This window comes from Eurosta solidaginis, chromosome 3 (assembly GCF_040869045.1).
Source record: "Eurosta solidaginis isolate ZX-2024a chromosome 3, ASM4086904v1, whole genome shotgun sequence".
Taxonomy (NCBI): Eukaryota; Metazoa; Arthropoda; class Insecta; order Diptera; family Tephritidae; genus Eurosta; species Eurosta solidaginis.
The window spans coordinates 239,939,614-240,010,874 of NC_090321.1; the positions used below are offsets into that span (position 1 = coordinate 239,939,614).

Sequence of the window (71,261 nt, forward strand, 5' to 3'; positions counted from 1 at the left end):
AGCAAAAATCATTGCATATTAAAGACTTTGGGAAAATTTTAGAATAGCACCCCCCGAGTTCGGGGTAAAACTTGGTATCAAATGAAAGAGGGAGTTCTCCCGATCACAAATATATATATTTTAAAGTACGCAAACTTATAATTTAAAAGTTATTTGTTGGCAAATTTCTATAGAACTTTAAATTACAATTTACACATCTTTCAAAACCTTAATCCACATACATATCTATATAAATTGGCAACGATAAACTTAAATTGCATTTTTGTATATTTCACATTTCATTTTTGCATTGTTTTCACTTATTATAAATGTTTTTATTAAATCAATCGCGCTTTTGTAGCAACATGCACATATATATTTATATATATATATACATATATTTTATTGATGACATTACAAAGCTGTGCTGCCACATATATATACGTATACACATATAAAATTTGTATAGAAATTTGCAAACTAACACCAAATTACTTTTAAATTATAAGTTTGCGAGCTTTAAAATATATATATATGTGATCTGGAGAACTCCCTGTTAATTTTAAATATTTCCGGAGATATTCCATTTAAAACTCTCAAAATTGAAAAAATTTTCGACCACCAAATGTTTTGCTGTCTCTGCTGAATTAGAAATGGCGAATTTTTTTGCACGCAAAAATTACGTATTTTGCTATCCCTATAAAAATAATAGGTACGAGAGAGCACGATACATTGTGGGAAAGCTAAATTTGTCAACATGCTATTTCATTTGAAGAATTTTTCATTCCAAATCGTCACCCCTGTCAAAAATTCGTGTGTTTGTGTGCGTTTTTGGTCACACGATTTTTGCAGGGATGCAAGTCATTTTCTGTCAAAAATTTCTCATGCACATACAACTTGTATGAGAGCAACCCAAATTTAATTTGCTGCGTGAAAACCTAACTCGATTTCCAATTTTTGTTCTGCGTGACATTTAGATTTGACTATTGCACACATGCTTTACATTGTCGCAACGCATGCTTATTTGGGTAAGGCAAAAAACGCCGGTTGTATGCGTGCGCTAAAAAAACGCAGTGCGGTTTTATTAGGTTGGCATGTATGGGCAAAATTATATAAACGCTATGGTCGCTTTAAAGCAAAGATAACGTACGGCGTTTCATTGTTTTTCGTATGGCGTTGTCAAAGTGTAAGCACGCAACCAAAGCATTTATGTAAATTTTTTGATACTTCGCCAGACAGATGAATTAATGAATGCAACACAACCAAAGCGTCTGTGTAAATCTGCCTTAATTTTTATAGCTGTGAAAGTCTCCTGCAAATAAAATGGTGCTGTAAGTGCAAACAAATCAAACTCCTATATGACACTACTTTATTTTCTATGTATTTTTCTTGTATTTTCTCTTATATTTTCTGTCGAGGGAGCCAATAAGGTTTCAGTACCGGTGTAAGTGTGTGAACTATATTTAAAAAACTAACGAAATACAAGAAAAATACAAAGTAGTTCATTAAAAACAAACAAGCCAGTTTGTATTTCGATAGGGTTTTTTGACAATAGGCCTTTTTTCTTTATTTTTTCTGATAAATGAAAATTTTGTTTTAGTTTAAAAATTTTGTGCATAAAAACACAACTAAATTCAAAGTGTAAATTGTGTGTACAAATGAGTTTTCAATAAGTGTACATATTTCAGTTTTTCATAGTTAAGGAATTGACCTCCAGATTCTTGTGTTACACAAATATAGTGAACTTGGGTACAGAAATTCAAATTAAAAAGTTTTTCACAATAATTTGAAAAACTCTATGTTATCTCTGCTTTTTGCACTTAAAGGAGTAACCCTCTGTAATAAATTAAACTTTTAATAAAAATCAATAACTCTGAACTGAACACTTTTCGCCATGATATAAAATTAAAACGCTGTGGAACAGGACCAACACTTTTGCGACTACATAAACCCTGCTTCAATCTTTTACGTCTCTGCACAGAACCCTAATTGACCGTTTTCAACCGAAACGACAATGGCAACCCAGATTTTCCCGTTATGCTCACTTATGCGGCAGTTACCCACCGACGTGTGCAGTACGTAAGGACGTTTGTCGTACGAAGCACGTTTGACCGAACTCTCAAGCCCGTAGGAATCAATGTGTGCGTCTGTGTACATGTACATAACATATTTGTGTGTGTATTGTTTACAGATAAGCACTGTTGCCATTGACCATTTTGCATGTATGCTTATGGAAACATCAACTTTTTCCAATTTAATTTTTGATATTGTAAAAGGCCGGAATACATATTAAATAAGGATAAATAGATTAAATATTTATAATCAGCACTTTTACATAATTATTTCGAATTATTTCCACAATTTTTCAAATTTTAATTAGGCTTTTTTGCATAAAATTGCAAACGGTCAAAAATTAGCGCACAAAAGTTTACTAGGCAACTCTGTCTAGTGAGAGAGCGATCAGCTGACACGTTCTTACGGAAAAAATCAAAATTGTTTTGATTTCTACGTTCCGGGCTACGTACGTACGGGCGTTGCACGTCGGTGAGTTTTCGTTTACATTGCACACTCATAAGATAGGTCGTGTCAGCTGACACGTTTTTTCTACGTACGTTCGTGGGTAACTGCCGCATTAAGCGAGTGAAGCCGTGGTTACTCACGAACGTACGTAGAAAAAACGTGTCAGCTGACACGACCTATCTTATGAGTGTGCAATGTAAACGAAAACTCGCCGACGTGCAACGCCCGTACGTACGTATCCCGGAACGTAGAAATCAAAACAATTTTGATTTTTTCCGTAACAACGTGTCAGCTGATCGCTCTCTCACTAGACAGAGTTGCCTAGTAAACTTTTGTGCGCTAATTTTTGACCGTTTGCATTTTTATGCAAAAACGCCTAATTAAAGTTTGAAAAATTGTGAAAATAATTCGAAATAATTATGTAAAAGTGCTGATTATAAATATTTAATCTATTTATACTTATTTAATAGTATTCCGTCCTTTTATAATATCAAAAATTAAATTGGAAAAAGTTGATGTTTCCATAAGCATACATGCAAAATGGTCAATGGCAACAGTGCTTATCTGTAAACAATACACACACAAATATCTTATGTACATGTATACAGCCGCACACATTGATTCCTACGGGCTTGAGAGTTCGGTCAAACGTGCTTCGTACGACAAAGGTTCTTACGTACGGCACACGTCGGTGGGTAACTGCCGCATTACTGTCAGAAAGAAGTCAACACACTTGTACCATAGTGTACCTATACAAGTGTATCAACTAAGCAATAAACGTCAAAACTACTAACAGCCTCGCTCACCTGATGCAAATCTCAGGTCTAGAGTTGCATTTTTGGTACGTAAGAGCACTTCAAGCTGAGTTGCATTTGATAGTTTAAAAAAAACTTTGTAGTATTTACAAATGAAATAGTTGCATATATATATATATCCTCGGAAATAAGAATACTAGAAGATTTGTAGCCTGCAACAATGCGAAAACATACGGAAAGCAAAATTTATTTAAATTAAGCTGGAGACATTGGTGCTTTATCGGTAACCGTATCGGTAACAGCTGATTTGACCAACCTTATGAGAATCAATGCAATCGATTATTGGTGCCGCTAAGGTCGTAACCGTATCGTAGCCAACCAATTGGGTTTTGGTTTACCGTCGTAACGATAAACAGCTGATTACGTTAGGGATACGGATACAGCGATACGACATACGGCACCAATGACTCCGGCTTTAGAGTCAAAATATAAAGCGCTACACGTGTAATACGCCAATTACACGGCTCAAGTATTCTTGTGCCAATTACCAATTTGCACAAGGATTTGCCCGGTATGTGCACTGGTTGCGCTATTTGCGCAAAGAGCTGCGCTAAAATCAAAACGATTTTGATATTTACGCATGCCTGCAAATATTGCACATGCTTTTTTCTTCGTGTGTGGAAAATCTTACACAGTTTACCTGGGGTTCCTGATAATATAGCATCAGTAATTATTGCTTAAAAATGTTAATATCGAAGGCGCAAGGACCATCTCTAGCTTGTAACAGGAATTCACACAAATTCAATAATAAATAATAATTTTTTTATACAATTAGAACACATGTTTCATTTGTTGCGCTAGTTGAAAAATGAATATTGTGCAGTGCTGCGATGAGTTGAGCTGGTCTTGCAATTAAAATATATATTTTATAAATACAATGGAAAATAAACGCTTCTGTGCGAGTTTTTCGACTTATACCGTGAATTACCAGCACTGTGGAAAATAAATAGTGAATTTTTATACAATTAATGCCTTTTTTATACAATTAAAAGACATGTTTCATTTGTTGCGCTACTTTAAAAATGAATATTGCGCAGTGTTTTTGAGCCGTGTATGTCAAAATTTTCATTTGCACAAATTTCGTCGTTTTATATTTGCGCATGGTTTTTGTGTCATGTATGGGCCGTAAAACATGGAAACATTTTACTTCTAAGGCGTTTACACAAATGCATTATCAACGTAGAATTGACGGCATTTGCCGCTACTGGTTATAGAAACATATTTGGGACAGGGTAACATATTTACCAAAGTGTTATGTTGCAACCCACACTACTGCTGCAGCTTATTTTGACAATTAAATTATTTTTGTTTACGCCGGAGGAAAAAAAATATAATACGTATTGAATGGAGAAAGATAATTTGCCTAAAAGTTTAAGTAACCATCAATCGGAAGCAGATAGTTTTAAAGATGATGCAGGTGAAAAGCCTACGAACAGTGACAACGAACATAACGGGGCTTCCTGCAATCCTTCCGCTCCACTTCATCCAGACGACGGCCAAGATGATGAGGATTTGTCACGCATACGTGGTGATGCTATTGGTAATACTTTGTATAGTGAACGTTTTGTACTTTCCACATTATTAAAGTTAACCAAAAATGAGAAGGAACTTGCTGAAAATAAGAGTTTTGAAAATGATCTATGCTCAATGTGGGACATGACAATTGAAGAGGATGTTGTGCTACTGTTATTGGAACATAATGTGCTAGAACTTTTTGCACATTGTATTAATGCTACTGACGATAAACGTTTAGTAGAGATTTTAGTTGGTATTTTGGGCAATATGTGCAATTTCAAGCAATCACGTGAATTGCTTGTTGAAAACATTGCGCTAGTGCAGACACTGCTCGATCTTACGAATTGCACAGATTCTTTAACGCTTTTGCAAATTACGCGCTTATTTTCGGTTGTACTCATACATGCTGATCGTAAAGCCGCATTGCAATGGTATCAACGTATTTGTAATTGTAAAGATTTTGTTAAAAACCTAACATTTATATTAAGCAATTCTATAAATGAACAATTGCTGCGGCAAACTGTGGAAACATTAAATGCTATCCTCGCAAAATTTGCACTAGTCGATCCAAATAAACAAAAGTTAGAAGCAATCAAAAAGAATGTAAACGACAATGACTTGGATGGTGATGGTGATATTTTGCCAACGTTCGAGCAACTTTTTGTTAATGAGGCACTCATCAAAGCTACTATAGAGGCATTCTTAGCATTATTGCCAAGGAAAAATTCGACAGTGTTACAAGATGAAAATGAGGAAGAATATGAAGACGATGATGATGATAGCACAATCATATTTACACAGAGTACATACAACTTAATGCAAATATTCTTAAATATACATTGCATTTTAACACAATACGATGAATTATCGCAAATTAGTTATATGCCACATATTGAAACGTTAATGGATTGCATAAGTTGTATACTTGAGCCGTTATGTAATCCAAAGTATGTGCCACATTTAAGCAATAGAGAACAAGACTTGCTGGATAGTGTCAATGATATTTTAGAGGTAATTTATTGTAAACATCATAGGTGCTATTATTCATAATGTATTATCAATCTTTTGCATATGTGACGTAGCAACTTACGATTCGAGAAAAATAGATTTAAACATCTGCTGACTACCTTAAATACGTAGGTTAAATCGATTTGGTCCCAACTCCATATAACTCTGTCTCTTAGATACATTGATTAATGTTTAAATGTATGCATATAATGCGCTGCAACTGTTTAAATTAACACCACGTACTGTATTCTTGTGAATATATATATTTTTAAATTGTTACTTATTTGTGGTGACTGCGATCTGTAGATAAATAAATAAATCTAGCTGAAGCGGCTAATCTTTTTGCAGATTTTTTCCGCTCAAACTTTGTTGCGCAAACGGAAGTCCGGCCGGTGGTCCCCGTTTGGGTTGACTCTTCTATCAACGTTAGCGCGTTAAGGAATCCAAAACATAAAATCATCCACCTTTACCGATATTGACGGCCTATCGTCTTATCTTTTTGAAAATTGTTTGGCATTGGCGATCCCACTCCTTATTTTTAACAAATCTCTCGAGTGTGGTGAATTTATCGATGTATGGAAAATAACTTTCATTAGCCCAGTTTTCAAGAGCGGTAATAAAAATAACGTCGCTAATTATAGACCCATAGCAAAGTTGTCGACTATTTCTAAACTAAAACGTCTAATCAGTAACAATCAGCATGATTTCATGTCCGGTAGATCCACTGTGACAAATTTAGCAATTTTCTCTGACTATTGCCTATCCGCGTTTAATAATCGTTTACAAGTCGATACTGTAAACACTGATTTCTCAAAAGCGTTTGATAAAGCTAGTCACTCAATCCTAATTTCTAAATTGCCATCTTTGGGTTTCCACTCAACATTTCTTTCTTGGATAAGGTCATATCTTCAACAGGGTAGTTGTGTTGTTGTAATTGACAATACTCACTCTAACTCTTTTATTGCCACCTCCGGCGTGCCGCAAGGGGTATTTTGAGGCCGCTGCTTTTTGTAATCTCTATAAATGATATTTTAGCACTCTAACTTTCTTTTGTACGCTGATCATTTTAAGGCTTTGGAACCATTTCGAAAGCCTCTGACGCGGAAAGGATTCAATATGATCTCGACAATGTCGGTGTGTGGTGTAATACCAATAATCTGCCTCTAAATGTTGGTAAATGCTTTCATGTTACCTTCTCCAAAGCTCGCGAGAATCTTCCCACCTCTTATTTTATTGGTGGCTACCGCCAGTAAAACCCTTAATGATATAAAAGACTTAGTATTAGACTCGAAATTTTCTTTCACTACTCACTTAAATGCTACCATTGCTAGGGCATATTCAGTGCTGGCATATACTTTAAAATTATTGTTCACTGCGTTTGTTCGTTTTCCGTTATTGTATCCCGAGCAGGCCGCTTCGTAACAGAGATACCTTTTATACGGACAATGCCAGGACCCTCTATGCCTCTAATGCACCTTTGTTTAGAGCCATGACCGATTTTAATCTAATCTCAAATTCTTTAATCATCGATTTTTCTTTGCCAAAGCACACTTTTAAATCAATACTCAGTGATATTTATTCTGTGTAATCTGTAATTTTATTGCCATTCATTACAATACATAGTTTGTAATTATCTTAGTTTATCATCAAGCAAAGCTAAAATCTGTTATATAGTCTGTAAGGCCTGAAACACCATAGAGTGTAAATAATAATTAAATAAAAATTAAAAATAAATAAATAAAAATTATTTCAGTTCACATAAACTCCATAGTTGAATAGAAATCATATTCTTTAATGAGCATTTAATTCCACATAGGCACCAGATATGCTCAAGAGTTGTCATGTGACGGTAGGCCCGGGAATTCACAATTTCAGTAGGCTTGAGCTAAAATGAGGGAGATGCCATAATTGAATATAATTTTTGAGGTATTGCCCTGCAACTTTTAATCAAGTGCTTTACTTTTTATACGCAGTCACTGGGCGATCCTTTCGATGAACGTTGCTTGATATATGCCATAAGTATTTGGAATCTATTGAGAGTGGAAAATGACCGCATAGCAAGAAGAACACCACCCGCAAATGATTTCGAAGATATTCCAGTTAAAGAAGATGATTTTAATTTTGATACTAGTTATTTAACAATACTCGACTTAATTATGCGCATGATTAATGCTGCTAGTGAATTACAATTATCGCAAGTTTGGAAAGATAATAATCCTGATGACAATATGAAGAATTTGCAAAACACCTTAAGTATTGGCGATGCTGATGAAGTAACCAAACGATGCTATAGTAAAATACAAAAGGTTTTGGAAAATTCCCAGCAGCCATAATTATTAGTCAGCCGTGAGTATTTATATTTATTTTGATAAATGGTGCCTATCCCAAGCTTACGGATTGAACAATTTTGAGCAAATTGGGTAATTGCATACAAACTTGATTAAACAATCTAAAAACTACTTAACTACATTCATTTTAATATTATCATTAAAGCATAATATGCTATAATAAAGCGCATATTTCATAGCCAATGCAGTAAATTGTTAGTGCACTAAGCACTTTTCTACCAATAAAAAACACTTTGGCCGACGAACGACTACCACTAAAATTAGTCGAAATAATTTTTTGCAAATATTTTCCTAGTACCACTTAGTTATTAGTGGCAGGGGGAAGTTATTTCACTAATTTATTTCCACTATTTTCCATAGGTTTCATTACTAAATTGTTTTGTGATAGTGCTATGTTTCTTAGTAATTAAACTTATTTGCTTTTTCCAGCAGCATCTAACTGCTCACGCAAAGATTCCACCCACGATAATTTTCCTAGTTTAACTTCACCATTACTTTCTACGATTAAATTACTTTGTGCCTCTGCAGTGTTACAATTGCGAAATATTGTATTGTTTTGGGAAGTGCCATGATTTAAATGGCACAATGTATCATCTAGTACAATGCCGCTTGAGATGACCTCTATTTTAGATTGCTCCTCAATGAGATCTGATATATTGATTAGGACTTGCTCTACATCATTTGCTTTAACAAAATTTTCATCCTTTAATTCAGAAAGTTGTAAACTAACTTTTCCGCCATTAGCACGTACTTTGAGATTACCGTGAACTCCAGCTGTTAAATCCATAAAAAGGACAAATAATCAATTATTAAGAAAAATATTACAGGTTGAGGAATTAAACTTAATGCATAGTGCCCGAAAGTTATAATGTCTCTTTCACTTTTGTTATAAAATAACTTGAGTGAGACTACACATCCCGGGCAAAGCAAAATCAAAATTTTAGAAATAAGGATTTTCAATTAGAAGAAAATTTGTCTAAGCGGGGTTGCCCCTCGGCAGTATTTGAAAAGCACTCCGAGTATATTTCTGTCATGAAAAACTCTCAGTGAAAACTCATCTGCCTTGCAGATGCCGTTTGGAGTCGGCATAAAACATGTAAGTCCTTCCGGCCAATTTGTATGGAAAATCAAGAGGAGCACGACGCAAATTGGAAGAGAAGCTCGGCCTTAGATCTCTTCGGAGGTTATCGCGCCTTACATTTTATAATTAACATCTAGCTCTGGGTTTAGCGCGGGACCAATCTCCACTTGAGATTTCGAAATTTTTTGTTTAAGCAAAGCCTTACAAATTTTCTTTCGTCTTACAGTGACATTGCAATATAGAAGCACTATTAGGAAACAGTGGCGATCCATGTTCTATTTGCTAGATTTACCTTCGGGGAAGAGAAGTGGTGGTCGCTTCCCAAGGCAGTCGGTTCTATGTACCGGAGCGACTCGGGATTTTTCTCGACCAAGGACTGTCATTTCAGTGTGACCCCATTTAATTTGTCTCGTCCCTCCCACAAATTGTCATCCTCCCAGCAGCTCCTTGCAGCAGGACTGCTACATATTCTCTTACTCCGGGAAGGTATCGAACTCAATCCGGGTCCGTCTCCTGACCCCGGTCCTGAGAAATGGTTTTGCTGCATTTGCCAGAAAAGAATCTTTTTAGGACGGTCATACTCTGTTCAGTGTGTCTCGTGCAAGGGATGGTTGCATCGGACAGGTTGTTCTGGGCTTGATCCCCAAACCCGACGTCCACGTAACTTTTATAAATCTTTTGTGGCTCCTTGCTGCTCACGCCCAAGGGCGTCCCGTAGTCTACGCCTAAGCGCCCCTCCACTACCTTCCAGCAGCCTCGCTGCTCAGCAAGCCACAACAAGTACCCGCTGCTGCTCGCGCCCCACGGCGCCAACAACTCAAACAGCTGATACCACTCATAACTACTACCTTCGTAGTAGAGCTGGTAGCAATGCTGAGCATCAGCCCCTGCTCTTCTCCCCCCCTCTTTTCTGCAAGCAATCGTGCAGGTCAGGGAAACAGACTCTTAGTCTCTACCTCCGTTTGCACCGTCTGACAGCACAGAATATATAGGTTTGCGACATCCGCTCAATGCAGCTCCTGCCTTGGGTGGTGCCACTTTCCTAGATGTTCTGGTCTCCGCGACGGCAACCCCTCGACGGGTTTCATCGCGCCATGTTGCCAGGTCGCAAACCCAAATCATCCGGGTACCCCAATGCTTGCCCAAGGGCGCCCAGTCCCAAGGCCACAACAGCAATTGCGTCCTGGCCTTCCACAACCTAGGCGTAGTCACCCGTCACTTACCCCTAGAGTGGCGGCGTCACCCCTCATGCACTTCAGAATTCTGCAGTTAAACTGTAATGGACTAACTGGGAAGATTACGGAGATAGTCGATTTCATGAAGCGGCACAACATCCGCATTGCTGCGATTCAAGAGACTAAACTCACAGCAAGATCTGCATTGCAGACCTGCCCTGGGTATAATGTCCACAGAAAGGACCGCGAGAGCGGAAATGGAGGCGGCCTCGCGTTTATTATACACCACTCTGTGCAATATCATATATTTGATCCTGGCATCGACCGCAGGGACAATGTCTTAGAACGTCAAGGCCTATCTGTCCGGTCAGGCGATGCAAATCTAGAAATCATCAACACCTACATCCCTCCTGTCACCTGTTGCCCCAGTGGATACCGCCCTAAAATCGAGGCCTTACTCACTGGCAACAATCGCATTATCTTAGGCGATTTCAATGCCCATCACGACCTATGGCATTCAAACTTGCGGGCGGACAGTAGGGGTGAGATGTTGGCGGATCAAATAGAAGAAACGACGTTCTGCACAATAAACGGAGACGCCCCCACACGTATGGTAGGAAGCTGTCATAGCTCGCCAGATATCTCAATCGTGAGCGCAGAACTCGTAAACTGCGTCAACTGGCAGCCGATGGTAACATTGGCATCCGACCACCTGCCCATACTTATTTCGTTCGAGCGTACCGCCGACTTCATCGTCACCGAAAAACGCACTTTCATAAACTTCAAAAAAGGAAAGTGGGAAGAATATAAATCTGCAACAGACAGCAGCTTTGCTGCCCTCCCTATCCCGACTGATGCCCTCCAATGGGAGCGTGCCTTCCGTAAGGTCATTGAATCCGCCTCGGCACATTTCATTCCCGCCGGGAGAATTCCCGAAATCCGGCCCCACTTCCCGGCGGAGGCCGCGAGCTTAGCGAGGGAACGCGACCTTATAAGACAGCTTGATCCAGGCGACCCCCAAATAAGGGATATAAACCAACGCATCAGATTGCTTGTGGACGAACACAAGCGGGCGAAATGGGAAGAGCCCCTAAGAGGTTGTAACCTCTCTACCGGTGTAGGTAAACTTTGGTCCACCGTAAAGTCCCTATCGAATCCGACTACACACAGAGACAAAGTTTCCATCGCCTTTGGCGATAAAGTGCTGTCGGATGCGGAAAAATGCGCGAGCGCTTTCTGCCGACAATATATAATGCATCCTACGGTCGAAAAAGATAGACGGAGAGCCAATAGACACGCACATAAACACAAATTCAGCGCGTCACCAATCACCATCACCGCTAGAGAGGTTGAGGACGCCATTGTTCGCGCTAAACCATCCAAAGCAGTGGGCCCAGACGGCATAGCCATGCCGATGCTTAAAAGCCTAGGGAAAGAGGGTTTCAAATATTTAGCGCATGTCTTCAATCTGTCTCTCTCCACCTTTGCCATACCCGAGAAATGGAAAATGGCCAAGGTGGTCCCGCTACTAAAGCCTGGGAAACCAGCTAACGTATGTGAGTCATATCGTCCGATATCTCTCCTATCGCCAGTGGCAAAGACGCTTGAAGCCATTTTGCGCCCTTATTTCCAAGCACATTTGCAGCTAGCCCCTCATCAGCATGACTTCAGAAAACTCTATAGCACTACCTCCGCGCTAAATGTCATTAGCACCCAGATAAATTGCGGTTTGAATCAAAACCCCCACCATAGAACAGTACTCGTAGCGCTAGACCTATCAAAAGCCTTTGATACGGTCAACCATGGCTCATTACTGCAAGACCTGGAAGGGTCTACCCTTCCCCCATGTCTCAAAAGGTGGACCGCAAATTATCTGGGTGGTCGGCAGGCATCGGTGCAATTCAGAAACGAAACATCAAAACCAAGGAGAATTAAACAAGGGGTGCCACAGGATGGTGTCCTATCCCCACTTTTGTTTAATTTCTACATATCTAAGCTACCTTCACCACCGGAAGGAGTCACAATCGTTTCCTACGCCGATGACTGCACAATAATGGCCACAGGCCCAGGCCCAGAGATCGATGAGCTATGCAATAAAATAAACGGCTATCTCCCTGATCTCTCCAGTTTTTTCGCCTCGCGAAACCTGGCATTGTCACCGACTAAATCTTCCGCGACCTTATTTGCAACATGGACGCCCCAAATGTCGACCATATTGAACATCCACGTCGATGGCACTACGCTACCGACTGTCCTACATCCCAAAATCTTGGGTGTGACGTTTGATCAGGATCTACATTTTGGTGCGCACGTAACCGCAATTGTTCCGAGAATTCAGAGCCGTAATAAAATCTTCAAATCCCTTGCTGGCAGTACCTGGGGAAAAGATAAAGAAACGCTCATGACCACATACAAAGCAATTAGCCAGCCGATTACGTGCTACGCGTCACCCATATGGTCGCCAAGCCTAAAAACTACTCACTGGAAGAAACTACAGGCCTGCCAAAATACTGCTCTCAGAATCGCCACGGGCTGTCTTCTTATGTCCCCAGAACACCATCTGCATAATGAGGCGAGAATACTCCCCATCAGGGAGAGAAATGAGATGCTGACCAAACAGTTTCTGTTGATACCAGAAACCTGGGCTTCCCAACAGACATCTGATTGACGAACCGCCTAGGGGCCCAAGGAGTCATCTCCGTAAGCATTTTGAGGAAATACGGCACCTGAGAACCCAGCCGTATGAAGCGAAAAAACACAAGCAGGTCCTTGGTAAACTCCATAGACAGGCGTCGGACCTTTATGTCGGGAATTGCCCGGTGAATCCAGTACTTGAAGAAAAATATCCAGAACTCGCGGAAGAGGAACGCATACTCCCCAGGGAAACGCGTGTCACTCTTGCTCAACTTCGTTCTGGATACTGTAACAGGTTAAACTCTTACCTTTCCAGAATCAACCCCGACATACAAAATGTATGCCCCGCTTGCAATGTGTCCCCACATGACACCAACCATCTCTTTAATTGTAATGTGGAACCAACGCCTCTAACACCCCTTTCCTTATGGTCCACCCCTGTTGAAACGGCAAGTTTCCTTGGACTCCCGTTAGAGGATATTGATGACAATTTGTGATCGGTCGCGGCTAATAGGTGGGGCGAGCATTGCTACAACAACAACAAGAAGTGGTGGTTTTAATGTAGTGGGCAATATTTTCAGAAATATACATATCTGAGAGAACTCTTCGGTACATAAAAAAACACCTTCCACCTCTAGGTCAATGTACTCCAGCACAAACCAAATCCAATTAGTTTTACTGGTAAAATGCCCTGCGCTGTTCTCATAAAATTTCACTCATAAATTAATTTACCAAATAAAAAAAAAACTACTCACTCATGTTCAGAGTTCCACCCTTTTGCACATCTACTTCCGTTTTCTTATGCACATTTTTCAGCGTTAAGGTACCGCTATTCGTTACAAATCTCGATTCTTCCACATAGCAAGAGTTTGTCGAAATGTTGCCACCATCTGTCTTGCAGCTCAACTGATCGCCTTGCAATTTTTCAAAGGACATATTCTGAAAAATACATATATAAATATGAAAGTTAGTTCACTCTTTTTCTTTAGGATTATACGTTCATGCCAAGTACCACCCACCCCTTCTTTGCTCGTTTCCACTCTAGTTACTCTACCTAAGAGCATACCCTTGCATCTAATATTCCCTTCAGCACTTTCCAATGTTACACTATCTGCTCGTACTTCTTTAATGTCTATATTTTTGTTTGCCTTCACCTTTACTTCTGAACTTAAAATATTGCTCACTGTAACACTATCCTGTGCTTCAACATGTAAATCCGACCGTATGGGTATCTCCAAGTTACAATGAAAATCGGGTGCATTTGATATTTTATTTATATCGATATTTATTAAACGCTCATCCTCACTCACATTCACCTGCAATGCTACTGGACAGTTTCGTACATGTCCACCGTGTAGCTCAGCAATGAGCACATTTGCATCTGGATATTCATGCACATCGGCCGCTTTAATACGTAAATAAATATCGGAGCGTATGTTTATCCGTGGAAACGGTGAAATGTAACGAAACGTTTCCTGATGCACTTGTTTGTTGGATGGCGTCGCGCCAGATATTAGCTTTTCCATTTTATTGGGTTTTAATGATTTTTTTGCCAATTGCCGTGTATTATTTTTACGCATAAGTGGTGCTAATTTACGTATTAAAAGCATTTCCTATCGCTGAAAATTTGTTTCACCCAATTGCAGAGAAAATCAATGGCAAAGTCTGTCAAACTATCCAGCTGATCGGTCGGTAGAGTTGGGTCGTTTCGTTCTGAACTTGTTCAATTAACCGGGTCTCTCAACTGAACAAGTGAACTAGATCTTCGATTTCACGCTTCCCAAGGCAGTCGGTTCTATGTACCGGAGCGACTCGGGATTTTTCCCGACCAAGGACTGTCATTTCAGTGTGACCCCATTTATTTTGTTTCGTCCCTCCCACAAATTGTCATCCTCCCAGCAGCTCCTTGCAGCAGGACTGCTACATATTCTCTTACTCCGGGAAGGTATCGAACCCAATCCGGGTCCGTCTCCTGACCCCGGTCATGAGAAATGGTTTTGCTGCATTTGCCAGAAAAGAATCTTTTTAGGACGGTCATACTCTGTTCAGTGTGTCTCGTGCAAGGGATGGTTGCATCGGACAGGTTGTTCTGGGCTTGATCCCAAAACCCGACGTCCACGTAACTTTTATAAATCTTTTGTGGCTCCTTGCTGCTCACGCCCAAGGGCGTCCCGTAGTCTACGCCTAAGCGTATCCCCACTACCTTCCAGCAGCTTCGCTGCTCAGCAAGCCACAACAAGTACCCGCTGCTGCTCGCGCCCCACGGCGCCAACAACTCAAACAGCTGATACCACTCATAACTACTACCTTCGTAGTAGAGCTGGTTGCAATGCTGAGCATCAGCCCCTGCCCCCGTCTTCTTCTCCCCCCCTCTTTTCTGGCAGCAATCGTGCAGGTCAGGGAAACAGACTCTTAGTCCCTGCCTCCGTTTGCACCGTCTGCCAGCACAGAATATATAGGTTTGCGACATCCGCTCAATGCAGCTCTTGCCTTGGGTGGTGCCACTTTCCTAGATGTTCTGGACTCCGCGACGGCAACCCCCCGACGGGTTTCATCGCGCCATGTTGCCAGGTCGCAAACCCAAATCATCCGGGTACCCCAATGCTTGCCCAAGGGCGCCCAGTCCCAAGGCCACAACAGCAATTGCGTCCTGGCCTTCCACAACCTAGGCGTAGTCACCCCTCACTTACCCCTAGAGTGGCGGCGTCACCCCTCATGCACTTCAGAATTCTGCAGTTCAACTGTAATGGACTAACTGGGAAGATTACGGAGATAGTCGATTTCATGAAGCGGCACAACATCCGCATTGCTGCGATTCAAGAGACTAAACTCACAGCAAGATCTGCATTGCAGACCTGCTCTGGTTATAATGTCCACAGGAAAGACCGCGAGAGCGGAAATGGAGGCGGCCTCGCGTTTATTATACACCACTCTGTGCAATATCATATATTTGATCCTGGCATCGACCGCAGTGACAATGTCTTAGAACGTCAAGGCCTATCTGTCCGGTCAGGCGATGCAAATCTAGAAATCATCAACATCTACATCCCTCCTGTCACCTGTTGCCCCAGTGGATACCGCCCTAATATCGAGGCCTTACTCACTGGCAACAATCGCATTATCTTAGGCGATTTCAATGCCCATCACGACCTATGGCATTCAAACTTGCGGGCGGACAGTAGGGGTGAGATGTTGGCGGATCAAATAGAAGAAACGACGTTCTGCACAATAAACGGAGACGCCCCCACACGTATGGTAGGAAGCTGTCATAGCTCGCCAGATATCTCAATCGTGAGCGCAGAACTCGTAAACTGCGTCAACTGGCAGCCGACGGTAACATTGGCATCCGACCACCTGCCCATACTTATTTCGTTCGAGCGTACCGCCGACTTCATCGTCACCGAAAAACGCACTTTCATAAACTTCAAAAAAGGAAAGTGGGAAGAATATAAATCTGCAACAGACAGCAGCTTTGCTGCCCTCCCTATCCCGACTGATGCCCGCCAAGGGGAGCGTGCCTGCCGTAAGGTCATTGAATCCGCCTCGGCACATTTCATTCCCGTCCCGAAATCTGGCCCCACTTCCCGGCGGAGGCCGCGAGCTTAGCGAGGGAACGCGACCTTATAAGACAGCTTGATCCAGGCGACCCCCAAATAAGGGATATAAACCAACGCATCAGATTGCTTGTGGACGAACACAAGCGGGCGAAATGGGAAGAGCACCTAAGAGGTTGTAACCTCTCTACCGGTGTAGGTAAACTTTGGTCCACCGTAAAGTCCCTATCGAATCCGACTAAGCACAAAGACAAAGTTTCCATGGCCTTTGGCGATAAGGTGCTGTCGGATGCGAAAAAATGCGCGAGCGCTTTCTGCCGACAATATATAATGCATCCTACGGTCGACAAAGATAGACGGAGAGCCAATAGACACGCACATAAACACAAACTCAGCGCGTCACCAATTACCATCACCGCTAGAGAGGTTGAGGACGCCATTGGTCGCGCTAAACCATCCAAAGCAGTGGGCCCAGACGGCATAGCCATACCGATGCTTAAAAACCTAGGGAAAGAGGGTTTCAAATATTTAGCGCATGTCTTCAACCTGTCTCTTTCCACCTTTGTCATACCCGAGAAATGGAAAATGGCCAAGGTGGTCCCGCTACTAAAGCCTGGGAAACCAGCTAACGTAGGTGAGTCATATCGTCCGATATCTCTCCTATCGCCAGTGGCAAAGACGCTTGAAGCCATTTTGCTCCCTTATTTCCAAGCACATTTGCAGCTAGCCCCTCATCAGCATGGCTTCAAAAAACTCCATAGCACTACCTCCGCGCTAAATGTCATTAGCACCCAGATAAATTGCGGTTTGAATCAATATCCCCACCATAGAACAGTACTCGTAGCGTTAGACCTATCAAAAGCTTTTGATATGGTCAACCATGGCTCGTTACTGCAAGACCTGGAAGGGTCCACCCTTCCCCCATGTCTTAAAAGGTGGACCGCAAATTATCTGGGTGGTCGGCAGGCATCGGTGCAATTCAGAAACGAAACATCAAAACAAAGGAGAATTAAACAAGGGGTGCCACAGGGTGGTGTCCTATCCCCGCTTTTGTTTAATTTCTACATATCTAAGCTACCTTCACCACCGGAAGGAGTCACAATCGTTTCCTACGCCGATGACTGCACAATAATGGCCACAGGCCCAGGCCCAAAGGTCGATGAGCTATGCAATAAAATAAACGGCTATCTCCCTGATCTCTCCAGTTTTTTCGCCTCGCGAAACCTGGCATTGTCACCGACTAAATCTTCCGCGACCTTATTTACAACATGGACGCCCCAAATGTCGACCATATTGAACATCCACGTCGATGGCACTACGCTACCGACTGTCCTACACCCCAAAATCTTGGGTGTGACGTTTGATCAGGATCTACATTTTGGTGCGCACGCAACCGCAATTGTTCCAAGAATTCAGAGCCGTAATAAAATCCTCAAATCCCTTGCTGGCAGTACCTGGGGAAAAGATAAAGAAACGCTCTTGACCACATACAAAGCAATTAGCCAGCCGATTACGTGCTACGCGTCACCCATATGGTCGCCAAGCCTAAAAACCACCCACTGGAAGAAACTACAGGCCTGCCAAAATACTGCTCTCAGAATCGCCACGGGCTATCTTCTTATGTCCCCAGAACACCATCTGCATAATGAGGCGAGAATACTCCCCATCAGGGAGAGAAATGAGATGCTGACCAAACAGTTTCTGTTGAATACCCAGAAACCTGGGCATCCCAACAGACATCTGATTGACGAACCAGCACCGCCTAGGGGCCTAAGGAGTCATCTCCGTAAGCATTTTGAGGAAATACGGCACCTGAGAACCCAGCCGTATGAAGCGGAAAAACACAAGCAGGTCCTTGGTGAACTCCATAGACAGGCGTCGGACCTTTATGTCGGGAATTGCCCGGTGAATCCAGTACTTGAAGAAAAATATCCAGAACTCGCAGAAGAGGAACGCATACTCCCCAGGGAAACGCGTGTCACTCTTGCTCAACTTCGTTCTGGATACTGTAACAGGTTAAACTCTTACCTATCCAGAATCAACCCCGACATACAAAATGTATGCCCTGCTTGCAATGTGTCCCCACATGACACCAACCATCTCTTTAATTGTAATGTGGAACCAACGCCTCTAACACCCCTTTCCTTATGGTCCACCCCTGTTGAAACGGCAAGTTTCCTTGGACTCCCGTTAGAGGATATTGATGACAATTTGTGATCGGTCGCGGCTATTAGGTGGGGCGAGCATTGCTACAACAACAACAACATCTTCGATTTCGGTTCTATTTGTTCTTTTAGTTCGTTTTATCTAATGTTATTCTTTCTCTCTTCTCGTTCGTGAACATTGTAAATTCATACATACATAGAAATTCACAGTGAGCACGAATGTCGATGATGGCACTTACACTAAAGATATGTGTGGCTCTGCTACAAAAAGTTATGTGTGGCAACAACGAATTCTGTAAAAATGTTGTGACAACACGGACTATTTATGAACAACATCTTTTGTAAGAAACTAACTATTACATTTATTAAACTTGAAAAGTTCATATTTACAATTTGTGTCTGTACTCTTTCAACTTCCTGGATCTTCCGAAATGTATAACTTTTTTTAAGTTAATTATACATATATATATTAACTTATTTATTCATAACACATTTAAATATACCGACACAAAGCATTGCTGCATACACACCCCCATCTATACTTGTTGACATTTTTCGTGGGTGTGAGCAGCAGTGAACAAATTTGCATCAAATGAACAAAACGAACAACTTGTTCGTTCATCAGAAAAAGAACGAAAGAACCGAATCTCTGAAATGAACGAAAAAGCACAACTCTATCGGTCGGGAAATTGAAACGAAGTAAACAAAAGAGGAAACTGCAAATTGAAAGTAAAATCGATAAAAGAGATGTATAAACGAATGAAATAAAAGCAACATACCCCGTAGGAACCATGGTTCAAAAATTTTGGTACTGTGCCAACAAAAATAGAAGGTAAAACCATTTCTTCAGCTATCGTAATTGTTTTGGTAAAAGTCTAGATCAGTTGACGACTGCAAAAGCGCGTTTAACGGCTGAATTGTGTAATTCAGTCTCATCTCAAGTCTCTAAATATGAGATTTTCCTTTAGAGACAATTTTTATGACATAGAGTTAGATGTTTTTTTTTAAGTATTTTCTCTTTTTTAATTTTTTCTATACTTATTTTAATTTGAGGAATAAAACAATATATCTCAAGCTTTTTTCGAAAATAATTTTCATACTCTTTCTGAAATTTTCATGTTTGTGATCTGCTCCAGTCCAGCTCACAAATTACACTACTCAACAAATTTTGATCAACTTTAGTCTCCCAGGCCTTTCCTAAAGTGATATTTTCTCCTGATTCCGAATATGACTTCCATTTTCCTGTGGCAGATCTATTTTCTGAGATATCGGCGAAAATATGAAAATTCCCATTTTTGCAGAACACTACTTTATATAGGTACGGACAAAATTTGTATTTTTCATTTTTTCGTTTTACACTGTTGAATTATGCATTATACTAATTTCCATAAAAATTTCTTGCCTTCACCTCCTTTAAGTACCTTCAGTAGTTTGGCCACTATGCCAAAAAACGTTCAAAAAATGTTGAAAAAAAAAAATAAATTTTTTACAAAATTTCAGATTTAACCACTTTAACATCGGAAAAATTCTATTGACGAAAAAAAGTTAGCCCTCCTATGTTGTAGGCAATTTAATTACGAAAATTTTAAACATACCAATACAACAATCAGACGTGCCATTGAGACTATAGTCCCGTTAATTTGCAAGCGTCTATCCTACAATTTTTTAAAGAGAAAATTTTTATTCAAACTACGTTTTTATTTTTTTATAACGTTTTATTATAGACATATGCTTGCACGTTAAACTGTATTCAATTGAGTAATATGAGTATAAATCAGCAATTCAGTAAAAAACAACAACGACAACAACATTAAATACATACATATCTACATCTAAAAAAGTCAAATTGAGTTTTACCGTGGTGGTCAATAGTGACGGACGTGGGTACTTTTAACTACCCGTTTATAATTTTCTGGGTTTGTCCCGTATTATTGTCCAGCAATAATCTCCCATCAATTTTTCATTCCAAAAACCTTGGTAACGCTTTTCAAAAATCATGAGGTCTTGGTGAAACCTTTTACCCTGTTCATCACTTTCAGCACCTAGGTTTGCGGGAAAATTATCCAAATGTGAATGCAAAAAATGCATTTTGAGGGACATGTTGCATTTCATAGCACTTTAGTTTTTCAACAAAGCTTTGAGCATCATGAGGTCTTGGTGAAACCTTTTACCCTGTTCATCACTTTCAGCACCTAGGTTTGCGGGAAAATTATCCAAATGTGAATGCAAAAAATGCATTTTGAGGGACATGTTGCATTTCATAGCACTTTAGTTTTTCAACAAAGCTTTGAGCATCTCTCTATAGTTGGGATCTTTGTTGCTGCCAAGAAATCCACTAACGACTTGCTTAAAGCTGTCCCAAGCCGCTGCTTCTACTGATGATAAATGATTCGCAAAATTTTCGCCTTTCAGCAACTTTCTAATTTGTGGACCAACAAATATACCTTCTTTTAATTTGGCTTGAGTTATTTTAGGGAAAATTTTGTTAGGAACTGGAAGGAGCGCGTCCTTATTTAAAGCCTTTACAAAATTTTTCATTAATCCTAATTTGATGTGAAGTGCTGGCAAAATAACTCGTTCGGGATTTACTAAAGGCGGGTTTGCGATATTGAAGGCACCTGGTTCGTACTCAGCTCTTGGTGGCCAGTTTTCTTGAATATAATGGGTTTCTCTAGCACGGCTGTCCCAAATACAGAGCAATATTTAGTGAAACCTCCTTGAAGTCCGAGAATTATAGCTACAACCTGGGATGTATTTCATATACTATTTATTTTAAATTGTACCACCGAAACTGCTTATCTTTAAGTCCGCACAAATATTCCAATTAAATTGTTTATATTGAATGAGCTCAAGTAAATTGGATATGCTTAAATAAGTTTCTTTAGTATTCTCAGAATGTGCCACTGGTATTGACGGTAACGAATTTCCTTTATGGAGTAATGCTGCTTTTAAATTGTGCTTTGAACTGTCTATAAACAAGCGCCAATCATCCACTTTATTTTCTAATTTTTTGTGCTTCAAATAAACCTTGAACATTATTGCAGTAGCAAATATTTTCACTTTTAGTAAAAAAAGAAGAGAAAGTCTTGTGTCTTTTTCGAAATTTGGAAGTACTTGTCGACGGGCCCAGGCTGCCCCATTGCTGGAAACCAGATCCTAGAACTTCGCTATCAAATTTCGATAATTTCAAATCTCTGGCCAAGTCATTAAGTTCGGCTTGTGAGACTCGATGTGGGACCTCTCCTTCTTGTTCTTACTTACTTACTTACTTACTTAATTGGCGCTTAACCGTCTAAACGGTTCAGTCTTGTTCACTGTCTGAATTATCTGTTTCGGAGTCACTTTCGCTTGAGGCTTCAAAGCTTATAGGCGGCCTAGGTATGGATAAGGTATGGTCATGTAGTTTTGGTTTTTTTAGCTGATGCCACATTTGGATAACTTATTAATTTACTCTTTTTTCTCGTTTTACCTTTAAAGTCTATCACGCAAAAATATCACTGGTCGTGATTAAAGGGTTCAGTCCACATCATTGGAACACCAAACTTCAAGTTATGACCTTTACCCGATACCCGTCTCATTAAAGTTAATCTACAGGAGGCGCAAATTAAATGAGGTGTCCAAGATTTATCGAGATTTTTTACACGGAAACCGAAATAATGAAAGTATGCATCTTTGACAGAATTAGTTATTTTCCGAGCTGAGTTCCCGAAAATATAATGTCTGCAAATAAAGCAAAAATCATCCGGATTATTTTTACATTTAAAATCTCTTTTGCAACAAGCCATTTCGTAAACACATCTACGTATCTATAGTATGTATAAATTTGCACTACAATTTGCAAAACAAAATTTACAACAAACAGTAGTGACAATTAAATACATGATGTCTTTTTAAATTTATTAGACCCTAAGGTAGAGTGACCAAATGAAATGTCTCGCCAATTTTATCAAAGTAAAACTAAAATTTTAGAATAGACGCTTGCAAGTTAACGGGGCTATAGTCTCAACGGCACGTCCGATTGTTGCACTGGTATGCTTAACATTTTCGTAGTTAAACTGCGTACAACATAGGAGGGATAACTTTTTTTCGTCCATAGAATTTTTCCGATTTTAAAGTGGTGAAATCTGAAATTTTGTAAAAAATTTCTTTTTTTTTCTCAAAATTGTTTCAACGTTTTTTGGCATACTGGCCAAACTACTGAAGATATTGAAAGGAGGTGATGGCAAGAAATGTTTATGGGAATTAGTATAATGTATAATTCAACAGTTTAAAACGAAAAAATGAAAACTACAAATTTTTGCCCTACCTATATGAAGTAGTGCTCTGCAAAAATGGGAATTTTCATACTTTCGCCGATATCTGGGAAACTAGATCTGCCACAGGAAAATGGACGTCATATTCGGAATCAGGAGAAAATTATACTTTAGGAAAGGCCTATTTTATTTTTGGTGATTTTTTTTGTCGAGTAGTGTTAGGGATTGCTTTTGTGAGTCTGGAGACACGAGACAGCTCACAGAATGGCAATTTGTCTCAAAAGTGATTTTCATCCCAAATAGTCTCTAATGGTGGCTAGAGACAGCTTACTGAATTCAGCTGTCAAAGTAACGGAAGCGATCTCAAACAATGCGGCGGAAAAGGAAAATTTTAACTCTGTCAGGAGCTATTTGTAGTTTGAAGTTGACAACTTTCATGTAGTTGTTGTAATTTTGTTGTATACAGAGTAAAATATGTACAACGGGACTTCGAGCGGATTATTTTTGATACCATGTCATGGGTGGACTGCCCACAGTGGTTTTTTATAAGGGCGGATGATGGTTACCAACGCTGAGAGGTTTCCTTTTTCTGCTGCCTTCGGATTAATGATACAGAGGTCTTTTAACACAACGCCCGATATTTTAGTGGACGCGTATTAGCACTCGATCGCTGTTCTAAACATTTTCCATATTTTCCCTGAAGCAGGGATGGCCTCTTGTACAAATCCGCGCTTACAGTTGCTTCTGATTTACCATTAGAGACGATTATTGGACTAGTTTTCTGCAAAAATGGGAATTTTCATACTTTCGGCGATATCTGGGAAACTAGATCTGCCACAGGAAAATAGACGTCATATTCGGAATCAGGAGAAAATTTTACTTTAGGAAAGGCCTATTTTATTTTTGGTGATTTTTTTTGTCGAGTAGTGTTAGGGATTGCTTTTGTGTGAGTCTGGAGACACGAGACAGCTTACAGAATGGCAATTTGTCTCAAAAGTGATTTTCACCCCAAATAGTCTCTAATGGTGGCTAGAGACGGCTTACTGAATTCAGCTGTAAAAGTAACGGGAGCGATCTCAAACAATGCGGCGGAAAAGGAAAATTTTAACTCTGTCAGGAGCTATTTGTAGTTTGAAGTTGACAACTTTCATGTAGTTGTTGTAATTTTGTTGTATACAGAGTAAAATATGTACAACGGGACTTCGAACGGATTATTTTTGATACCATGTCATGGGTGGACTGCCCACAGTGGTTTTTTATAAGGGCGGATGATGGTTACCAACGCTGAGAAGTTTCCTTTTTCTGCTGCCTTCGGATTAATGATACAGAGGCCTTTTGACACAACGCCCGATATTTTAGTGGACGCGTATTAGCACCCGATCGCTGTTCTAAACATTTTCCATATTTTCCCTGAAGCAGGGATGGCCTTTTGTACAAATCCGCGCTTACAGTTGCTTCTGATTTCCCATTAGAGACGATTATTGGACTTGATTTGATTTCTGTATTCAGTAAGCGCAAGACAAAAAAAACGCACCAAATCAACAAAATTCACAACCAAAAAAAAACATTGTACTCAAACATTGAACGAATAATATAACACTGCATTTTGGCAATTTAACATTGTGTTGTTTCGGCTGATCTTGATAAGGCTCAGGCTTGACACTCTCATTTTTGTTTGGTAAAACTCAAAGTGGGGGCTTGAGCAGTTTAAAATCGATTCTTATAGAAAAAAAGGTTTAAATATTTTCTTTCTTAATTTTAAATAACGATTTTTAGGCCCGGTTTTTCAGTAGTTGGTTAAGCTAAGCTTGAACTAAGTTTGCTTAAAATCTAGTCAAATTTATACTCCAGTTAAACTACTGAGCAGTTTTTCAGTCACAGTTTAAGGCCGCCTTTGGGGTATGCTTTTTTGTGCTGCAACATTGGTTTTTTTATTATCTATATAATTTGTAGATACGGCAACAGATGGATTTTGTTTACCCAACAAACATGGAAAAAAATTCTCCAGCGAAATTATATATATAGTTCCGGAAGTGATATCCAACATCATTATTTAATTATTCTTAAACCAAATAGTTCTCGAGTTGATATCCAACTTCATTCTCCAATCACTATTCAACCTTTGAGACATTTTGTAAAATTAACAGTTTTCGAGTTGATCTCCATTAGCTGTGTTTTTTTTCACATCTATATACGTTTACGCTTAAACTTTATATAGACTGCTAAGCGACAAACTTTAAATACACCTCTGAAATTGCTAGGCATAAAATTAGTACTACTAAATTTCAATACGCATTATACTCAGATGTAACAGAAATATGTGTCTATGTTTCACCCTCTGCACTAATTCTATGTATTCTATGCGCGTCCACTATTTACCTCAACTGATTCAGCTAAATGTTATCCACAGAAATGCAACAGAGAGTTGTGTCTCCGCTTTTCGGTACACCCTGTGCTGTAGCTAGTTGTTTAACCACTGCCGCTAGATGGGTCTCCTAAGCATTATCTAAACGAAGATAGGCGTTTTTTTCACGCGCAAACGAAACGTATACGCGTGTAAAAAAAAACACGGCTATTGTCATTAATATTTTCCAATTAATATCCTAATTTCGAGGGATTTTGAGAAATTCTTAGATGAACATTCAACACATTTATCCAGTTGATATCCTACATTGCATGTCGAGTTGAGGTGGAGATGAAAAAAATATCCAAGGTGGTACCACCAAAACCAACAGCTGTTTGTTCTAAGAAATAAAAACCTGGTTGATAGCAGTAATGAAGCGTAAGTAATCAAAAATAAATTATATAGGCGGCCGCCGTGGTGTGATGCAAGCGAGCTCCGCCTACCACACCGAGATCCTGGGTTCATGCCCCGGGCAAAGCTATATCAAAATTTTATAAACAAGGCTTTTCAATTAGTATAAAGTTTTTCTAAGCGGGGTTGCCCCTCGGCAGTGTTTGGCAAGCACTCCGTTTGTATTTCTGTCATGAAAAACTCTCAGTGAAAACTCATCCGCCGTGCATATGCCGTTCGGAGTCGGCATAAAACGAGTAGGTCCCGTCCCGCCAATTTGTAGGAAAAATTAAAAGGAGCACGACGCAACTTGGAAGAGAAGATCGGCCTAAAATCTCTTCGGAGGTTAGCGTGTCACATTTATTTTTTAAATTATATATACTCACTTACTTACTTAATTGGCGCTTAACCGTCTAAACGGTTATGGCCGTCCAACAAGGCGCGCCAGTCGCTTCTTCGCTCCGCCAACCGGCGCCAATTGGTCACACCAAGGGAGTTTAAATCGTTTTCCACCTGGTCCTTCCAACGGAGTGGGGGCCGCCCTCTACCTCTGCTTCCATAGGCGGGTTCCAATAGAAACACTTTTTTGGCCGGAGCATCATCTTTCATTCGCATAACATGGCCTAGCCAGCGCAGCCGCTGCGTTTTAATTCGCTGGACTATATTGATGTATGCGTATAGCTCGTACAGCTCATCATTAAATCTTCTTCGGTACTCGCCATCGCCAACGCGTAGAGGTCCATAAATCTTTCGAAGAACTTTTCTCTCGAACACTCCCAAAGCCGCTTCATCTGCTGTTGTCATGGTTCATGCTTCTGCCCCATATAGCAGGACGGGTACGATAAGTGAGTTGTAGAGTATGATTTTTGTTCGCCGAGAGAGGACTTTACTTTTCAATTGACTACCTTGCCCAAAGTAGCATTTATTGGCAATATTGATTCTTTGCTGGATTTCAGTGCTGATGTTGTTGCTAGTGTTGATGCTGGTTCCCAAATAAACGAAGTCTTTTACTATTTCGAAATTATGGCTGCCAACAGTAGCGTGGTTGCCACGGCGCGTATGCGCTGACTTTTTGCTCGATGACAGCAGGTACTTCGTTTTGTCCTCATTCACCATCAAACCCATCTTTACCGCTTCTTTTTCCAGTTTGGAGTAAGCAGAACTAACAGCGCGGGTACTTAGGCCGATGATATCAATGTCAGCAGCATATGCCAGTAATTGCACGCTTTTATAGTATATTGTTCAAGTGCGGTTAAGTTCTGCAGCTGGTATAATTTTCTCCAGCATCAAATTAAAGAGATCGCGCGATAGGGGGTCACCCTGTCTGAAACCTCGTTTAGATTCGAACGGCTCGGAGAGGTCCTTCCCAATTCTGACTGAGCTGATGGTGTTGCTCAACGTCATTTTGCACAGCCGGATAAGTTTTGCGGGGAAACCAAATTCAGACATAGCGGCATATAGGCAGCTCCTTTTCGTGCTGTCGAAGGTCGACGAAGAGGTGATGTGTGTCGATTCTCTTTTCAGGGGTTTTTTCCAAGATTTGGCGCATTGTGAAAATCTGGTCGATGGTAGATTTACCAGGTCTGAAGCCGCACTGATAAGGTCCGATCAGCCGGTTCACGGTGGGCTTCAATCTTTCGCACAATACACTTGAAATGACCTTATATGCGATATTAAGAAGGCTCATTCCACGATAGTTGGTGCATCGATTGCGTGATCGGGTTCTTCATCTCTGCGCGGTGAATTGCTGCCTCCATTTAGGAGAGCAGAGAAGTGTTCCCTCCATAATCTAAGCACTATCTGGACATCAGTTACAAGGTCGCCGTTTTCGTTCTTACAGGAGTTTGCCCCGGTCTTAAAACCTTCCGTCTGTCGCCGTATTTTTTGGTAGAATTTTCGGGCGTTATTCCTGGTGGCTAGCAGCTCAAGCTCCTCGCACTCACGTCTTTCTGCTTATGCTTTTCTCTTCCTGAAAAGGCGTCTCGCTTCCTTTTTCAACTCACGATAGCGTTCACACACTCCTCTTGTCGCGCTCGCGTTTAACGTAGCCCTGTAGGCAGCGCCCTTTCCTTCGATTGCAACCCGGCATTCTTCATCGTACCAGTTGTTTTTTCGTGGCCGTTGGTAACCAATTTTTTCTTCGGCGGTAGTACGAAGTGGTTTGGAGATATGCTCCCACTGCTCCTGTATTCCTTCAGGGTGAGTTGTGCTCTCAGAGAGCAGGTTTGAGAGTCGAGTTGCGAATTCATTGGCAGTCTGTTGTGATTGAAGCTTTTCGACGTCTAGCTTTCCTTGTGTTTTTGTTCCTTGGTTTTAGCCGCGTTGAGGCGGGTGCGTATTTTGGCTGCAACGAAATAATGGTCCGAGTCGATGTTAGGTCCTCGGATCGTGCGCACATCTAAAACACTGGAGGCATGCCGTTCGTCTATCACAACGTGATCGATCTGATTGCGTGTATTTCGATCAGGAGACAGCCATGTAGCTTGATGTATCTTTTTACGCATGAACCTCGTGCTGGATATGACCATGTTTCGAGCACCGGCAAAGTCAATCAGCCTCAGTCCGTTAGGAAAAGTTTCATTGTGTAGGCTAAACTTTCCGACTGTAGGGCCAAAAACACCTTCTTTGCCCACCCTTGCGTTAAAGTCGCCAAGCACGACTTTTATATCATGACGGGGGCAGCGCTCGTACGTGCCTTCTAATTGTTCATAAAAAGTGTCTTTCACCTCGTCGTCTTTCTCCTCTGTCGGCGCATGGGCGTAGATGAATGATATGTTAAAAAATTTTGCTCTTATTCGGATAGCGGCGAGACGCTCGTCCACAGGCGTGAACGCCAGCACTTGGCGACAAAGTCTCTCCCCCACCACGAATCCGACGCCGAAACTGCGCTTATTCGTATGGCCACTCCAATAGATGTCACAATTTTTGATCTTCTTTCTTCCTTGCTTCGTCCAACGCATTTCTTGGATGGCGGTGATGTCAGATTTTGCTTTAACGAGGACATCAACCAGCCGGGCATCTGCATCAATCCCATTCAGGGAGCGGACGTTCCAGGTGCATGCCCTCAATTCATTGTCCTTCAAACCTTTGCTATGGGCGCCATCAATAGAGAGTGTATTTATCCGAGGCTTGTTATATTTCATTGGAGTATGGTTTTACGTGGCGAGCCGCTTGCTCCAAGACAGACGCCCGCTTGCAGCCGCACCTAGAGGTGACAGACGCTGCCGATGAGATCTCCCCCGGCTAGCCCTTAAACCTATTATGTCAGAGTGGCCTAGCCAGGTTGTCGCCTTCTCACATTAGCTCACCGCTAAACGGATGTTTAGCGGCTACCCAGAGGATACTTGGCCGCAAGCGACCGGCAGTAGTGAGCTGCTTGAACCGGATGCAAAAGAATCGCTCTGGGCATTCCCAGGTGAATGGCGGTCAGAAGCTTTCCCCACTTTCGTGGAGGGTGGGTGGAGCCGTGTACCCACCCTTATATATACTATTTCATTTTATTTTCGTGAACATACTGTATGGAATCTTACATTTGAGTCCAGTTAGAGAACCACAAGTTGTTAATGAAATTTTTTCAACTTAAGAAAATGAGTTTTTGCTTTATAAAAAATCCCCCTTTTGCTGATTACGCTATGATTCTGGAGTTGATCCACTGTTTCGAAGCAACTCTTGAGATTTTAGAAGTATGCCTAGTTATCAACATGAGCTCTAATGGTACTCAAGCCCAAATGCTTGTTGGGTATATTCGACGCCATTTCGAACGAACGAAAATCACAGAGGTTAAAGCCCCCATTACTGATACTTAGCATAGACTTGACTTGACTTGGCGTAAACTTGGCAACTTAGCCACGATTATACTCCACTTGGCGCATAAAATCTGGCATCATAATCAGCGTTGAAATTTATTTTTAAATAAATGTCAATTTGTATGACAAAATGTCAAAATGAAATGGAAACAAACAAATGGCATCTCAAAATGTAAACGTCACTTAGAACTTACATAGAAAATCAAAATTCAACAGACTTCTAAGTCAAGTTAAGTTTTGAGTAATCAGTAACATGCAATGTTCATTTAACAGAACTGTAAGTGACAGTTCGCAAGCCAAGTCAAGTCTATGCTAAGTATCAGTAATGGAGCCTTAACTCATGGTTCAATTATGTACAGGTTGGCTCATCTCATCAGCTGATTTTATTTATGTCATTGCATGGTCGAAGCGATTGTCAAAAGGAGATGGCAAACTCAAAATGAAACCAACACATTGGCAACATTTTACTTACACATACAAAAACTGCTAAGTTTTATGTTTCCATTCCATACCATTCGCACCAACACAAATACACAGATTTTGACAATTTGAACAGACATATTTTGTTGCTTTACAGATGAGCCAACCTGTATATAGTTGAACCATGGAGGTTAACTAGAGATTAACCCTGCCAGATCTACCGCTTAAGGTCAGTTTAAACTTCAGTTAAAGTAGACTGAACAACTCAGAATAAGTTTAAGCGTAGTTTGACTGACAAACTGAGTTGAATTTGTACTGAAAAACCGGGCCTTAAAAGAGTTTTTGGGAAATAAGTTTCGTACTTTGCTGTACCCCGCCCTTTTACAAGCTTGTGACCGATTTTGTGAGACTAAAAACGACAGACAGCTTACAAAATCGCGAATTGTCTCATAACTTTTTTTTACCCCAAAATGTCTCTAATAGTGACAAGAGGAGGTCTACTGAATTCAGCTGTTGTTCGAATTTACATTAACGCTTTGGTGGCTTCAAAGCATAGAACGCTGTCAAAACATCAAAGCGAAGCAGCGCGACACTCACTTAAGTAAATCGCGTCGATCATTGTAAATTTTACCAAGTAGCGCAACTAACAGCTGATCGGTGAAAATTCGCACATTCACACGCACAGTTCTCGACTCAGTTTCAAAAAAAACTTTAGATCATTTAATTCAAATTTTAAGGTAAGATAATCCTTACAAATTTATGTATACAGAATATATATGGCGTTTTTGTTGTTATTAAAACAATAGTTTTATTTATATTAAAGCTTTTATAATTTTTGTTTTTAACTTTGAAAAATCTCCGAACACCATTCCTTCATTATATGACATTCGACTGCCTAGTCCACTGCCTTCCACTCTATTCGCAACATAACCTCTACTTAAGCTGCCAAACTATATAGTAAACAATGGCGTCGATGTTGCACCCACCCTACCCATGGTTCAACTAAATGGTTGGCTCATCTGTACGGGTACAACATACCTTTTCTCATATTGTCAAAATCTGCATGTTAAGCGAATTGAATGCAGAGGAAACATAAAACTTTGCAAGTCTTTTGTTGTGGACAAAATGGACTAAATTGAATGTATTCTCTAATAGAATAGATTAAAGCGATGTGAACGACTTATTTCTAAATAATTGGCCGCAGAGACAGTTTGTCAATGTGTTGGTTACATTTTGCGTTTGTCATATCCGTTTGACAATACCTATGCCAGTACAATGAAATAATTTAGTCAGCTGATAAGATAAGCCAACCATATAATTGATCATTGACCATAGCTACCTGAAAATAAGAAAACATCGCGTACCCTGTGCCACTAAAATTTTACCATGACTGGTGAGTTTTGAACTATTTGCAAGAATTTGTTTTGTTTTTATTAATGACCACAAAAAAAGAGCTAGAGTACTTTGCGGCCAAGAAATAATTCGGTTTTTTTGGCTTAGTCTTCAAAGTACAAATCTTGTAGAATGTCCTTCGATACAATTCCTAAAGATTTGCGCGGATTGCGCGCATGTTTAGTTTGCTCACTAATAAAGGTAAGAATACAGACATTTCATTTATCCGAAGGTGTTATTACTAGTTCTCCTTATCATTGGTAAAGAAGGCATCGGCGGTTCTTTTCCTCTAGTAAATATGTATATAAATAACTAATTATTTGATTTAGAGTTTCGATCAATTCGAAAGTGACGGCTGCGACAATTGCGATGAATTTTTGCGTATGAAAAACAACAAAGACAACGTGTATGATCACACAAGTAATAATTTTGATGGTATCATAGCCTTGATGAGTCCAGAAGATTCTTGGGTAGCAAAATGGCAGCGTATAAGTAAGTAATGTAATTTTAATAACACAACAAAACTCCTACTTTTATACGCTTCGCATCCGTCTAGGTCGTGTTTTTGTTGCACCAGCAATTAACATGCCTTCGTAAGCAACTTTCTAGAACCATTTACTAAGTTAATCTGCCCTGATGAAAAGTATACAGTGATTCTCCAGGGCACAATATGATGACAGGCGCTACTGGAAAATTCGTGTTACATATAACTTACTCTTATTTTCGTTAATACAACAGCCATTCTGAAGATGCCAATGAAAGCTGACATTTCACTAATGGCCGCGAATGACAAAAACCCTCCCAAGGCAGTCGGTTCTACGTAGCGTAGCGACTCGGGATTTTTCCCGACAAAGGAATGTCATTTCAGTGTAACCCTATTTAATTTTTTGCGCAACACAACCCCTTGAATTCTCCCCGCTGCTGCTCGCGCCCCACGGCGCCACCAACTCACACGGCTGCTCCAACTCATACCTACAATCTCCGTAGTAGAGTCGGGAGCAATGCCCCTGCCCCCGTCTTCTCCCCCCTCTTATCCGGCTGAAATTGTGTAGGTCAGGGAAACAAACTCTTAGCTCCTACCTCCCTTTGCAACATTTGCCAGCACAGAATATATATGTTTGCGACATCCGCCCAATGCAGCTCCTGCCATGGACGGTGCCACTTTCCTAGATGTTCTGGTCTCCGCGACGGAAACCCCCGACGCGTTTCATTGCGCCATGTTGCCAGGTCGCATACCCAAATACACCGGGCACCCCAATGCTTACCCAAGGACGTCCAGTCCCAGGGCCACAATAGCAGTTGCGTCCTAGCCGTCCTCAACCCAGGCGTAGTCACCCGTCACTTACCCCCAGAGTGGCGACGTCTCCCCCTATGCACTTCAGAATTCTGCATTTAAACTGTAATGGATTAACTGGGAAGATCATGGAGATAGTCGATTTCATGAAGCGGCACAACAACCGCATTGCTGCGATTCAAGAGACTAAACTCACAGAGCGGAAATGGAGGCGGCCTCGCGTTTATCATACACCACTCTGTGCAATATCATATATTTGATCCCGCCATCGACCACAGGGACAGAGTCCTAGAACGTCAAGGCTTATCTGTCCGGTCAAGCGATGCAAACCTAGAAATCATCAACATCTACATCCCTCCTGCCACCTGTTGCCCCAGTGGATACCACCCTAATATCAGCGTCTTACTCACTGGCAGCAATCGCATTATCTTAGGCGATTCCAATGCCCATCACGATCTATGGCATTCGCTTCCCAAGGCAGCCGGTTCTATGTACCGGAGCGACTCGGGATTTTTCCCGACCAAGGACGGTCATTTCAGTGTAACCCCATTTAATTTGTTGCGTCCCTCCCACAAATTGTCATCCTCCCAGCAGCTCCTTGCAGCGGGACTGCTCCATATTCTGTTGCTCCGGGAAGGTATCGAATCCAATCCGGGTCCGTCTCCTGACCACGGTCCTGAGAAATGGTTTTGCTGCATCTGCCGGAAAAGAATCTTTTTAGGACGGTCATACTCTGTTCAGTGTATCTCGTGTAAGGGATGGTTGCATCGGACAGGTTGTTCTGGGCTTGATCCCAAAACCCGACGTCCACGTAACTTTTATAAATGGCTCCTTGCTGTTGTTGTTGTTTTAGCAATGCTCGCCCCACCTAATGGCCGCGACCGATCATAAATTTTCATCAATATCCTCTAACGGGAGTCCAAGGAAACTTGCCGTTTCAACAGGGATGGACCATAAGGAAAGTGGTGTTAGAGGCGTTGGTTCCACATTACAATTAAAGAGATGGTTGGTGTCATGTGGGGACACATTGCAAGCGGGGCATACATTTTGTATGTCGGGGTTGATTCTGGATAGGTAAGAGTTTAACCTGTTACAGTATCCAGAACGAAGTTGAGCAAGAGTGACACTGCGTTCCTCTTCCGCGAGTTTTGGATAATTTTCTTTAAGTACTGGATTCACCGGGCAATTCCCGGCATAAAGGTCCGACGCCTGTTTATGGAGTTCACCAAGGACCTGCTTGTGTTTTTACACTTCATACGGCTGGGTTCTCAGGTGCCGTATTTCCTCAAAATGCTTACGGAGATGACTCCTTAAGCCCCTAGGCGGTGCTGGTTCATCAATCAGATGTCTGCTGGGATGCCCAGGTTTCTGGGTATTCAACAGGAACTGTTTGGTCAGCATCTCATTTCTCTCCCTGATGGGGAGTATTCTTGCTTCATTATGCAGATGGTGTTCTGGGGACATAAGAATACAGCCCGTGGCGATTCTGAGAGCAGTATTTTGGCAGGCCTGTAGTTTCTTCCAGTGGGTAATTTTTAGGTTTGGCGACCATATGGGTGACGCGTAGCACGTAATCGGCTGGCTAATTGCTTTGTATGTAGTCATGAGCGTTTCTTTATCTTTTCCCCAGGTACTGCCAGCGAGGGATTTGAGGATTTTGTTACGGCTCTGAATTCTCGGAACAATTGCGGCTGCGTGTTCACCAAAATGTAGATCCTGATCAAACGTCACACCCAAGATTTTGGGGTGTAGGACAGTCGGTAGCGTAGTGCCATCGACGTGGATGTTCAAAATGGTCGACATTCTGGACGTCCATGTTGTAAATAAGGTCGTGGAAGATTTAGTTGGTGATAATGCCAGGTTTCGCGAGGCGAAAAAACTGGAGAGATCAGGGAGGGTGCCGTTTATTTTATTGCATAGCGCATCGATCTTTGGGCCTGGGCCTGTGGCCATTATTGTGCAGTCATCGGCGTAGGAAACGATTGTGACTCCTTCCGGTGGTGAAGGTAGCTTAGATATGTAGAAATTGAACAAAAGTGGGGATAGGAGACCAGCCTGTGGCACCCCTTGTTTAATTCTCCTTGGTTTTGATGTTTCGTTTCTGAATTGCACCGATGCCTGCCGACCACCCAGATAATTTGCGGTCCACCTTTTAAGACATGGGGGGAAGGGTAGACCCTTCCAGGTCTTGCAGTAACGAGCCATGGTTGACCGTATCAAAAGCTTTTGATAGGTCTAGCGCTACGAGTACTGTGTGGGGGTATTGATTTAAACCGCAGTTTATCTGGGTGCTAATGGCATTTAGCGCGGTGGTAGTGCTATGGAGTTTTCTGAAGCCTTGCTGATGAGGGGCTAGCTGCAAATTTGCTTGGAAATAAGGGAGCAAAATGGCTTCAAGCGTCTTTGCCACTGGCGATAGGAGAGATATCGGACGATACGACTCACCTATGTTAGCTGGTTTCCCAGGCTTTAGTAGCGGGACCACCTTGGCCATTTTCCATTTCTCGGGTATGACAAAGGTGGAAAGAGACAGGTTGAAGACATGCTCTAAATATTTGAAACCCTCTTTCCCTAGGCTTTTAAGCATCGGCATGGCTATGCCGACTGGGCCCACTGCTTTGGATGATTTAGCACGACCAATGGCGTCCTCAACCTCTTTAGCGGTGATGGTGATTGGTGACGCGCTGAATTTGTGTTTATGTGCGTGTCTATTGGCTCTCCGTCTATCTTTGTCGACCGTAGGATGCATTATATATTGTCGGCAGAAAGCGCTCGCGCCTTTTTTCGCATCCGACAGCACTTTGTCGCCAAAGGCGATGGAAACTTTGTCTTTGTGCTTAGTCGGATTCGATAGGGACTTTCTGTTCACGCCCAAGGGCGTCCCGTAGTCTGCGCCTCAGCGCACCCCCACTACCTTCCAGCAGCCCCGCTGCTCAGCAAGCCACAACAAGTACCCGCTGCTGCTCGCGCCCCACGGCGCCAACAACTCAAACGGCTGCTACCACTCATAACTATTATCTCCGTAGTAGAGTTGGTAGCAATGCTGAGCATCAGCCCCTGCCCCCGTCTTCTCCCCCCCCCCCCCTGTTTTCCAGCAGCAATCGTGTAGGTCAGGGAAACAGACTTTTATTCCGTACCTCCGTTTGCACCGTCTTACCCAAGGACGTCCAGTCCCAGGGCCACAATAGCAGTTGCGTCATAGCCGTCCTCAACCCAGGCGTAGTCACCCGTCACTTACTCCCAGAATGGCGACGTCTCCCCCTATGTACTTCAGAATTCTGCAGATAAACTGTAATGGACTAACTGGGAAGATCACGGAGATAGTTGATTTCATAAAGCGGCACAACATCAGCATTGCTGCGCCAAAACATCCGCATTGCTGTCAATGCCCATCACGATCTATGGCATTCAAACTTGCGGGCGGACAGTATGGGTGAGATGTTGGCGGATCAAATAGAAGAAACGACGTTCTGCACAATAAACGGATACGCCCCACACGTATGGTAGGAAGCTGTCACAGTTCGCCGGATATCTCAATCGTGAGCGCAGAACTCGTAAACTGCGTCAACTGGCAGCCGATGGTAACATTGGCATCCGACCACCTGCCTATACATATTTCACTCGAGCGTACTGCCGACTTCATCGTCACAGAAAAACGCACTTTCATAAACTTTAAAAAGGAAAGTGGGACGAATACAAATCCTTTACAGACAACCTCTTTAATGCCCTCCCTATCCCGACTGATGCCCGCCAAGGGGAGCGTGCCTTCCGCCGGGTCATTGTATCCGCCTCGGCACGTTTCATTCCCGCCGGGAGAATTCCCGAAATTCGGCCCATTTCCCGGCGGAGGCCGCAAATTTAGCGAAAGAACGTGACCTTATAAGACAGCTCGATCCAGGCGACCTCCAAATAAGGGACCAGATTGCTTGTGGATGAACACAAGAGGGCGAAATGGGAGGATCACCTAAGAGGTTGTAACCTCTCTGCCGGTGTGGGTAAACCTTGGTCCACCGCAAAGTCCCTATCGAATCCGTCTAGGCACAATGACAAAGTTTCCATCGCCTTTGCCGATAAAGTGCTGTCGGATGCGAAAAAATGGGCGAGCGCTTTCTGCCGACAATATATAATGCATTCTACGGTCGACAAAGATACACGGAGGGCCAACAGACACGCACATAAACATAAATTCAGCGCGTCACCAATTACCATCACCGCCAAAGAGGTTGAGGATGCCATTAGTCACGCTAAACCATCCAAAGCAGTGGGCCCAGACGGCATAGCCATGTCGATGCTTAAAAGCCCAGGGAAAGAGGATATCAAATATTTAGCACATGTCTTCAACCTGTCTCTTTCCACCTTTGTCATACCCGAAAAATGGAAAATGGCCAAGGTGGTCTCGCTACTAAAGCCTGGGAAACCAACTAACATAGAAGAGTCGCATCGTCCGATATTTCTCCTATCGCCAGTAGCAAAGACGCTTGAAGCCATTTTGCTCCCCTACTTCCAAGCAAATTTGCAGCTAGCCTGTCATCAGCATGGCTTCAGAAAACTCCATAGCACCACCATCGCGCTAAATGCCATCAGCACCCAGATAAATTGCGGTTTAAATCAAAACCCCCACTATAGAACAGTACTCGTAGCGCTAGACCTATCAAAAGCTTTCGATACGGTCAACCATGGCTCGTTACTGCAAGACCTGGAAGGGTCTACCCTTCCCCCATGTCTTAAAAGGTGGACCGAAATTATCTGGGTGGTCGGCAGGCATCGGTGCAATTTAGAAACGAAACATCAAAACCAAGAAGAATTAAACAAGGGGTGCCACAGGGTGGTGTCCTATCCCCACTTCTGTTTAATTTCTACATATCTAAGCTACCTTCACCACCAGAAGGAGTCACTATCGTTTCCTACGCCGATGAATGCACAATAATGGCCACAGGCCCAGGCCCACAGATCGATGAGCTCTGCAACAGAATAAACGGCTACCTACCTGATCTCTCCGGTTTTTTCGCCTCGCAAAACCTGGCACTATCACCGACTAAATCTTCCGCGACCTTATTTACAACATGGACGTCCCAAATGTCGACCATTCTGAACATCCACGTCGATGGCACTACGCTACCGACTGTCCTACACCCCAAAATCTTGGGTGTGACGTTTGATCAGGATCTACATTTTGGTGAGCACGCAGCCGCAATTGTTCCGAAAATCCAGAGCCGTAATCCTCAAATCCCTGTCAGTCCTTGGGGAAAAGATAAAGAAACGCTCATTACCACATACAAAGCAATTGGCCAGCCGATTACTTGCTACGCGTCACCCATATGGTCTCCAAGCCTAAAAATTAACCACTGGAAGAAGCTACAGGCCTGCCAAAATACTGCTCTCAGAATCGCCACGGGCTGTCTTCTTATGTCCCCAGAATGAGGCGAGAATACTCCCCATCAGGGAGAGAAATAAGATGTTAACCAAACAGTTCCTGTTGAATACCCAGAAACCTGGGCATCCCAACAGACATCTGATTGATGAGCCAACACCGCCTAGGGGCTTAAGGTACAAACTCCTTGTTAATTGGGGATTTTAACATTAGCATGAATGTTAATACCGCAACGAGTTCTAAGCTCAATGAGATATTTTCACGTAGCGCGATGAGGCAAATGGTGAATTTCAATACAAGGATTGCTGAGAGGTCCCAAACGAGAATAGATCTACTATATGTAAATGCTGATGTACTGTCCTGTATTAATCTTGAAAATCACAGAATTTCTGATCACGAAACCATTTCATTTGCTTTCAAAGTGTGTAATTCAAATCCTCTGCGGAGAATGATACCCACAATGTGTTGGAAGAATTATTCTGCTGATAACCTCATTTACTTATTAAGAAACTATGATTTCAGCGTATTAAAAAATATGCATCTCAATGACTCGGTTGAATATATAAATACCTGCTTATCACACTGCATGGGTTTATTAACATCAGAACAAGACAGGATAGTGAGGTTGAGAAATAAGTGGTACGATCATGAACTGACCGAAATTAACAAATTAAAAATCCAATTGCACTCACAAGCCAGAAGATCTGGTGAATTTTCGGAATATAATACGGTTGCGAAGTATTATAAGAAACTAATCAAGATTAAAAAAATTAAGTATATGGAGAAAAATATTGCCTTAAATTCTTCTGATAGGAAATTAATGTGGAAACACCTCAAGCAAGCAGTAAACTTAACTGAGGTGCGTGACAATATCCTGACAGTGATTGTAAATGGTATAAGATATGAAACACCCGAGGATATAGCTCAAGCATTGAATTCCTTCTTTGTTGATAGTATTGGTGACATAAATCGAGAAATCGAAACTTTGGATAGTGGCGACAGTGTGCAATACACGGTTAGCACATGTCTGAAATTTCAAGAAGTAACGGTTGATGATGTCATATTGGTAGCTAAAAGGTTAAAAAATAAAATCGGAGGAACAAATTTACTATCAGAAGGAGTAATTAAGGATTCGGTGTCTTACATGGGACATTTCTATGCGGATATCATAAATAAATCATTAGTAGAGGGAATAGTGCCTGACGCATGGAAAATATCAACAATAGTGCCAATAAAGAAGGTAAAAAATTCATTAAAGGCAGAAGATCTGAGACCGATCAACACGTTGCCGAATATCGAAAAAATTCTGGAAACAATAGTAAAAGATCAGCTCATAAGTTACTTGGAAATAAATAAAATACTAATTAAAGAACAATCCGGTTTCAGAGAAGGCCACTCTTGTGAAACGGCTTTAAATTATGTAATATCGAGTTGGAAAGAAGAACTAAATCAAAAGAAAAGTATACTTGCGGTTTTTATCGACTTGTAGAGAGCATTTGAAACTATAGACAGAAATATAATGATTAAAAAATTAGAAAAAATTGGAATTAGGGGCAATGAGCTGCAGTGGTTTCAGAGCTTTTTAGGTAACCGAAGACAAAAAACAGCCATTGAGTCGGTTGTCTCGGAAGAGGTATTGACAGGAATTGGATTGCCACAAGGATCGGTTTTGGCACCGGTCCTATTTAACATATATATAAATGATATATCTTCGGCGCTAAAACATAGTAAAATAAGGCTGTTTGCGGATGACGCACTGCTCGAAGTAAGTGAACTTGATATCATGTTAGCTAGGAGCAAAATGCAGGAAGACTTGAACACCCTATACAGGTGGCTTTGTAACAATAACCTTAAACTTAATGTTAATAGAACCCATTTTATGGTCATATCTAGAGCGATGAATAAGGAATCTTGTAATATCGAGCTAAAAATAATGAACTCAAACATTAACGAAGTTAAAACTTTCAAGTACTTAGGGGTTCAGATTGATAATAAATTAAAATTTAATGATCATATTGATTATATAGTTGCCAAATAGGCAAGAAAATTGGTTTTTGGAAAAGGTCATGCAAATTTATCAGTAGAAAATACAAACTGAAAGTGTATAAATCCATCATAGAGCCGCATTTCATATATTGTCCCACAATATTCTTTATGGCCAATGTAACTCAGGTAGATAAGCTACAAGTTATGCAAAATAAAGCTATGAGATTTATATTAAACATGAGATATGATACTCCCATTAATAACATGATAGAAGCACTAAACTGGTTGAGTATAAAACAGCTCATATTCTACCACAGTATGAAATTTGTATTTAATATTAAGCACGGTAAATTACCAACATACCTCAGCGAAAAGCTTAGATATGTAAATGATGCACATTCATACGTAATCAGAGAAAACAATAATTTTAGATTACCTCTTTTCAAAACAGAAGTGGACAAGCAAAATATATTTTATAAGGGCCTGAAATAGTTCAATGAACTTCCTAATCACATAAAAAGTAGTAATAACTTCAATACCTTTAAAAAAAAGTTTATTGGAGCATTGTAAAACCCTTCCAATAAGATAAAGTTTTTTTTATACTCAGTTGAGCAGAGCTCACAGAGTATATTAAGTTTGATTGGATAACGGTTGGTTGTACATATATAAAGGAATCGAGGTAGATATAGACCTCCATATATCAAAATAATCAGGATCGAAAAAAAATTTGATTGGGCCATGTCCGTCCGTCCGTCCGTCCGTTAACACGATAACTTGAGTAAATTTTGAGGTATCTTGATGAAATTTGGTATGTAGGTTCCTGAGCACTCATCTCAGATCGCTATTTAAAATGAAAGATATCGGACTATAACCACGCCCACTTTTTCGATATCGAAAATTTCGAAAAACCGAAAAAGTGCGATAATTCATTACAAAAGACCGATAAAGCGACGAAACTTGGTAGATGAGTTGAACTTGTGACGCAAAATATAAAATTAGTAAAATCTTGGACAATGGGCGTGGCACCGCCCACTTTTAAAAGAAGGTAATTTAAAACTTTTGCAAGCTGTAATTTGGCAGTCGTTGAAGATATCATGATGAAATTTGGCAGGAACGTTACTATATGTACGCTTAATAAAAATTAGCAAAATCGGAGAAGGACCACGCCCACTTTTAAAAAAAACTTTTTTTTAAAGTAAAATTTTAACAAAAAATGTAATATCTTTACAGTATATAAGTAAATTATGTCAAGATTCAACTCCAGTAATTATATGGTGCAACAAAATACAAAAATAAAAGAAAATTTTAAAATGGGCGTGGCTCCGCCCTTTTTCATTTAATTTGTCTAGGATACTTTTAACGCCATAAGTCGAAAAAAAATTAACCAATCCTTTTGAAATTTGGTAGGGGCATAGATTTTATGGCGTTAACTGTTTTCTGTGAAAATGGGCGAAATCGGTTGATGTCACGCCCAGTTTTTATACACAGTCGTCCGTCTGTCCTTCCGCATGGCCGTTAACACGATAACTTGAGCAAAAATCGATATATCTTTACTAAACTCAGTTCACGTACTTATTTGAACTCACTTTATCTTGGCATGAAAAATGAACGAAATCCGACTATGACCACGCCCACTTTTTCGATATCGAAAATTACGAAAAATGAAAAAAATGCCATAATTCTATACCAAATACGAAAAAAGGGATGAAATATGGTAAGGTAATTGGATTGCTTTATTGACGCGAAATATAACTTTAGAAAAAACTTTATAAAATGGTTGTGACACCTACCATATTGTATTGTATTGTATTTGTATTTATTAGGCAATTCATCCCAGCACAACAATTTGACAAAAATTATTTTACAGTGCTAGTCGGTAAAAGGCATAAAATAGGAACAATCTAATCTTGAAACTTAAAGCTAATGACTATGGCTAAGAAAAGGTTACAACAAATAATATATTTAATAAATAGTAAATAGATAAATAAAGGAATGATAGAGTACATTTGCTTAGAAGGAATCAGTATTTTAATTGTCTAGGTTATTATAGAAACTTGTTAATTCTTTATTGAAGAGCAGAGCATTGCTTATAAGCCTAAGTCTAGAAGGGAGCGAGTTCCAAAGACGTATGGAATTAATGAAGAACTGGCGATCAGATATTAGCATACGATGTCTGAAGTGGGTAAGGAGAACAGATCTAGACGACTGGAGAAAATTTAGCCTCCAATACAGATAGTCAGGTTCCTTCATATATATTAATTTATGTAGCGTGGCGAGCGTTTTAAGTTTAATAAGGTTATCGAAAGAAATGTTTAGCAACCTGTAAGCATGTTGAGAGACGTGGTCAAGTCTTTTCAACCCATAGACGTATCTAGCAATTTGTTATACACAACATTAAGTTTCCTATTACATACATAGTCACAATTGGAGTAAACCTCACATCCATAAAGGAGCGTAGGTATTAAGTACGCTTTTGCTATTAGTAGACGAATATGTAACGGAGTAAAATATTGTGTAAGCCAGAGTGTACGAAGCATCCCATACACTTTTCCCACTGTGCGGAAGATGTGATCTTTCCATGTCAGGGTTTTGTTAAAAACTATACCTAGATTTTTTGCCGTGTCAACGTATTCTATAATAGTGTTGTCTAAAATTAAATATTCCATTCCACTTTTATCTAGTGACCTTCTATGAATGGCTATACATTTCGACTTCTTAGGGTTAAGACATAAGCCGTTCATAGAAGCCCACGTACCAATTTGACACAAATCGTAATTTAAGTTATTAATACATGAACTGTTACGATCACTAGGACAGCACATATACAATTGTACGTCGTCAGCATAAATGTGAATATTACAATACTTGAGAACACCAGGCAAATCGTTTATATACAAAACAAATAACAGGGGACCAAGGATTGAGCCTTGTGGGACTCCTCTTAAAACACGACGAAGTCAGACTTTCTGCTACCAACACTTACTGCCTGAGTTCGGTCGGCCAAATACGATCTGATTAGGGCTGTTGCACAGTTGGAGAAATTAAATAGGTTGTCCAGCTTCTTGCAGAGAACGGTGTGGTCGACCGAGTCAAATGCTTTTGAATGGTCGAGAAGAGTCAGGAAAGCAGTAAAATTTTTGTCAACTTGTTCTCGAATATCCTCTATCACCGATAGGAGCGCCGTTTTACAGCTACGATTTGACCTGAATCCAGACTGGGAATCTGTGAGAAGGTTATTATTCTGCACATAAGTATTTATCTGGCAGTGCAAAATTCGTTCGACGACCTTGGAAAGGAAAGGCAGAATAGCTATAGGCCTATACTCCTTGTTTTGCTTGGGGATTGGGATTACCTTAGCAACTTTCCAACATTTGGGAAATACACAGGACGTCAGCACAGAGTTAACCAAGTAGGTTAAGTGAGGAAGGATTTTAGGAAGAATTATTTTTTAAAATTTCGGACATATACCATCGAACCCCATAGCATTAGACTTTACTGAAAGAATGGCTTGAACGACATCACAATCATCGACACTAGCAAACTCAAGAGGACCAAAATCAACATTAGCGCGAATACAATAATTATCAGCACATATATTGTCAGTTGAGATTGGCAGATTTACAAAATTTATATTTATCTCATTAATGTCTACATCAGGGAGGACAGAAATATCACATTTGGATTTTCCGATACCAATATGTTTAATCGACTTCCAGGTTTCCTTCGAACTCAAAGCAGCACTAAACTTGTTATTATAAAATTTCTGCTTAGCTGACCTAATGGCTTTGTTTGCAGCGATCCTAGCTGTTTTGAAGCAGTTGTGAGCCTCCAGGGTTTTGTATCTTTTCCATCGTGAGTAAGCAAGGTTAAGCTGGTGAATTAAGTGTTTTAGATTGGCACTAAACCAAGGGGTATTATTGTGTGTAGCAGCTTTGAGTTTCACTGGCACATAGTTGTCGAAAAGCCTAATAATATGGTTCTGTAGGAATGATGCCTGATCATCGACCGATGTCAGTGTACGAATCAAGCTCCACTCAACCGACTCCACCGCTGCATTAAAAGAACTGTAATCTATGCTTCTAAAATCACGATATGTAAAGGAACATTGTATGTGTGACGTTTGAAAGTTGTAACTAAGAAATATCAGATCGTGTTTTGAAAAGCAAGATGCCGACAATTGATCGTAGTGGAGCAATTTCAGGGGATCATTCACAAAAAATAAATCCAGCAAAGAAGAATTTGAGTCAGTAAAGTGTGTAGGTGAAGTTAAATTGGTGGGAAAAAGTCCAAGAGACTCCATACCTAGCTTTAGAGTTGAGTCGACGAGAAGGTTGGAGTTGAAATCCCCAGCGATGATTATATTATCATAGCTTATAAGTAGAGGCTCGAGAAATTCAATAAAGCCAGAGAAGTCAACTCCACGATTAGGTCTGTATGCACAGCCGATAAGAAGCTTTTCATTATTTACAGAGAACACGTCTACGAACACATATTCGACAAAATCACTTGGACTAGCACTGCAGCAAAGTTTACAGGATAAACTACTTTTAACATATATAGCAACACCACCACCATGACCACGTCTATCAGCCCTGAAAAGTTGATATCCATTTAGTTGCACCAAATCATTTTTGTGACATGAAGAAAACCAGGTTTCGGAAATACATATAACATCTATATCAGAACCCTCAGATATGAATCTCAATTCATCCAGCTTTTTATATAGGCTTTGCGCATTAAGATGGATGACTTTGAGCCCTTTAGTACGTTTGTTGAATACGCGCAACAGTGTATGTAAGCAGTCTTTGGAACTAGACAACCTATAGTCTAGGACCATCACTATATATGGGATATAAAGAATGCTCTGCGATGCGTAACAATAAAGACAACATAAGTGATTGTTTACAAGTATGATAGGGAGAGATAAAGACAGAAACGAAGAGACTCAAGAACTTAAGTAATATACCATACATAGAAATTAATTTATTGATCATTATTCGTTGGCGCATCATCAACTCGAAAGGAACTCGCGCTTTCTTCGCCGGTATTCTCAAGACGCTCTAGAAAATCCAAGCTATGTATTGCTTCAGGGCTGGCGTTGGCTGTTCGTCTGATATGTACCAGACCCTTCTTAGAAAAAACCGCCACTACCTTCCTTTTCTTCTTTAGACGGATCGCTGCCTTGAAGATCGCATAGTTTTGCCTAGACAGCGAAGAATTTACATAAATCGGAGCATTTGAATTTATGCCCACATGAACTAATTGCAGACCCTTGATGTTTGGATTGTTTTGGCGCCTAAAGGTGCCTATACTTTTTAGCAATTTGTTTCTGTCTGTCGGCGACTGAAATTTGATTATTACGGCCGGATCTGTCACGCTGTTGTCTATTTTCCGTAGCCGAAAAATGCTCATTATAGGTATTGGTTGCAATCTAAGAGTGGAACAGAGGTGATGAAAGACACTTGCTAAGTTTTCTCCTTCCTTAAAGGGAATTCCGTGTACACGGACTTCACTAGCGGCAATATGGCTCTCTTGCTTTGACGCATTGTTTTTGAGTTTTTTACTTCCTCTTCGAGATAACCAACGCGCTCGAACACACTCTCCAGCTGAGTAACTCTTGCATTAAGCTCACTGACCTCTTTCTTCAGCACCACAAATTTGTCTTCTAGTTTTTTGCATACGAATTCGATGAGCCTTTTTTCCGAGTCCAAAACTTGCTTAGCAATCAGATCGTTGAACTTGGCAAATCGCTGATCCATGCTTTGCATTAAACTAGGAGAGAAGCCGCTGATCCGTTGCACCTTTTTGGCGCTATCAACCTCGTTATTAAAGTCGTCACCACGACGTTTACCATTGACTTGATCCATGGTGTTCGAAAAAAACGGGCCAAAAAATATTGCTCCAAGAAACTGGGTGGCAGCTCTAACGCAGCTTAGATTATTATGACGCAGGCTTAAGTAGAAGAAAATGAAAAAGTTCTGCAGGGCGAAATAAAAAACCCTTAAAATCTTGGCAGGTATTACATATATAAATAAATTAGCGGTATCCAACAGATGATGTTCTGGGTCACCCTGGTCCACATTTTGGTCGATATCTAGAAAACGCCTTCACATATACAGCTACCACCACTCCCTTTTAAAACTCTCATTAATACCTTTAATTTGATACCCATATCGTACAAACTTTTTCTAGAGTCACCCCTGGTCCACCTTTATGGCGATATTTCGAAAAGGCGAACACCTATAGAACGAAGGCCCACTCCCTTTTAAAAATACTCATTAACACCTTTCATTTGATATCCATATCGTACAAACAAAGTCTAGAGTCACCCCTGGTCCAGAAAGGCCCACTCCCTCTTAAAATACTCATTAACTCCTTTCGTTTGATACCCATATTGCACAAACGAATTCTAGAGTCACCCCTGGCCCACCTTTATGGCGATATCTCGAAACGGCGTCCACCTATGGAACTAAGGATTACTCCCTTTTAAAATAATCATTAACACCTTTCATTTGATACCCATATCGTACAAACGCATTCTAGAGTCACACCTGGTCCATCTTTATGGCGATATCTCGAAAAGGCGTCCACCTATAGAACTAAGGCCCACTCCCTCTTAAAATACTCATTAACTCCTTTCGTTTGATACCCATATTGCACAAACGAATTCTAGAGTCACCCCTGGTCCACCTTTATGGCGATATCTCGAAAAGGGGTCCACCTATAGAACTAAGCCCCACGCCCTTTTAAAATAATCATTAACACCTTTCATTTGATACCCATATCATACAAACAAATTCTAAAGTCACCCCTGGTCCACCTTTATGGTGATATCTCGAAAAGGCGAACACCTATAAAACGAAGGCCCACTCCCTTTTAAAAATACTCATTAACACCTTTCATTTGATACCCATATCGTACAAACAAAGTCTAGAGTCACCCCTGGTCCACCTTTATTGCGATACCTCGAAAATGCGTCCACCTATAGAATTAAGGCCCACTCCCTCTTAAAATACTCTTTAACTCCTTTCGTTTGATACCCATATTGCACAAACGAATTCTAGAGTCACCCCTGGTCCACCTTTATGGCGATATCTCGAAAAGGGGTCCACCTATAGAACTAAGCCCCACGCCCTTTTAAAATAATCATTAACACCTTTCATTTGATACCCATATCATACAAACAAATTCTAAAGTCACCCCTGGTCCACCTTTATGGCGATATCTCGAAAAGGCGAACACCTATAAAACGAAGGCCCACTCCCTTTTAAAATGCTCATTAACACCTTTCATTTGATACCCATATCGTACAAACGCATTCTAGAGTCACCCCTGGTCCATCTTTACGGCGATATCTCGAAAAGGCGTCCATCTATAGAACTTAGGTCCACGCCCTTTTAAAATTCTCATTAATACCTTTCATTTGATACCCATATCGTACAAACGCATTCTAGAGTCAACCCTGATCCACCTTTATGGCTATATCCCTAAATGGCGTCCACCTATAGAACTATGGCCCACTCCCTCATAAAATACTCTTTAATGCCTTTCATTTGATACACATGTCATACAAACACATTCCAGGGTTTCCCTCGGTTCATTTTCCTACATGGTTATTTTCCCTTATGTTGTCACCATAGCTCTCAACTGAGTATGTAATGTTCGGTTACACCCGAACTTAACCTTCCTTACTTGTTTCTTTTATTTTTTACATGACATACCGATACTGGAGCGCGAAAAGGGAATGGTAATACTGGTAGCAGCAAAATACAATGCACCCGGCCCTAAGGAAAAGAAAATCAGTCGCCACCTGTAACTCCAGACAGTTCCAACAACAAATGTCGCTGGAATTCGGTATTTTCAGCCTATATTTACTGTTGCTGATCGGGATCACTCGCATTCCGACAGCATTAATATAACAATAAAATTATATGATGTGTAACCAAAATAAGGTCAAACAAAAGTTGGAGCAGGGGGATTGGAAACACGTCCTTTTCAACCTCCCAATATATTTTGAGATGTGCTGATCGGAATCTTCATGCGTTCCGACAGCGTCTTTACTAAACAAAGTTGAGGGGTGATTTGGTACACTTCAATTTCCAACATCCAAAGACATGTTTAGCTGTGTTGATCGGAGACCAATACATTCCGACAGCTTAAAATACAAATATAATTGAAAAATATAAGTTCCAAATTTTGTTGCCTTAAGCTGGGAGCCCTGGAGGATTGGAAACGCGTCCTTTCCAACCTTCCTTAAATGACTGGCTCCCAGACTCATCCGTTTGTTACGCCAGTAAATATGCTGATCGGAATCACATGGCATTCCAACAGCATATTCAATAGAAATAAATGATATAATAATGAATTGTACTTAGTAGTTTAAGTTTTAGGCCTAAACAGCCGTAATAATAAATAAATTAAATTAAGGAGTCATCTCCGTAAGCATTTTGAGGAAATACGGCACATGAGAACCCAGCCGTATAAAGCAAAAAAACACAAGCAGGTCCTTGGTGAACTCCACAAACAGGCATCGGACCTTTATGCCGGTGAATCCAATACTCAAAGAAAAGTACCCAAAACTTGCGGAAGAGGAACGCATACTCCCCAGGGAAACGCGTGTCACTCTTGCTCAACTTCGTTCTGGATACTGTAACAGGTTAAACTCTTACCTATCCAGAATCAACCCCGACATACAAAATGTATGCCCCGCTTGTAATGTGTCCCCACATGACACCAACCGTCTCTTTAATTGTAATGTGGAACAAACGCCTCTAACACCCCTTTCATTATGGTCCACCTCTGTTGAAACAGCAAGTTTCCTTGGACTTCCGTTAGAGGATATCGATGACAATTTGTGATCGGTCGCAGCTGTTAGGTGGGGCGAAGCACTGCTACAACAACAAGGCGCTAACACCCCTTTCATTATGGTCCACCCCTGTTGAAACAGCAAAATTCCTTGAACTCCCGTTAGAGGATATTGTTGACAATTTGTGATCGGTCGCAACTATTAGCTGTGGCGAAGCACTGCTACAACAACAACAACAATGACGACACCCACCCCATCGGGTTAGCGTGCTTAGAATATACCCGCGGTAGGTATACCTGTCATAAGAGGCGACTAAAATACCGAATTCATTGTAGGGGTTGTGTAGCGCAACCCTCCGGTTTGCCAGCGCAATATATAGCTTCTCCAACCCAATTGTCAACCTCCCTGTGGCGAATCCTGTTTCTTTAACAGCCGAGGCTCTGGCGACCCCAAACTCCTCATGGATCTAGGGGGTGGGAGGTATTATTATAAATATAAATAAAAAAAAATTATAAATAAAATTAATAAATTTCACCAAAACTATACTAAATTTATATTTTTATTTTCCACAGGTCGTTTCACCCGTGGTATCTACGCTATTTCGGTATCGGGAAATCTACCTCAAGCGACGCTGCGTGAAATGAAGAGTCGAGGCATACCGTACAGATCCAGAGATACTAGCCAGCGTTAAAATCTTGTTTCTAAACTAAATATACAATAAATAATGAGAAAGGTCGTATTAATTTCTTCCATTATAGTTTTATTTAGTAAAAAAATGTGTTCTTCATTTTTAAATATTAAGATATTTATACAGAGGTTCTCTTAAGAAATATAGCTTGCAAAAAACACGGTCAACGTTGAATTCATCATCAAACTTACATGGTTTTAATACGCAAACCATTACCACCAGCTGTAGTAGACTGCACGCCAAAACCAGCCGATTCCAGTTCCTCCTTTAATTTTAAATACACCTGGTTACTTTCATAGTTTTCTGGTAAAAGCACAATTGCATATCCTCCCGCGCCAGCGCCAGTTATTTTACTGAAGAAACCACGCTTAAAAGCAATAGCAAATATTTGTTCCAATTTAGGATGTGTTACACCTATAGCTTTAAGCAAGTCATTGTTGATTTGGAACAAACGTTCGAGTCTTTCAAACTTTTCACTGTCATCTTTTGCATTTCCAAAACTTTCATACAATGGTATAGCTTCGGCTACGATATCTTCGCAAGCATGCCAAATTGAATCGACAACTTTCGGAAATGTCTCCCACAAGTGACGTACTTTTGCAACAATATCGGCAGTACTACGATTTATGCGACTATCCACCAGCATTATATTTAATGGACGTTGTATATTAACAGTTTGAAATCCTTGTCCTTTGACAAACCGCACCATTCCACCATAGACGACCACTGTATTATCCACACCAGAGGGTGTACCATGCATTATACGTTCGGATTCAAATGCCCATTGTGAGATAAGTGATTGATTTTCTAATTTAAGATATGTTTTTTCATCGAAATGACCGGTAAGCAAAAGAAATGCTGCAGCTAATACAGCGCCAAATGATGCTGAGCTACCTAAACCAGAGCCAATATTTAGTTCAGTATCAATAAAAATATCAAAGCCGTCTTTTAGAGTAAGCCCAGCATCGGGAGAAGATAGTACTGCGCCTGCTAACAAATAATATATGGCTAAAAATGATTTTTGAGCCTGTTGTTGCTTTGGTGAATTGCTAGTGGCAGCTTCAAATTCCTTTGCCACAACAGCGCGCACATCCTCTAATAGCTTAGCCGTACAATCCAGTTTAACCCCAGGATATTTGATGCGAAAGTCATTGACAAAATCATTAAACTGCTGCAATTGAATTCCGAAAGCGAAATTCAATGTATCCAAATGAAATACACCCACATTTGTATCGGATTCTGGACGAAATTGCAATCTTGTGCCAATACCAACACTAGCAGCTAAAGCTGGCTTTTTATATAAAACAGCATGCTCGCCATGTAAAATAACTTTACCAGGTGCAATAATTTCAAATTGTTTCATTGTTAGGTCGTGCTTAAATAATTCACTTTAGTTAAACAATCAAAAAGGTTGCTCGGTGATATTCGGTTATTAGCTAATTCTCGTGCTACATACAACATACGTTACATACGTTAAGAATAAGCTCCTTTGTGCAAATATAGCGATCGCAAACAGCTGGCTTGTTACTTCATACACCAACAATCCAATACTGTTTTTCAACACACTACTGGGATCGGGTTCGCCACGTTACGATTTTGATTGGATTTTGTTAAGTAATAGCAGTGTATTCGTATATTGTATGTTAATTAGGTTACCTGTTGACTTTTGGTTTGTAGATCGGTTATCACTACTGTACAAATATATGCATAAATACAAAAGCTTCTATTTTATATGAACGCTTCTAAATTTGTTACACTCTTAATTTTAAGCTACTATACTCCAACCCTGTTGCACATGCGTATTTTATTGCGCATTTGATTTTTGTCATAGATATACATAAGGTATGTATGGGTGTGCATGCAGCAGCTGGTAAACTTTCACTTTTCAGTAGCCGAGAGCTTACAGTAACGATATCTATCTGCAGATATACTGCCCTTTGTTACCACTGTTTCAGCCTTTTAAATTTAGCTGATGCTTTTGTAATGTATTATTATTATTGTGATGTTTGTGACACCTTTTCCCACTCTTCGGGTGTATATGATTTCTGTGAGAATGCGTGAATTTCTTTTAACTCCTCAGCAAGCGCACTATTCACTAAGCGGTGTTTCTGTAGCAAAGTCTTACCACGAAATGCCTCTGAAACAATTGTGACGTTGAATTTACCACCACAACCATCTGATTCGTCAATCGCTTTTACGTATTGTGCTCCCAGTTTATCGGTCAGTTTTTCTTCCAAATACTTTGAAGTGTATTTACTCATTTTATCTCGAGCTCCAAATATTCTCCCACCAATTAGCCTTCGGTTGCAGGTAACTGCTGTTTTACATATAAATTATAAATGGCCGGGAAGCGATCTTACCTATAAAACTAACCAAACAAGTTTCTTATTCTTTCTGTTCAGAATGTATTTTACTAAATATAAAAAAAAATACATATAAATGCAAATAATTACAAATGCAAGTGGTTTTTCTTGAATATAAATACTCTCAGCACACCCATTCCAAGCTACTATGCATACTTACCCAAAAGTGTCATTTCTGGTTATTTCAGCTTTTTTATATCAAAGAATTATTTACCTTTTTTATATTGGGCGCTGCGTGGTTAATCTTTTTTTTTTACTTTTTATAATGCAGACCAACAGCTGTGATTCGAGACTTGAAACCAGATATGGGAGAAGAAATTTATCGTGAGTCGATTCGGCTCAGAGCGCTTTTGTACCGCACATATCGATAATGCTTCCTTGCATGTTGTATGAGTTAAATGAAAAACAGTGGCGACATCTGCCTATCACATTTCACGTGGGCGAAAAATTCACGACATCTGCTTCTCAAGTCTCTCAATGATCCAGAGCATTCCCGTGAGAATTGAGCGTGAGCCGGAGCTGTAAAACTCACTGGATAACTGCAAATGTCTGCAACTAAATTTAAGGCTCCATTACTGATACTTAGCATAGACTTGACTTGAGAACTGTCATTTACAGTTCTGTTAAATGAACATTGCATGTTACTGATTACTCAAAACTTAGCAACACTTGACTTAAGCCTCCATTACTGATACTTAGCATAAACTGGACTTGATTTGGCGTAAACTTGGCAACTTAGCCACGATTATACTCCACTTGGCGCATACAATCTGGCATCATAATCAGCGTTGAAATTTATTTTTAGATAAATGTCAATTTGTATGACAAAATGTCAAAATGAAATGGAAACAAACAAATGGCAACTCAAAATGTAAACGTCACTTAGAACTTACATAGAAAATCAAAATTCAACAGACTTTTAAGTCAAGTTAAGTGTTGCTAAGTTTTGAGTAATCAGTAACATGCATGTTCATTTAACAGAACTGTAAGTGACAGTTCTCAGGCCAAGTCAAGTCTATGCTAAGTATCAGTAATGGGCCCTTTAGAAGTCTGTTGAATTTTGATTTTCTATGTAAGTTCTAACGGGCCGATTCTGAGCGTTACCGGTAAAATAGTCCCCAGAACATTATGTAACCGAAAATCGTTTCCAGTTCTTTTATTCGCGATTCTGGCCAAAGTGGTAACGCTGTCATCATCGAAAAACTCACCAATGTCTGTGGTGAAATTTAAAAGTTGGTTTTCTTCGCTTTATCCATGGCGGAGCGATACAAAGTGGCAGCATGCGACAGCTGAATAGAAACTTTTTTATTTGATTTGATACATCAACTTCCGGCGCAGTTCGATTTTGACATTCGTCCATCGAATTTACAAAAACAAAGTACATGGAATTTTTATTTATGTTTGTAGGTATATCACCATGCAGCCACCTTGTATGGTTCCGCCATGGCTTTACCGAAAATGTGTCACTCGTAGATACGAGGTTAACAAATAAACGAAACGATGTGTATATATGTACATACATGCATACGAGTTTACATAGTTATATTGTAATTTATTCTGTGAAAGTACATAATGTATACAAATATATAATATATAGCAAGAGGCAACACTATTTTACTATTATCTTTACTTATTTCCGTTTACAATTCTTTATTTTTCAGTTTTGCCTGTTTCTAAACAACAGCTGTTGTTCGGTTTTTTCGATGTAACCACCTACTTTTGTGGGTAAAAAATTATCCGGCTACTTTCGCGGATAGAATACCAAAAGGGTGTAAAAGTTTCCACATGATTTCGTTACCGTGGTAAAGAATGTTGTTACCACACTAGAATCGGGGCGTAAGTGACGTTTATATTTTGAGATGCCATTTGTTTGTTTCCATTTCATTTTGACATTTTGTCATACAAATTGACATTTATTGATTATGATGCCAGATTGTATGCGCTAAGTGGAGTATAATCGTGGCTAAGTTACCAAGTTTACGCCAAGTCAAGACAAGTCGATGCTAAGTATCAGTAATGGAGCCCTTAAAACCTATTATAAGGACTAATTAAACTTCCTTAACTCTAACGCCATAGTCGTATATTTACCCATATCCATAACCATCGCCAATGTGATCGATTAATGGTGCCTTAACCTAAAAATCGAGAAAATTTCATAAAAATTAAGAAAACGCGAAAAAGTACAAACATAATCCACAACAAATAAGTCTCTAAGTCATAACGTATCCAAAACAATGAATAAAATCTACAAAAAGTTATTAAATTCACCAACTCAAATATTTTTAGGTAATGGATATTGATTTCCATAAGGTAGGTTCGATCAGCTGTTTATCTGGTTATGGTGATATGGTTATAAGTCACCATTAATAACAGCCTGATTCTAATGTGGTAACAACTTTCTTCACCGCGGCAACTTTCTTCATATGGTAACTTTTGTACCCTTTTGGTATTCTGCCCACGAAAGTAGCCGGATAATTATTTACCCACTAAAATAGGTGGTAACATCGATGTAACACACAAAAGCTGTTGTTTAGAAAAAGGCAATACTGAAAAATAAAGAAATGTGAGCGCAAATAAGTAACATAATTGTAAAAAAGTGTTGCCTCTTGCTATACATATTTGTTTCCATGTACTTTCACAGTATATATTACAATATAGCTATGTAAAAACGTACGCATGTATGCACATATGTATATACACATCGTCCCGTTTATTCATTAACTAACATCGTATCTACGAGTGACACATTTTCGATAAAGCCATGGCGGAACCATACACGGTGGCAGCATGGTGACATACCTACAAACATAAATAAAAATTCGATGTACTTCGTTTTTGTAAATCCGATGGACAAATGTCAAAATCGTACTGCGCCAGAAGTTGATGTATCAAATTAAATAAAAAAAAGTTTATATTCAGCTGTCCCATGCTGCCACCTTGTATCGTTCCGCCATGGGTAAAGAGAAGAAAATCAAATTTTAAATTTCACCACAGGCACTGGTGAGTTTTTCGGTGATGAAGCGTTACCACTTTGGCCAGAATCGCGAATAAAACAACTGGTAACGATTTTCGGTTACATAATGTTCTGGGTACTATTTTACCGGTAACGCTGAGAGTCGGGCCATATATGTGTTCTGCGTGGAAAAATTATGGAAGTGACTTATTCATAAAAAATTAACTCGGATGGTAGTTAATAAATGTTGGTTACATTTTGCATTCTCCATCCCTAAGTCAGTGCAATAAAAAATTAAATCAGCTGATAAATGACCCAATTATATGTTATTGGGTCATCATTCCATTATGTGGCAATTGTAATTTTCCTCATAGCGATAAAACCTCGGTAATGTTACAAACGGGTTGCTGTTGTTGTTGTTGTAGCGATAAGGTTGCTCCCCGAAGGCTTTGGGGAGTGTTATCGATGTGATGGTCCTTTGCCGGATACAAATCCGGTACGCACCGGTACCATAGCACCATTAAGGTGCTAGCCCGACCATCTCGGGAACGATTTATGTGGCCACATTAAACCTTCAGGCCATTCCCTCCCTCCCTCCCTACCCTCAAGTTCCATGAGGAGCTTGGGGTCGCCAGAGCCTCGTCTGTTAGAGAAACAGGATTCGCCGCGGATAGGTGAGGTTGACAATTGGGTTTGGAGAAGCTTTATATTGCGCTGGCAACCTGAAAGGTTGCGCTACACATCCCCTTGAATCTGGTATTTTAGTCGCCTCTTACGACAGGCATACCTACCGCGGGTATATTCTGATCCCCTAACCCGCTGGGGTGTTACAAACGGGTATTACCCTGTAGGGCATTTACTATGAATACAACCCTAACAGCTGTTTGTTTAAAGTAGATTTCTGTTTCGCAGTTGTGTGGTGAAATTGCGAAGAGCGCTAAATATTTTTTAGAAAAAGTGTGCAAAAATATGAACTCCACTTCGTTTTCTGACGTCGTCGCGTCAAGTTCGTTTTTCCCCACAACTCAACCGCGTGCTATCAAGGGGCTTTACTCACGCGGTTTGAGAATAAAATGGCGGATAGTGCGGGAGTCGAAAAGACAATATTAATTAAAAATACTTACAAATTGTGCGCTGTATTGTAAAAATATGCAAATTGTGCATATAAATAACAAATGAAATTGATAACCTGGCGTGGGCCACATAATACCAACTCGTTTTACGTAAAACTGTCGTAACGGGAAAATCATTGAAGACACTTGGCAACAAGCCACTGAAAATTAATGTTTTTACATACATACAAATGGAAATAAAATTCTCTGAAATAAACGGGACAATTTAACGGAGTAACTAAAATGTACAGTCATGTACACATAACCTGAATAAATATAAAATATAATAACGGAAAAGACGAAAATTACCAAAATTGGACAAAAACAACAATGGAATGGACTGGGGAATCTGTATATATTAAATTAAAACTTACAAAATACACAAATTAAATAAACGAAAAATAATTACCAAAATTGGACAAAAACAACAATGGAATGGACTGGTGGAATCGAGATAAAACTTACCGGATTAGACAAATTGGATTTGAATCATACAACCAAAAAGTGATATTTAAACAAAGAAAGTGGACAAAAATACCAACTCAAACTGAAAATTAACAAAAACTGAAACTATTGTGATATGAAGATTTGGAAAATATCAACAAATTAAAGACCTTTACCAAATTAAATTGGACATAAACACAAATTTTATAAATAATCAAACATACATATAACTATAATTTGAAAATAACCTGGCGTGGTGCCATGAAAAAACCAGTTAACAAAGCACATAATTAAATACAAATAGCAAGCTACTACACATGGTTCTGGCCAGTTGGTATTACCATTGTGTATTAGTGGAGCCTAAATTACTTACATACTATGGAAAGTTAATCCAGAAATTAATCATTTTATGCATTGGACAATAACCTGGAACTGGGACTTTCAAATATAAGAAGGTCCTCCTCCATGCAATCAAATCCCAAAAAAAAAAAAAAAAAAAAAATATGAACTTTTTGATAATAATTTAAATTAATTGTGAATGTTTAATACAATTTAAGTTCAGTGCTTTAAAAATTTATTCAAGAATTTGTAAAATTGAGAATGGCATTCTTTGGTGGAAACACAGGATTAGGTGCAACAAGCACGCCGGCCAAACGTGAGTATAAAAAACTTTACAAGTTATATATATATTTTTATGTACATATTCTAAAACTAACATCGAACAATTCAAATCATGGATATATAAACATTTACTATGAATTGTAAATATGCTGTAGGTTTTCATATTTAGGTCAAGGAACTTTTTGTAAATATTTGACCGGGCGGTCAGTGCGTGGTGGGATTAACTTACTCTTTGCATCTTCAATACCGTCAATTCGCACCAGCTTTATATTAAAGCTAAAATAAAATAATTTTCATTCTATTTATCGTTAAGTACAATATTACCAACTACATCTTACCCCTTTTTATAAACATTAAATCCCACATAAGCCACTGTAGCTAACAGCGCAAACAAAGCGAAACATAAAATTACACTCATTACGATTTTTTTTAAATGTTTATACTTCCGCACACAATCCGTTTCAAGTATTGATATGTAGACAAGTAAAACTATTAGAATGTTTTAGACCAAATTCGGGTATCATCTGATAAGCATAGCACATCTCACGCTGTGGCGGAAGTTTATATACAATTTCAAGTTTTTTATCGCTTCATGGTTTTTGTTGGTGCTAATTTCAAAATATGTATTATTTTGATTATTACAATTACAAAATTTCTTAAAGCTGGCGGGCTATTTTCATCATTTGGCACAGGCAATCAAACATCAGCGCCCGCAGCACCCACTTTTGGTACATCAGCATTTGGTGCAACAGGTAAAACATATAGAAACTGATAATTATTTAAACCAATTTGATTCTCCGCACAGGATTTGGTTCTACAGCACCTGCGTCTGCACCATCACTATTTGGAGGTACTACAACGGCAACAAATACAAGTGGTTTTGGAGGCTTTGGTACGGCGACAAATACAGCACCAGCGTTTGGTGGTTTCGGAACTGCTGCCACAACTAGTGCTGGCGGGTTTGGGGGCTTTGGTGCGACATCGACAACATCAACAGCGCCAGCCTTTGGAGGGTTCGGTACACAAACAAATACTTTTGGTGGCTTTGGATCCGGAGCCGGTGGTGCTTTTGGTTCAAGTATGTGAATCATGGATATAATTAAAGAAAAAATGTAAACATGATATAATTATGTTATGCTTTTTTTAGATTTTAATAAGCCTGCTCCTCCAACGGTTACTCCAGGATTTAGTGGTTTCGGCGGCGCTACAAATTTTATGTTAGGTCAACCACAACAACAAGTACCACAACTTACACCTGATGAAGCTTTTGCACAATCAATTTTCAATGTTTCTATTTATGGCGATGAGCGCGACACTCTAATTGCAAAATGGAATTACTTGCAAGCGATGTGGGGTACCGGAAAGTCGTTTTATTCGCAAAACGCAGTACCAGTACTAATCACCCCTCAAAATTATTTATGTCGCTTCAAGGCAATGGGTTATAGTCGATTGCCGGGCAAAGATAACAAAATGGGATTGGTTGCCCTGAATTTTAATAAGCCTTTGGCTGATGTGAAGTAAGTGTGTGCATCTGAGCGGACTCCGTCTGTCTACATTGGACCTAAAATTGTATTTACGAAATTATAAAAATTTATTTACAGAGCTGTGCAACAACAAATTATTAACTCGCTAAATAGTATTTTTGGCAATAAACCAAATCTTGCTATAAACATTGAATCCAGCAAGGAGCACGAAGAGAAAAAATGTCAATTTGTAATCTACGTTGAAGAGCGCTCACAAATGACGCCTAATGAAACGAAACGCATACTTGCTACAGATGTGTCAAATTATCTCAACCAGGCTAATGTTAAAGCACAACTGACAAATCTTGGTATTATCGAAGTATTGGCTTTAGTTCTGCCAGATGAGGATCAACTCAAAGAATATTTAGAAAATCCGCCAAAAGGCATTGACCCACGTATGTGGCGCCAAGCAAAATTAGATAATCCAGATACAAAGAAATTCATACCTGTGCCAATGATTGGCTTCAATGATTTGAAATGGCGTACAAAATGTCAAGAGCATGAAACGGAGACACATGCACTCTATTTAAAGAAAGTAGAAAAAGATTTAGCTGCACTGAGGCAGCGGCATGCAGCGGCGACAGCTAAAATAATGGAACATAAAAGGAAATTGGCAGAATTGAGTCACAACATTTTGAAAGTAATAAGCTTTCATAAAATCCATATATTTTGGATTTTTCAGTCACTAATATATTTATTTGTCTATTCAATAGATAATAGTAAAGCAAGAATGTACCCGTAAAGTTGGCTTGGCATTGACACCCGAAGAGGAAGCGCTACGTACAAAGCTTGAAAATATGCAGGCATTAGTTTCAGCTCCAACACAATTTAAGGTTACTTGCTGTTGATTATTTTTTGCGCCTTTGCTAATTTATAATTTTAAATGTCATATTGTAGGGTCGTCTTAGCGAATTGTTATCACAGATGCGCATGCAACGTAATCAATATGCATTCAATGGTGGTAGCGAATATGCCATAGATAAAGATAGTGAAGAAGAAATGAAGTCATTTTTGGCTATGCAACAAAAAGCAATGGAAGTACTAACAGATACTGTGACGAAGGATTTAAAAGCACTGCAAATTATAATTGAAGGCATGCCGGATTTGGTAAGGGTCTAGTAACGACGCAGATAATGGCGAAAGAAGACAATTGTTAAAATTTTTGTATTTGAGAAAAGTAAAAAAAAAAAAAATAAATAAAAACTTGAAAAACTAAATCCATTAAAATGTTTTAATCAATTTTAGTTTGCTTAGCATTTATATTGCACAGTAATTTTCATACTCGCGTTAAAATAGTTTGTATAAAGTGTTAAGAAAATCGTTCTTTAGTATGCAAGTTCCATTAAAATGATACTTGATTTTGAATAAAATTTAAAATTTTGAAGTGTTCTAACTATTGTTGTTCCAATACGAGTAACTACGAGTACATATACGAGGACTTTGCTGAAGTACCCGAAAAAATGCCCTTTTAAACTGGGTTGTACAAAACCCGTCATCGGCACACAAAAACCTAATCTAAAACTCACAAACTCATAAGTATTTAAACGTGTTGAACATTTTTAATTAAGGACCATTTACTCATATGCACTTTTTAATTTAGCTGGGTAGGAAATTGAAGTAAGAACTGCGTTTTAATGCAGGACTGAGAAACTTTTTGGTACCTAAACTATTTTGAAAGCTATGTATTGTAAAGTATTTGGAGGAAGTTGTTTTTGCACATAACTTTTGCAAAGACTTTACTTTTATAATATGTATATAAAGAATTAATTTTTATAAGCTTTGTTAAACTTCTTAATGACAATGGTACAAGCTGCTATCGAATACTTTCGCTCGATACTTTTTTGGTATCGACTACTTTCCCCGATTCCTTTAAATGACTACAAGTGCAGAGTACTAGGCCCTTCATCAACCAATCTACCCCAGCGATCAATAACTTAAGCAAAAAAGGAGATATATTCACCGAATTAGGTAGCCGAGGTTTTCTGAACTCACAAAATATTGGTATAGAAAATAGGCTAACTCAGATTACAACCAAGGAACGTTTTTTCGATATCAAAAAGCACAATATCAGTGTTGGCACTAAGAATCCGTATATGTACCAGGAAAGCCAGTATACCAGTAAAGCCTTATACTATTGCGGCAAATATTAGCATCACTATGCACAATGTTAGTAAATAATCACAACAACAAAAGCAATAAAGCAAGCCGTTCTATGTATGTGTGTAAATGATGATTGAACACACATCAATCATCATTTACACACATACATCGAAGGCGGCGAAGAATATCTCACATACACATATGTAGTCATCAGCTAAGAGCAGAAGTGTATACACATACACACGCATATGGCTAGTAAAAAAGCATAAACTACAAATATACATGTATATAGCTGGTCACCAAGCATGGGATACAACTGTTTTCGAGCACATTTTCGCGAAATGACTAGACCTTGGGAGAAATGGGTGAACGAGAAAACCGAGAGTATACAAGTAGCGCAAGCTGAGGAATCAGAATCTGTTTGATGTAAGCACGCTATTAGTTGTGAAGTGAAATAAAATTATGAAGTACTCCCAAAGTAATCTAAATAAAGACCAGTTTGCAATACTGAATATTGTAGTTATTTATTCAACAGTTCAGGGATTCGAACGTTAGCAGAAGGTGTATAATAACCAGGAATCCCCAAAATTCGTTACAATATCTTTAGTACGCTCAAAACTAGAATATGCTTCCAATATTTGGAACCCCATCTACAGAAGTCACTCGGCCTGAATAGAAAGACTTCAAAGAAAGTTTGTCCAATTTGTTTTATGCTCCATACATTTTGATAACCCGTTGCCATCTTATTACTCTCGTTGTAAATTGATCTGCCATCACTGGAAACGAGGAGAACGGTGCTGCAAAGAAATCTGCGCACTTTCCTACCTTTTATTTTGCAGTCAGTCGCCGACATAGTGTACAAGTACAAGTGTGTTGACTTATCTGTCAAGCATTCTGACAGGCACTCGCTGGATTCGGAATGACAGCGAATTCAAAATGGATACCATTACCGAATGCTCCGAATGATTGAAAAATTGAAAAAGTCCATACGATTGGTAGTCAAAAATGTTGTCGTTGAGACCAAAAATGCGACTCTAGACCTGAGATTTCCATCAGGTGAGCGAGGCTGTTTGTAGTTTTGACGTTTATCGCTTAGTGAACACACTTGGTACAGGTACACTATGGTCGCCGACTATCATTCAAAGCGATCAGACGTGTATTAGTGTTCACTACTGTGCTAAGTACCGCTATTCTATTTACTTTTCAATTCTTTTGTTGTGTCATTCGTACACGATTAGCACGTGTATAATTTCGAGTAACCAAATTTAACAAAATTAAAATTATATAGCTATTTTGCCAACATGCTGTGGCCTACGGATAGGCCACCAAATCGATTTTCCGCTTTGGCGGATCTCGATGATAATCCGGTAAAAAAGAAAAAAACAAACAGTAAACAATTTGATTTTCCACTACTCCCCCACAAAGCTATCCCAACCAATAACCCCAAGTTTATCCTAACATCATCTGCTGATAATAATACCAGTCTTTCACAATTAAGCCCATTCGCGATCCAAAAGTGGGTTGAATCTATTTCCACGGAAGTAGAATCGATCTCGCAGATTAGGGACGGCAACCTCCTAATCCTAGCACGCAATGCTAAAGTCGCCGAAAAGTTCTTAAAAGCTAAAACCCTCCTAAATATATGTCCAATCAACGCAAAACTTCACGACAGTTTAAACTCTGTCAAGGGTGTAATATACGCTCCATGCTTGAAACACGTGCCAGAAGATGAAATCGTAAACGAGATGAAAAGCCAAAATGTCACCGGTGTATATAAATTTTCGCGCCTAATTGAAGGCAAACCCACCATCACCGGACTAATGGTCCTCACATTTGATCTTTTCCGTCTACCAGAATCCGTTGATATCGCCTGGTATAAAATAAAAGTACAACCTTATATACCTAATCCCATGCGTTGCAAAAAATGCCAACTACTTGGACATACCCAAAAACGGTGTATAAGGGACCCAATGTGCAATGGGTGCAACCTCCCACCCCATTCGCCGGAAAAATGTACAAGAACCCTTTGCGCCAATTGCTCTAGTGACCACCAATCATCAGATATGAAGTGTCCCGAATATATCAAAGCCAAAGAGATTCTCAAAATAATAACGCTAGAGAAGTGCAGCATCGGAGAAGCACGCCGAATGTACAAGGAAAGATTCCCTTTCCAACAACAAGCAGCCTCATACGCTAACATGACCAAAACAAATCCTCCAAAAAAATCCAACACAACAATCCATCCTCCTCAAAAAACCAACACAACCAATCCTATCCAAAAAACCAACTCCTCATCCATTTCATAAACAAATACTAACCCACCACCTTCACAAAATATATACACTACTAAACCAATATCAACCCAAGTAGAAAAACCTCCATCCAACACAACAAAAACAACCGAAAACAACAACATAACCACCACAGAATCAAATAAATCTACCTCATTCCCCACCCCAATTTCCACCACCCCAGAGCCTCACAGCTCGGTCAATTTAACAACTCCAGTTTTCTTATCCCAACAATCTCCAAATATATCCCCATTTTCCCAATTTACCCAAAAATTACTAAAAACCAATGACTATTTTGTCAATATTTCTAAAGACATAGATGGCTCTATGGACTCTACCTAAGAAGATTCATAGAAAAAGCTTTATTCTAAACAGCAAACACACCCCCTACATCTCTATATATCCTATGGTTTTTGTAAACCCTTGTTTACAAAAATCGTATAGTTAAATTTTTTTTTCTGCACTTATGGACTTCAATATTCTTCAATGGAATATGAAAGGTTTCATAAATAACTACTCAGAACTTCAAATACTTCTCAAACACTACAACCCCTACATCATAGCAATCCAAGAAACCCACTGTAGCAATAATTTCACTCCAATACTCCCTAAAGGATACAAAGGCTACTTTACTAACGCCGTCTCAAACACCCAGTCAAAACAAGGTAGTAGCATTCTAATCAAAGACTTTATACCTCACAAACGAATAAATATTAACACCCAACTTCAGGTGGTTGCCGTTGAGGTTGAAATGAATATTAAGTTCACTATTTTGTCCGTCTACATGCCACCAAATGAAACCTTTAATAGCAGAGACCTAACAAACATTTTTTCGGCTATTAATACTCCTATCATTGTTCTAGGAGACTTCAACAGTTGGAGTAACTTATGGGGATCTAGTGTGATCAATCACCGAGGAAGACTTGTTGAAAATTCAATTACACAATGCAACCTATGCGTTTTGAATGATGGTAGCGCAACTCACTTTTCCACCCACGCCACTTTTACACATATAGACATTTCACTCTGTTCACCCTCCCTTCTTCCAATAATCGCCTGGCAAACGATCGACGATCTGTACAATAGCGACCACTTCCTAATCATCTTGAAAATTTACTTTAACCCAAATAGACCAAGCAGAACTAAATATCCTCCTCTTACTAAATCTCGCCGACTGGGACACCTTTGCAAGATTGGTAGACCTAGAGCTAGAAATTAGAACTCCTACAGCCGCGACTAATCACGATGCAGCAAACTTCGCTAAAGCCATGCGAGTAGCCGCAAACCAATCTATCCCACAAGCTCGAAATACCAAAAGACATAATGTGGCCTGGTGGAGCAGGGACCTAGCAGAACTAAGATCAAAAAAAATTAAAGCTTGGTACGATCTCAAAAATAATCCCACTACTCAAAATCTAGTTCTTTTCAAAAAAAGCAATGCAAAATTCCGTAAAGAAATGAAAATTCAAAAGAAAAATAGCTTTAGGCAGTTCACCGAATCTATTAACCCTAACTCTTCCATCACGTCAATATGGAGCAAAATTAATATGCTCGACAACAAAAAAACAGCGAAACCCCCAATAGCGTTGAAAACCAACAATATAACCACAACTGATCCAAATACCATTGCAAATATATTTGCCTCCGAATGGTCCGACTACTCCTCTGACTCCAACTTCCCAAACGAATTTCAATTAGCTAAAAGCCAAGTAATCGATCGTTCCTCAATAACCAACGTTCACACAAAAGCTAGGGCCATCGAAACCCAAATAACAACCACAGAGTTAACAATGTGTCTCGGAAAAGCTAATGGGAAAACGCCAGGTTTCGACCGTGTCTCGTATGCCATGATGAAGTCGGCATCTCCTTTTGCCAAGTCCCGTCTATTATTACTTTACAATCAAATTTTTGACTGCGGTGTAATTCCACAAAGCTGGAAAACAGCCACAATAATTCCCATCCCTAAACCTAATAAAAACCAACTCTCAACTAGCGGATATCGACCGATCTCACTATTGTCCTGCCTTTCAAAGACTCTGGAAGGAATAGTAGCTAATCGTATATCATGGTTTACGGAAACCCTACATCTCGTTGATTCTTCCCAAGTAGCATTCAAGCCAAATAGATGATGTACAGACGCTCTACTTCATATAGACCACTACGTGTGCAAAGCACTATCTGCCCGTCATCACGCAACTATTCTTTCGGTTGACTTCGAAAAAGCGTTTGATCGAATTGGTTCACATGTTATTCTCAATTGTCTGCATAACTGGGGCATTGGCCCAAAAATATTTCAGTTTGTCAAATCCTTTTTATCAAATAGACAATTCAGGGTAAGAATTGGTGATACTTTCTCCAACGTCTACCCACTTAATAACGGAATTCCTCAAGGATCTCCCCTATCTGTTGTCCTTTTTTCTATCGCATTTAACGAAATTAGTAAAATTATCAAAACAAACAATTCCATAGAGCACTGTCTCTATGCAGATGACTTGTACATCCTCTGCAAGAGAGATGCTACAGAAACAAAAAACATACTTGAAAATATATCGAACGACATTGTGAATTGGTCTAAATATTCCAGAGCCAAAATATCATTGAGCAAAACAAAAAACTTTCACGTATGTAGAAAACGCAAATGCGATTTTAACAATCTAAAAATATCAATTGACAATGTCGAACTAGAGAATGTGAAGCATCTCAAAATATTAGGTATTGTATTCTCCAACCATTACAGATGGAATAACCATTGTCTAGAATTAAAGAAGTCATTAGCTGCCAGAGTAAATTTTATATCATATCTTTCAAGCAAAAAATGTCACATTCACATAAATACATTAATTTATCTCAGTAAGGCACTAGTTTTAAGTAAGATCGACTATGGGCTATACCTTTACGGAAACTCTCCGAAATCCACACTTAAAATATTAAGTCCGAGTTACCATCAAACAGCAAGATTGTGCACCTATGCTTTCCGAACAACACCAGTAAGAAACATCTTGGCAGAGACGAATCTACCCACACTGGAAGAAAGAATCCACCATATAGAGACACGATTAACTCCGAAAATAATGATTGAATGCGATTCCATTATATATAAAGACGTAAAAATGATAATGCAAAGTTCGCCTGGCAGCAGTCCAAGACTGCGATCTGCTCTGCATAGAATATTCGATACCGCAACAAATTTGGGACTACTATACGTTGAAGAAGAGGCTCAAACTAATAACCCCCCGTGGGCGATCCGAAAAACATCATGCGACCTCAGCCTGTCCAGATACAAAAAACATAACACACCACCTAGCATATATTTACAACTCTTCCAAGAACGGAAAGCTTACTACGAAGAAAATGAATGGAAATTCTTATACACAGATGGGTCAAAAACCGTAGACAAACCCGCCAGCTACTCTGTCGTAAACACTAACGGTTACGTACTGAGGGTACAAAACCTAACAGATATTGCTTCAACTTTCACCGCTGAAGCCGTAGCCATACAGCATGCTATACTTATAGCAATAGAAGAAAACACCAAAACTATCATATGCACCGATAGCCTGTCGGTTTTGAAATCAGTCCTTAACCCAACAATCTCGTCAAAAACAATTCAGATGATCAGAGATAACCTTATTGATCACAACGAAACACTTAGACTTCTCTGGATACCAGGACATGTAAATATTTCAGGCAATGAAGCAGCAGACACCGCGGCTAAATCAGCTAGCAACTTGCCTGTAACGGCAGATAGCACCATTGAAAAAAATGATATGCGACGGTTCATTCTACACCGTCTACGACAAGAAGATAAAGAAAAATGGAATAGCTACAACCACTAACACTATAAATCAATTAACCAAGAACTGGTATCTCCAACCTATCCACCAAACATGTGGAAAAAACAAATTGAAATCTATTCTCGCATTCGCCTTGGGCATACAAGATGTACGCATGAGTATCTGCTCTCAGGAGAGCCTGCACCAACATGCGCACTCTGCCAAAATATATTAACCTTGAAACATATTTTCTCCGACTGTACCATACTACAAGCAACAAGAAACATCTATCTAAAGAAAAATTGGATAACCATTCTAAAAAATCCCACAAACGACAACCTAAACGCAATATACAATTTCATCAAAGCTATTAAAGGAACAATCTAGCAAACCAACTCAAAAAACTCCTGTTAATTACATATATTTAAGTTATAATATAGAGCCGATAGCCCTGGCAGCTAGTGCTCACTAGTCTATTTAACTAGTTAATTTATTTAATTATGTTAATAAATCATAATAATAATAATAATATTTTGCAGTAGTTACATATTTCAAAATGCTTGTTTAACTGGCTGCACATATTTTCTCTATTAAATAGACTTTATAAATGAATATTATTATATAGGCTGATTTTCTATAGTAACATCTAAAAGGAAGGTTGGTTTGGAACGCAAATGGACAATTCAAGGCAATTCAATTTATTCACGTTGAGCAAACGAACAAACTTTTCTGCCATTATCTGGCCATTTGTGACAGCCATTCTCCTTGTCAGCCTTATTGACAGATAGGTATGGTATGGAGGAATGGAAGGATTTTTCACTTGTAGGAATTCACAATGTTCATGACGTATGCATTTCAAGAACGGGCGCCGCATCGCCCACATTAACTAGTAGAAATTAAAAAAGTATTTCAAGCCTTTAATCGAAAGCCGTTTATTACCTTTTGCAATTTGGCAGAAGTATGGGTCTTGGCTTTTTACATATATAGACCTGAGCGAAAACGATTGACAACCATCATCATTATTAATTGGCGCTTAACCGCCTCAGCATTTTGGGCGTTTCGTAACAAGTCGAGCCAGCTATCCCTGTTTCGCGATAACAGACGCCAATTGAGAGCAATAAGAGAGGGCGAGTCTTCGTCCACCTGTCTCTCACAACTCAGTGGGGTCCCTCCCTTCCGCGACTTCCAAATTGCGGTGTCCACTGAAATATTCAGAGAAGCTTTTATTCACTGCAATTTCCTTATATCGGCGACCGCCGTGGTGTGGTGGTAGCGTGCTCCGCCTAACACACCAAAGATCGTAGGTTCCCGCCCCGGCAGTGATTTGGCAAGCACTCCGAGTGTATTTCTGCCATGAAAAGCTTCTCAGTGAAAACTTATCTGCCTTGCAGATGCCGTTCGGAGTCTGCATAAAACATGTAGGTCTCGTCCCGCCAATTTGTAGAAAAAATTAAAAGGAGCACGACTCAAGGAAGAGAAGCTCGGCTTGACTTGACAGGCCGGCCGGCCGTTGTGATCAAATTTTGTAATTAAAATTTAAGTAACTTCCCGATAAGCTTTTAGCTTTAAACTTGGAATATAGTTCACAACCTGATGACACTGCAATAATAAGAAAAAAACTCCGATGGCTGGCGCATGGATCGATATTCAAAAAATCGTATTTGTGGTCCGATTTGGCTCATATTTGGAAAAGATATATGACATAAAGAAATAGAAACAGCTTTAGTAAAAAAAAATTCGCGCTAGCTGCCGCAAGAATTGAGATATTTAATAAAATAATTAAAAAATAAACATTTTTAAGTAAAACGGTTTTATTGAAAGCAATACCTACATTAAGTAATAGTAATACTGTGACGAATATTAGCAACACTAAGGGATGCTATCATCTCTAAGCCGATACTAAGCAGTCACTTGTATGTACATAGACAAATTAATCATTATGTCTACACATATGTACATACAAGCAGCGGAGATATACTCACAAAAGTATGCAATCATCGGTGGAAGTATTACTCACGCGCATATGGCTATGCGAGAGGCTATAAACGTGCATCTGTAGTTTATAGCTGGTAAGCTTATAGCTGGTAACCAAGTAGAAAATTCTAGCAGAAGAAACGTCTAGACAATTGGGCACAGGGTATAAAAGCAGCGAAAGCTGAGTAAGCAGCAGTTTGATTTAAGCACGCTATTGGTTGCGAAGTATAAGTGTTATTGTGAAGTATTTTCAAAGTAGTCTAAAAAAGACCATTTTGCATTATTGAATATTGGAGTTATTTATTCAACAGTTTAGCGATACGAACGTTAGTAGAAGCTTGCAAATAAGCGGAATTTCCCTAAATTCGTTATAATACTGTGGTGAATATTAGTGACACCAAGTGATGGCAGCACCGTGTTGTGATGGTAGCGTGCTCCGCCTATCACACCGTATGCCCTGGGTTCGCACCCCGGGCAAAGCAACATCAAAATTTTAGAAATATTAGAAATAAGGTTTTTCAATTAGAAGAAAATTTTTCTAAGCGGGGTCGCCCCTCGGCAGTGTTTGGCAAGCGCTCCGGGTGTATTTCTGTCATGAAAAGCTCTCAGTGAAAACTCATCTGCCTTGCAGATGCCCGTCCGGCCAATTTGTAGGGAAAATCAAGAGGAGCACGACGCAAATTGGAAGAGAAGCTCGGCCTTAGATCTCTTCGGAGGTTATCGCGCCTTACATTTATTTTTTTAAGTGATACTCACATCACTAATCTGATACTAAGTAAATAAAGCCACAACAACAATAAAGCAAGCAGTCACTTGTATCTACATAAACGAATGAATCATTATGTCTACACATATGTACGTACACGCAGCGGAGAAACGCACAAACACTTGCATATACCTTATCTGAGATACTCCCAAAAGTAGGCAATCATCGGTGGCGGTATCACTCACATATACATGGGCTATGCGAGAAGCTATAATAATCGTGCATCTGTAGTATAGCTGAGAAATTTATAGCTGATAAACGAGTAGTAAATTCTAGAAATTGAAACACCTAGAAATATGCCAACGAGGAAGCCAAAAAGTATAAAAGCAGCAGACGCTGAGTCACGACGAATCAGTTTGATTGAAGCACGCTATCTGTTGAGAAGTAGAAGTGTTATTGTGAAGTACTTTAATAAATGCCATTTTGCATTATTGAATAGTGGAGTTATTTATTCAACAGTTTAGTGATTCGAACGTTAGTAGAAGGTTGCAAATAAGCGGAATTTGCCAAAATTCGTTACAATACTAAAAGATAGAAAATAATTAGGTAGGTCTTAGGTACTAGTCATCAATCTAGGGCGTTGATCAGAAAAATAAATAAAAGCGTCAGTCGCGTGAAATTGCTAAAAACGTGAGGCGTATACTTATGAAAATATCATTTATAAAGATGTAGGCGGTTGACTATCAATAGAAATTTGAAGCGGCCCACGCTTTTATTTATTTTTCTGATCAACGTCCTATATTGATGAGGAGTGTGATGACTAGTACCTAGGACACATAATTATTTTCTATCTTTTAGTATTATTATTACTGAATGTAAGTATTGTTTTCAATAAAACCGTTTAACTTGAAATTTTTATGCTCACAGTATATTAATTTTGTTCGCATAACGGTACCCCGTAACGGCATAAACTAATCGAGATAGACATAGACTATATATCAAAATGATCTGGGCGAAAAAAGAAATGCATTTAGCCACGTCTGTCCGTAAACACCATAACTTGAGTAAATTTTGAGGTATCTTAATGAAATTTGGTATGTAAGTTCCTGGGCACTCATCTCAGATCGCTATTTAAAATGAACGAAATCGGACTATAACCACACCCACTTTTTCGATATCGAAAATTTCGAAAAACCGAAAAAATGCGATAATTCATTACCAAAGACGGATAAAGCGATGAAACTTGGTAGGTGGGTTGATTTTATGACGCAGAATAGAAAATTAGTAAAATCTTGGACAATGGGCGTGGCACCGCCCACTTTTAAAAGATGGTAATTTAAAAGTTTGGAAGCTGTAATTTGGCAGAAGACATCATGACGAAATTTGCCAGGAACGTTATTCCCATTACAATGTGTTCTAAATAAAAATTAGCAAAATCGGATTACGAACACGCCCACTTAAAAAAATTTCAAAAGTCAAATTTTAACAAAAAATTGAATATCGTTACAGTATATAAGTAAATTATGTCAACATTCAACTCCACTAATGATATGGTGCAAAAAATACAAAAATAAAAGAAAATTTCAAAATGGGCGTGGCACCGCCCTTTTTCATTTAATTTGTCTAGAATACTTTTAATGCCATAAGTCGAACAAAAATTTGCAAATTGGTAGGGGCATAGATCCTATGACGATAACTGTTTTCTGTGAAAATGGCCGAAATCGGTTGAATCCACGCCCTGTTTTTATACACATTCGACCGTCCGTCCTTCCGCTAGGCCGTTAACACGACAACTTT

At 39.7% G+C, this 71,261-nt stretch overlaps 7 protein-coding genes across 22 annotated transcripts in view; 3 read left to right on the forward strand and 4 right to left on the reverse strand.

The window, feature by feature from the left end:
• The window catches only part of LOC137245280 (protein transport protein Sec24C-like), a 6,967-nt gene extending 6,147 nt beyond the window's left edge, over window positions 1–820 (reverse strand). For 3 of the 8 annotated variants that reach the window (XM_067775672.1, XM_067775670.1, XM_067775671.1), the window contains exon 1: window positions 1–820. This exon is cut by the window's left edge and continues 114 nt beyond it. The gene's annotated coding sequence lies outside the window, so the exon portion shown is untranslated. The other 5 variants (XM_067775669.1, XM_067775668.1, XM_067775667.1 and 2 more) reach the window with 5 other exon arrangements.
• Window positions 821–4,429: 3,609 nt separating this feature from the next.
• Window positions 4,430–22,348, forward strand: LOC137245282 (uncharacterized). Of its 3 annotated transcripts, none has more exons than XM_067775674.1 (3): window positions 4,430–5,840; window positions 7,811–8,183; window positions 22,272–22,348. In XM_067775674.1, exons 1-2 carry the CDS (start codon window positions 4,659–4,661, stop codon window positions 8,168–8,170), a joined length of 1,542 nt encoding a protein of 513 aa, XP_067631775.1. In that variant the 5' UTR covers window positions 4,430–4,658; the 3' UTR covers window positions 8,171–8,183; window positions 22,272–22,348. The 3 variants fall into 3 exon arrangements, with proteins under 3 accessions (XP_067631775.1, XP_067631776.1, XP_067631774.1); XM_067775675.1 differs by lacking the exon at window positions 22,272–22,348 and adding an exon at window positions 20,295–20,312; XM_067775673.1 differs by lacking the exon at window positions 22,272–22,348 and having other exon boundaries at window positions 7,811–8,447.
• Window positions 7,412–14,751, reverse strand: LOC137245284 (protein FAM185A). Of its 2 annotated transcripts, XR_010951289.1 has the most exons (4): window positions 14,095–14,751; window positions 13,831–14,014; window positions 7,798–8,959; window positions 7,412–7,722 (listed from the first exon to the last, which is right to left on the reverse strand). XR_010951289.1 is itself a non-coding variant. In XM_067775678.1 (3 exons), the coding sequence occupies exons 1-3, from the start codon at window positions 14,683–14,685 to the stop codon at window positions 8,598–8,600; spliced, it is 1,137 nt and encodes a 378-aa protein (XP_067631779.1). In that variant the 5' UTR covers window positions 14,686–14,751; the 3' UTR covers window positions 7,412–8,597. The 2 variants fall into 2 exon arrangements, 1 of the variants encoding a protein (XP_067631779.1); XM_067775678.1 differs by having other exon boundaries at window positions 7,412–8,959.
• Window positions 22,349–31,455: 9,107 nt separating the features above from the next.
• On the forward strand, window positions 31,456–49,664 carry spt4 (Transcription elongation factor subunit spt4). 2 transcript variants are annotated; one of them, XM_067775680.1, is made up of 3 exons: window positions 31,456–31,660; window positions 31,789–31,951; window positions 49,489–49,664. In XM_067775680.1, exons 1-3 carry the CDS (start codon window positions 31,592–31,594, stop codon window positions 49,605–49,607), a joined length of 351 nt encoding a protein of 116 aa, XP_067631781.1. In that variant the 5' UTR covers window positions 31,456–31,591; the 3' UTR covers window positions 49,608–49,664. The 2 variants fall into 2 exon arrangements, with proteins under 2 accessions (XP_067631781.1, XP_067631780.1); XM_067775679.1 differs by lacking the exons at window positions 31,456–31,660; window positions 31,789–31,951 and adding an exon at window positions 38,349–39,364.
• Mvk (Mevalonate kinase) lies at window positions 49,656–50,975 on the reverse strand. Its single transcript, XM_067775677.1, has one exon. The coding sequence runs from the start codon at window positions 50,965–50,967 to the stop codon at window positions 49,792–49,794; it is 1,176 nt and encodes a 391-aa protein (XP_067631778.1). The 5' UTR covers window positions 50,968–50,975; the 3' UTR covers window positions 49,656–49,791.
• Window positions 50,976–51,598: 623 nt separating this feature from the next.
• On the reverse strand, window positions 51,599–52,336 carry LOC137245286 (uncharacterized). 3 transcript variants are annotated; one of them, XM_067775682.1, is made up of 2 exons: window positions 52,182–52,336; window positions 51,599–51,972 (listed from the first exon to the last, which is right to left on the reverse strand). In XM_067775682.1, exon 2 carries the CDS (start codon window positions 51,863–51,865, stop codon window positions 51,599–51,601), a length of 267 nt encoding a protein of 88 aa, XP_067631783.1. In that variant the 5' UTR covers window positions 51,866–51,972; window positions 52,182–52,336. The 3 variants fall into 3 exon arrangements, with proteins under 3 accessions (XP_067631783.1, XP_067631782.1, XP_067631784.1); XM_067775681.1 differs by having other exon boundaries at window positions 52,128–52,323; XM_067775683.1 differs by lacking the exon at window positions 52,182–52,336 and adding an exon at window positions 52,058–52,105.
• Window positions 52,337–55,807: 3,471 nt separating this feature from the next.
• On the forward strand, window positions 55,808–59,847 carry Nup54 (nuclear pore complex protein Nup54). 3 transcript variants are annotated; one of them, XM_067775686.1, is made up of 8 exons: window positions 55,808–55,883; window positions 56,974–57,131; window positions 57,760–57,849; window positions 57,903–58,175; window positions 58,245–58,614; window positions 58,699–59,260; window positions 59,334–59,453; window positions 59,518–59,847. In XM_067775686.1, exons 2-8 carry the CDS (start codon window positions 57,077–57,079, stop codon window positions 59,737–59,739), a joined length of 1,692 nt encoding a protein of 563 aa, XP_067631787.1. In that variant the 5' UTR covers window positions 55,808–55,883; window positions 56,974–57,076; the 3' UTR covers window positions 59,740–59,847. The 3 variants fall into 3 exon arrangements, with proteins under 3 accessions (XP_067631787.1, XP_067631785.1, XP_067631788.1); XM_067775684.1 differs by lacking the exon at window positions 55,808–55,883 and having other exon boundaries at window positions 55,917–57,131; XM_067775687.1 differs by lacking the exon at window positions 55,808–55,883 and having other exon boundaries at window positions 55,917–57,131; window positions 57,790–57,849.
• The last annotated feature ends 11,414 nt before the right edge of the window (window positions 59,848–71,261 follow it).

Coding starts and splice junctions, on each gene's coding strand:
- LOC137245282 (XM_067775674.1), top strand. CDS start 4,659: ATGGAGAAAGATAATTTGCCTAAAAGTTTAAGTAACCATCAATCGGAA. Junction 5,841..7,810: donor GTGTCAATGATATTTTAGAG/GTAATTTATTGT, acceptor TTTTATACGCAG/TCACTGGGCGATCCTTTCGA.
- LOC137245284 (XM_067775678.1), bottom strand. CDS start 14,685: ATGCTTTTAATACGTAAATTAGCACCACTTATGCGTAAAAATAATACA. Junction 14,015..14,094: donor TGGAAACGAGCAAAGAAGGG/GTGGGTGGTACT, acceptor TGTATTTTTCAG/AATATGTCCTTTGAAAAATT. Junction 8,960..13,830: donor GGGTGGAACTCTGAACATGA/GTGAGTAGTTTT, acceptor TGGATTTAACAG/CTGGAGTTCACGGTAATCTC.
- spt4 (XM_067775679.1), top strand. CDS start 38,396: ATGAGGCAAATGGTGAATTTCAATACAAGGATTGCTGAGAGGTCCCAA. Junction 39,365..49,488: donor CAATAGTGCCAATAAAGAAG/GTAAAAAATTCA, acceptor TATTTTCCACAG/GTCGTTTCACCCGTGGTATC.
- Mvk (XM_067775677.1), bottom strand. CDS start 50,967: ATGAAACAATTTGAAATTATTGCACCTGGTAAAGTTATTTTACATGGC.
- LOC137245286 (XM_067775682.1), bottom strand. CDS start 51,865: ATGAGTAAATACACTTCAAAGTATTTGGAAGAAAAACTGACCGATAAA.
- Nup54 (XM_067775686.1), top strand. CDS start 57,077: ATGGCATTCTTTGGTGGAAACACAGGATTAGGTGCAACAAGCACGCCG. Junction 58,615..58,698: donor AAGCCTTTGGCTGATGTGAA/GTAAGTGTGTGC, acceptor ATTTATTTACAG/AGCTGTGCAACAACAAATTA. Junction 59,454..59,517: donor CAGCTCCAACACAATTTAAG/GTTACTTGCTGT, acceptor GTCATATTGTAG/GGTCGTCTTAGCGAATTGTT.